We start from the raw sequence: 72,089 nt of genomic DNA on the forward strand, positions 1-72,089 counted from the left end.
GGAAGAAGAAAGAAGCCAGAATAACAAGGTGGGGGAGAAGGGGAGCAAAATATTTACATTTATAGTACTGTGCAGAAGTCTTAGACTCATATTTATAGCTTGGGCACCTAGGGCTTTTGCACAGTACTGTATTTGTCAACGTGAAGCAGAAAGCGAGTTTGTTAATCTGCTGGGATCAAGGGATGATGGGAATGGTGAGGGTGGGTGCTGCAGAAGAGATGAGGGGCAGGTGGCAGAGAAGGAGTGCCAGGGAAGAGGGAACAGGGGATGGGGTGAAGGTGGCAGGGGGTGCAGACACACCCAGCCATGAGACACCAGGCAAGGTCATTTGATTCCAAAACAATTAGTTTATTGATTATTACAGAATGTCTCTCTGGTGCTTTCGGCTCACTCTCCTCTCCCTTTCTCTTTTCCCAACCGTGATTCTTCTCTCCTGCGCCCTTCCCACTCTCAGTCCGCAATAGAGACCCATATGGTAAGACTCTTGGCAGTGTGGAGGATCAGAGGGATCTTGAGGTGTGAGTCCATAGGACACTCAAAGCTAGGTTAATTCTGTGGTTAAGAAAGGATACGGTGCATTGGCCTTCATCAATCGTGGGATTGAGTCTAGGAGCCGAGAGGTAATGTTGCAGCTATATAGGACCCTGGTCAGACCCCATTTGGAATACTGCGCTCAGTTCTGGTTGCCTCACTATAGGAAGGATGTGGAAACCATAGAAAACGTGCAAAAGAGATTTACAAGGATGTTGCCTAGATTGGGGAGCATGCCTTATGAGAATAGGTTGAGTGAACTCGGCCTTTTCTCCTTGGAGCGGCGGAGGATGAGAGGTGACCTGACAGGGATATACAACTTGATGAGAGGCATTGATCGTGTGGGTAGTCAGAGGCCTTTTTCCTAGGGCTGAAATGGCTAGCATGAGAGGGCACAGTTTTATGGTGCTTGGAAGTAGGTACAGAGGAGATGTCAGGGTCAATTTTTTTACGCAGAGAGTGATGACTGCGTGGAATGGGCTGCGAGCGATGGTGGTGGAGGCGGATACGATAGGGCCTTTTAAGAGACTCCTGAATAGATACATGGAGCTCATAAAAATAGAGGGTTGCGGGTAACCCTAGGTAATTTCTCAGGTAAGCACAGGTTCAGCACAGCTTTGTGGGCTGAAGGGCCTGTATTGTGCTGTAGGTTTTCTATGTTTCTATATCAGAATCAGGTTTATCATCACTCACGTATGTCATGATTTTTTTTTGTGGCAGCAGTCAGCACAATACCAAAAATCATTGTACATTATTATACATTTCTTTTTAATAAGATCATTCAGGATTAAAGATTGTTTGATTTAATTTCCAGTACAGAGGTAGGTGTAAAGCAGAATGAAATAATCGTTATTCTGGATATGATGAACATAAGAAAAAGTACACAATAATTACAAAAAGCCACAATAAATATAAATACATTAGATAGTGTGCGTGTGTGTGTATATATATACATAGATTGAGCGTCCATAAGGTGACACTAGGCACAGGAAGGACTGGACATAAGGTGACTGACAGGAACAAACTCATTCATAAGGCCAGTGATGTTGTGGGGATGGAACTGGACTCTGACGGTGGTGTCTGAAAAGAGGATGATGTCCAAGTTGCATGCCATCTTGGACAATGTCTCCCATCCACTACATAATGTACTGGGTGGGCACAGGAGTATATTCAGCCGGAGACTCATTCCACCGAGATGCAACACAGAGCGTCATAGGAAGTCATTCCTGTCTGTGGCCATCAAACTTTACAACTCCTCCCTTGGAGGGTCAGAAAACACTGAGCCGATAGGCTGGTCCTGGACTTATTTCCTGGCGTAATTTACATATTACTATTTAATTATTTATGGTGCAACTGTAACGAAAACCAATTTCCCCTGGGATCAATAAAGTATGAGTATGACTATGATAAAGTAGTGGTGGTTGGGGTATGGAGGGGTGTGTTAGTGGGTGGATGTTTCGATCAGCCTCGCTACTTGGGGAAAGTAACTGCTTTTAAGTCTGGTGGTCCTGGCATGGATGCTACATAGCTCACGACTTTCAATATTCTGAAATCTCTATCCTATTATTAATCTTGACCATGCATCGCCACCTGGCTTCACCTACCAACTTGTCCTCCTTCCCTGCTCTCAATGGTCTGGAACTGGTGAACATCACAGAATCATTTTGTTTTATAATCCTGCTCGAGCTCTTAGGTCTTCTTCTGTCGGTCTCTTAAATTTAAACAATCTCCCTCAAAAGATAACTGACAGATCAGATATTTTGAACTACGCTTCCAAACTGTGGAATTCAATACCTAAAACTATAAGGGATGCAGACTCAGTTGGTACTTTTAAACACCAGTTTAAAACCTATTTATTTAACCGTGCTTTGAACTAACATTGTTTTGTCTTTCATTTTCATGTTTGCACTTTATCCCATTGTAAAGCATTTTGAACTACATCATTTGTATGTAAAGTGCTCTATAAATCAAGTCAATAAGTTTATTGTCATTTAATCATATGCATCTATACTGACAAAGGAGACAATGTTTCTCTAGACCAGGGTGTAAAGCACAGTAATACACATATAACACGCTCTAATTTAGAAAGTAAGAATTATATTTACAAAAGAATTATGCATAAATAATCAAAGTAAAGTGAATAAATTAGATATTGTAGGTACAGAACAAATGAACTGGTGAAATTATTATCATTACATATATTAATTGTGCAGCATTGTTTGGGCGATTGCTTTACAGCACAGTCTGTAAACCATTTGTATGTTCTCTCCAGGTGCCCTGGTTTCCTCCTACTTTCCAGTTAGGGTTAGGGTTAGTACATTGTGGGTACGTTACGTTGGGGCTGGAAACATGGTGACACTTGCAGGCACAAATCCTTGCTGATTTGATTTGACGCAATCGACATATTTCACTATATGTTTTGATATACAAGTGACAAATACGAGGGGTGATTGATCAGTTCATGGCCTAAGGTAGAAGGAGTCAATTTTAGAAAACCTAGCACATTTATTTTTCCTACACTTAGTCCAGCGGTCGTGGAGCATATGGATCCCTTCTTTGTAGAAGTCGACGTCTTGGACCTCCAGAAGGTGGTCCACAGCACAGATGATTGATAAGTTCGTGGCCTAAGGTAGAAGGAGATGAGTTATTAACTTCAAACTTTCCGCATTTTCACTCAAAGAGTTGAGCTGCACGTGCATGTAACAAGAGCTGTATGACTCATCGCCTTCTACCCAAGGCCACAAACTTATCAATCACCCCTGCTGTGGACCACCTGACGGTCCAAGACGCTCTCGTTACATGCACGTGCAGTTCAACTCTTTGAGTGATTATGCAGAAAGTTTGAAGTTAATAACTCATCTCCTTCTACCTTAGGCCACGAACTTATCAATCACCCCTGCTGTGGACCACTTCTACAAAGAAGGGATCCGTATGCTCCACGACCACTGGACTAAGTGTGTACATGTAGGAGGGGACTATGTTGAAAAATAAACATGCTAGGTTTTCTAAAATTGACTTCTTCTACCTTAGGCTACAAACTTATCAATCACCCCCTTGTAAAGTTCATCTTTAATCTTACTCTTTAATCTTTCCTGATGTAAATTCACTGTTGTATGTTACCTTCTCACTCAGTCAAGTCTTGGAAACATTGAGAATTTCAGCCACGTTCAAGTTTATTGTCACTCAACCTTATGCCTGTATACCGCCAAACCGAACAACGTTCCTCCAGATCAAGGTTCACAATACAGTACATATAACTCACACACAACACAAAAAGTAATATTACCATTAGTAACTTAACAAACAATAAGGTGCATATACAACACAGTTAAAAACAGTGCAAACGAATGTCCAATTAATCTGATTCTTTGTAACGTTAGAACATTCAACGTTGTCAAGTTATCCTCAATCCAAAGTTTTACATAATCTGTTTAATCATAATTTTATCGATTTAATCTTTGTGTAACTTTACAAAAGATGACAACACATTTTCTATTGTCCTGCCTATTGACAGGGGTTCTGCCCTCATCAATCCAGACAATTTGCACTGTGCACCATTAGCATTCCGACAACGGCTAATCTTTCAAAACAGGCAGACAAGCACCACCTTGACTTACATTGGCACACTTCGCAAAATGTAATAGGAAGATCCAATTGAGTTATTGTGCAAATAAGTAGGTAGACTCAATTAGCACAATCTCTGAATTGGTTCTTACTATTACATTTATTTAAGGAGACGATTGTATGTACTTATTTTGTATTCCAGAAGTTCTATAATCAGTGGATGGCATAGAATTGAATTTGATTTCTGTTTACTTGCTGTGACTGAAAACTATCACAGCAAATTAATGGTATCAAGTAGTAATTAGTTTGAACATCTCCATCAAATCTGCTTCTGAACTTTCTCTGTTCCAAGACAAACAACCCCGGCTATTTATTCTTTTCACATTACAACATTTATGCATTCCTAAATAATCTCTGCAATTTTTCTAGGGTCTTGACATATTCCTCAGAGTATATTGTCTAAAAATGGCCTCAATACTCTTATGAGGCATGTGAAATTGAAGGCTCAATTTATTGTCACATTTGTGTAAAATCAGATCCTTTGGCCATTACATTTAATATTTAAAATTACTTTCAAAACCTTGGGAAAATTATAATAACCAGCTTTCGCTGCGGATCATGGACTCTTAGGAATAATAGAACTAGAGGTTATAGGTTAAGGGTGAAAGGTGAAATAGTTAAGGGCAACCTGAGGAGGATCTTCTTCACTCAGAAGGTGGTGAGAGTGTGGAATGGACTGTTAGTGGCAATGGTGGATGAGGATGGCAACATTTAAGAGACATTTAGGTGAGTACGTGGATGGGAGGCGTATAAAGGTCTATGGTCCAGGTGTGAGTCGATGGGACAAGGCAGAATAATATTTCAGTAAGGACTAGAAGGGCTGAAGGGCCTACTTCAGTGCTGTAGTACTCTATGACTCTCTGTATAACTGTATCATGACAGTGGTGGGAATCATTACCAACAATGAAGAGTGCGAGGCCCGGTGCCAGGCAACTAACCTCTTCCTCAAGTACATACATACCACGAAATACAACCCTGGGATTCATTTTCTTTCAGGCAATCACAGTAAATACAAAAACACAATAGAACAATGAAAGGCCGTACCCAGCAGAATGGATAAACAGCCAATTTACAAAAAGAAGCAAACCCATACAAAAAGAAAGAGAAGAAATAATAATAATAATAATAATAAATATGTGATGAATATCAAGAACATGAGATGAAGAGTCCTTGAAAATACGTCAATGTCAACAAGACAAAGGAGATGGCTATCTACTACAGGAGAACTCAAACCATTCCCACCCCTCTTTACATCAGCGACACAACAGTTTCAAACTCCTGGGAGTGCACATCTCAAACATCTTCTCACCATCCCAGAACACATCCTACACAATCAAGAAAGTGTATAAAAATGATTAGGGACATTGATCGTGTGGATAGCAAGAGGCTTTTTCCCAGGGCTGAAATGGCCTACACGAGGGGGCATAGTTTTAAGGTGATTGGAAATAGGTACCGAGGGGTTGTCAGGGGTAAGTTTTTCATACAGGGAGTGGTGGGTGCGTGGAGTGCACTGCCGGTGGCAGTAGTGAAAGCAGATAGAATAGGATCTTTTAAGAGCCTCTTAGATAGGTACATGGAGCTTAGAAACACAGAGGGCTATGCAGTAGGGAAATTCTAGGTCGTTTCTAGAGTAGATTACATGGTCAGCACTAAATTGTGGGTTGAAGGGCCTATAATGTGTTGTAAATTCCTACGTTTATGTTCTGACCAATGCCTCTCCTTAATGAGGAGTATAAATAGAGCTGGACTTTGCACATCCATACTTACATCATTCTACAGATGCACAGTAGAGAGCATCTTAACAAGACACATTACCTCATGGCATGGAAACTGTACTGTGGCAGGCAGGAAGGCTCGACAACTGGTAGTCAAAACTGCCCAATGCTTCACTGGCACCAGCCTACCTGCCATCAAGGACATAGATACAGAAAGGTTCTGGAAAAGGGCCAGTAACATCATGAAGGATCCCACCCACCCTGCTCATGGACTGTTTGTCCCACTCCCATCAGGGGAAAGGCTATGTATTAGCCACACCAGGACCGCCAGACTCAAAAACTGTTACTTTCCCAAGCAGTGAGGCTGATCAACACCACCACACCCTCAACCACCACCACTTTATCATTTCCTATAACGACTCGTGTGACTAGCTCACTTTATGGACATACAATCAATCTATGTATATAAGGTGTCTGATTCATTGATATTTGTGGTGTTTGTTATTATTGTGTTCTTTATCTTTTGTATATCTGGAGTAACAATTATTTTGTACTCCTTTACACTGGTGCACAGGAAATTACCTGAAACAATCTTGAATCTTGAATCAAATCTGGTCCACTAATTACTGTTGGGGGTTCAAACCAACTCTAGTTCAGTGGGGCTTTATCAACTTTCCAGAATATTTTGAATTTTACTGTGAAACTCAGTAGAGAGATTCCAAAAAATTTTAGAGAACGCAGTGTGGGAAACGAAACAGCGCGAGTTCCTTTCATGCGATGACCGTTGATACAAATAGCCAGCAGCGTGCTGGAAAGACTATGATATGACCCGTGACCTTTTTACACCATCATAGGGTACAAAATGAAAAAAAAACATTCTCTTCCCATCCAAATGCACTAATGAGAAAAAGATTATTCCCCAATTTTAAGTAATTATTAAAACATTTGATACGATTGCTATGTCCTCGTTTATAGTTCATTAGAAGGGCATAGACTGGAGTTTTTTTTGCATTAATTAAGATTATAATCTTAAGTTATATTTTTCTTCCATGTGTGTTTTATAGAATCTCTGAGGACTGCATGAACATTATTGAGGTGACCGATGTGTTGTAGCCCTACTCAGATATGGATTGCTTGGCAACCATTCAAGAATATCATCCTGTTAGTCAGTTTTTTGCTCAGTATTTTGGCATTCAATCCCCTCTATGTGGTTTCCTAACAGATTGTTTTACGAAAGAGAATCAGCCTGGAGGGAATATTAATTTCCCTTTTCCCACTACAAGACAAATGTGACTTATTAAAATTGTTCATCAGACAATAAAAGTATATATTTTGGAATATTAACCAAATAACAAATTAATTAGTTGGTAAGTGTTGTGCATCCTGTGTCTAGTACACAGATATTTCTTTGCATTAGCCATAAAAGGTCTGAAAATTTGATTTATTTTTTTCCACAATGATGCAGGCAAAAAAACATTTTGAAACACGAGCTGTTCTCATTCAACACATCGCTCCAACTGCCATCCCTGCCAGGAATTACAACAAAATTTCTCCTCTGATGACCATGGGAACTTAAACAGCAACTATAACCCACAGCATGGATTAAAAAAAAAGACAGAAAGAACTCGTATATTAAAAAAAGGTTTCTGCAGTTATTTTGAAGAAAGGCAATTTCAAGCCTCACAGACCTTTTCTGTGTGGGCTTTTCAAATGTGACATGGTTCATATTTCCCTATTTGGTTTGAGAAAAAAAAATACACACCAAATTTGTGAAGGGAACACGGACCTGCACTCAGAGGATTCAAAGATGAATGCGATTTGGAAAGCAAAGTGGCTTTCACAAAAGCATACCAGTCATGAATTGTATCTTTGCCCCCTTAAAAACCATCCACAATATAACAACACTAAGGCTGAAGAGTCAAGTATTGTCATATTCCTAATTCCTGTGGATACATGCCGAAATGCACATTTAAGACCATATGATATGGGAGCAGAATTAGGCCATTTGGCCCATCAAGTCAGTTCCAATGTTCCGTCATGGTTGATTTATGATAACCCTTTCTCGTGAATCTCCTCTGGACCTTCTCCAATGCCAGCCCATCTTTTCTTAGATAAGGAGCCCAAAACTGCTCCTAATTTTCCAAGTGCAGCCTAACCAATGCCTTATACAGCCTCAGCATTACATCCTTGCTGTTGTATTCTAGACCCTCAAAATGAATGCTAACATTGCATTTGCCTTCCTTACCACTGACTCAACCTGCAAGTTAACTTTTACAGAATCCTGCGCGAGAACTCCCAAGTCACATGGCACCTCTTGATTTTTGAATTTTCTCCCCGTATAGAAATGGTACATGCCTTTATTCCTTCTGCCAACGTGCATGGCCATACACTATATTCCATTTGCCAATTCTTTGCCCAGCCTCCTACTTTGTTCAAGTCCTTCTGCAGACACCCTGTTTCAACAACTCTACCTGTCCTTCCAACTATCTTCATATCGTACACAAACTTGGCCTCAAAACTATTAATTCTGTCTTCTGGATCATTGACATTTAAAGTAAAATAAATTGAGACAGACCCCTGTGGAACATCAATCGTCACCAGTATCCAAACAGAAAAGGTTCCCCTTATTTCCACCCTTTTGCCTCCGGCCAGTCAACCAATCTTCTATCGATGCTACTACCTTCCCTATAATATCATGGGCTCTTATCTTGTAAAGCAAACTTATGTGCAGCATCTGTCAAAGGTTTTCTGAAAATCAAAATAAACGACATCCACTGACTTTCCTTCATCTATCCTACCTGTTATTTTCTCAAAGAATTCCAGCAAATCTGTCAAGCCAGATTTCCCCTTTATAAAACAATTCAGACTTTGGTCTATATTATCATGCGCTTCTAAGTACCCTGAAATATCATCCTTAATAATAAACTCCAACACCTTCCCAACCATTGAAGTCAGGCAAACTGGCCTATCATTTCTTTTCTTCTGCCTCCCTCCCTTCTTAAAGAGTGGAGTGACATTTTCAATTCTCCGGACCTCCAGAACAATGCCAGAATCTAATGATTCTTGAAAGCTCATTACTAAATCCTCCCCAATCTCTTCAACCATCTCATTCAGAATCCTATGCTGTAGTCCATCTGGTCCAGGTGACTTATCTACCTTCAGATTTTTCAGCTTCACAAGCACCTTCTCCTTAATAACAGCAATGACACTTACTTCTGGCCCCTGACACTCTGGCATTCTGCCACAGTAAAGACTGACAAAAAAAAACTTATTTATTTTGTCTGCCATTTCTTTGACCTCCATTGCTACCTCTTTAGTATCAATTCCCAGTAGTCCGATCTCCACTCTCATCTCTCTATTACTTTTTACAGTATATCTGAAAGACATTTGGTACCCTCTTATATATTATTGGCTAGCATACCTTCATAGTTAATGTTTTCTCTCTTTATGTTTTTTGTTTAGTTGCCTTCTGTTGGTTTTTTAAAGCTTCCTAATCCTCTAACTTCCCTGTAATATTTATCATATTATATGACCACCCTTTTGCTTTTATTCTGTCTTTGACTTTCCTTGTCAGCCACAGTTGCCTCATGCTTCCTTTAGAATAGTTCTTCATCTTTGGGATATATCTTTCCTGTGCTTTCCAAATTTCCCCCAGAGACACCAGCCTTTGCTGTTCTGTTGTCATCCCTGCTCGTATCCCCTTCCAATCAACCTTGGCCAGCTCCTCTGTCATGCCTCTGCAATTGCTTTTATTCTGCTATAATACTGATAATCAGACTTTAGCTTCTCCTTTTTAAACTGCAGGGTGAATTCAATCATGTGATCATTGTCTCCTAGGGGTTCCTTTACCTTAAGCTCACTAATCAAATATGGGTCATTACACAATACCCAATGCAGAATTACTATTCCCAAAGTGGGCTCAACCTCAAGCTACTCCAAAAAGCCATTTTGTAGGCATTCTACAAATATACTCTCTTGGGATCTGCACCAATCTAATTTTCCCAAGTTACCTGCATTTTGAAATCCCTCATGATTATCTGAGCATTACCCTATACTTTTTGTACAGGTTATGCCTTCCCCAACAGAGTATCCAAAGCAGTATACTTATTTTTGAGGGGAAGGGCCACAGGGGTACTTTGCACTGGCTGCCTATTCCTGACAGTCATGCAGGTATTTACGTCCTGCAACTTAGGGGTGAATACCTCCCTGTAGCTCCTACATATCACCTCCTAATTCTCCTGTAAGAGCCAAAAGTCAGCGAGCTGTAACTCTAGTTATTTAACATGGTCTCTAAGGAGCTGCAGCTTGGTAGACTTCATGCAGATGTAGTTATCAGGGATAACAGAGGTCTCGCAGAGTTCCTACATCTTACAAAAAGTACATACCACTACAACTGGACCCATTCTCAGCACACTAGCTATGTAATAACAGAAAAAAAACTAGAAACTTACTTAGAACCTCTACCCATGTTTGCCCAAAGCCTGCTGAGCCAACGCCTGACCACTCGAACACTGGCCCACCCACACAATGGCTGTTCTGTTACACCTCGCTCCGCTTTATTGGCCTTGCACTGACTGCAGCCTGGCAAAAAGAGCCAAAAGCACCAGAGCTTCTTTTAAGCTTCATCATATAACATAACGGAAGCTCCATTCACATTTTCAGATACCATTTATACAAACTTCAAAGTTCAAAATTAATTTATTTTTGGAGTATATAAAAGTCACCACACACAACCCTGAGATTCAATTTCTTGTGGATATTCACAGTAAATACAAGAAACACAAGAGAATCAATGAAAGGCCACACCTAAGAGACAGACAGACAGACAACTAATGTGCAAAAGTCAAAAAACTGTTCAAATACAAAATGAGAAAATAAAAAATAAATAGATAAATAAATATATAAATTTGTGATAACTATTGAGAACATGAAATGAAGAGTCCTTGAAAGGGAATCCATAGCTTGTGGGAACAGTTCAGTGATGGAAATAACAAAGTTGAGGAAGATATCCCCTTTGATTCGTAGCCTGATGGTTGATGGTTACAAACTGTTCCTGAATCTGGTCGACAGATGCACAGTGGAGAGTATCCAAATTTATTGCAACACAGCATGGTACGCAAACACCAGTACTCAAGATCAGAAAAGTATACAGAAAATGGCGGATATATCCTAGTCCATCAACAACAAAGCCCTTAGACCATAAAACCTTAGGAGCAGAATTAGGCCATTCAGCCCATCAAGTCTACTCCACCATTTCATCAAGGCTCATCCTGGATCCCACTCAACCCCGTACACCTGCTTTCTCCCCATATTCTTTGCTGCCCTGACCGATCAGGAATCTATCAACCTTCACTTTAAATATACCCACAGACTTGGCCTCCACCTCAGTCTGCCGCACAACATTCCACAGATTCGCTACTCTCTGGTTAAAAAAAAATCCTCCTTACCTCTCCTCTAAAAGGTCGCCTCTCAATTTTGAGGCTGTACCCTCTAGTTCTGGGTATCCCCACCACAGGAAACATCCTCTCCACATCCACCCTATATAGTTCTTTGAACATTCAGTAGGTTTCAATGAGATCTCCCCGCAGTCTTCTATGTTAATCATAGTCATAGTCATACTTTATTAATCCCAAGGGAAACTGGCTTTCGTTACAGTTGCACCATAAATAATTAAATAGTAATAAAACCATAAATAATTAAATAATAATATGTAAATTATACCAGGAAATAAATCCAGGACCAGCCTATTGGCTCAGGGTGTCTGACCCTCCAAGGGAGGAGTTGTAAAGTTTGATGGCCACAGGCAGGAATGACTTCCTATGACGCTCTGTGCTGCATCTTGGTGGAATGAGTCTCTGGCTGAATGTACTCCTGTGCCCACCCAGTACATTATGTAGTGGATGGGAGACAATATCCAAGATGGCATGCAACTTGGACAGCATCCTCTTTTCAGACACCACCGTCAGAGAGTCCAGTTCCATCCCCACAACATCACTGGGCTTATGAATGAGTTTGTTGATTCTGTTGGTGTCTGCTACCCTCAGTCTGATTCCCCAGCACACAACAGCAAATATGATTGCACTGGCCACCACGGACTCGTAGAACATTCCCAGCATCCAGTGAGTACAGGTCAAAAACTGCCAAACTCTCCTCATATATTAACACTTTCATTCCTGGAATCATCCTCATGAACCTGCTCTGGAATCTCGCCAATGACAACACATCCTTTCTGAGATATGGGGCCCAAAACTGTCACAATACACCAAGTGCAGCCTGACTTGTGTCTTATAAAGGCTTAACATTATCTCCTTGCTTTTATATTCTATTCCCCTTGAAATAAATGCATTTACCTTCTTTACCACAGACTCAACCTGTAAATTAACCTTCTGGGAGTCTTGCATGAGGACTCCTAAATTCCTTTGCACCTCTGATTTTTGAATTTTCTCTCCATTTAGATAAAAGTTTGCACTATTATTTTTTTTAAAAAGGCATTATCATACATTTCCTAACACTGCATTCCATCTGCCACTTTTTGCCCATTCTTCAAACTCGTCTAAGTCCTGCTGCAATCGCATTGCTTCCTCAGTACTACCACCTATCTTTGTATCATTGTCAGACTTTGCCACAAAGTCATCAAATCCATTCTCTAAATCATTGACGAACAATGTGAAAAGTAGTGGTCCCAATACTGACCCCTGAGGAAAACCACCAGTCACTGGCAGCCAATCAGAAAAGGCCCCCTTTATTCCCAGTCGCTGCCTCCTGCTGGTCAGCCATTCCTCTATCCATGCCAGTATCTTTCATGTAATGACATAGGGTTTTATCTTGTTAAGCAGCCTCATGTGTGGCACCTTATCAAATAGCTTCTGAAAATCCAAGTGACAACCACTGTCTCTCCTTTGTCCACCCTGCTTGTTACTTCCTGGAAGAACTCTAATAGATTTGTCAGGCAAAATTCCCCTTCACAGAAACCACACTGACTATGACTTATTTTATCATTAGTCTTCATGCACCCCGAAACCTCACCCTTAATAATGGACTCCAACACTTTCCTAAACACCGAGGTTACACTATCCGGCCTATAATTTCCTTTATTTTGCCTTCCTCCCTTCTTAAAGAGTGGAGTGACATTTGCAATTTTCGAGTCCTCATGCCAGAATCAAGTGGTTCTTGAAAGATCATGACCAATGCATCTGTTATCCCTTCAGCAACCTCTCTCAGGACTCTGGGATGTAGTCCATCTGGTCCAGGTGATTTATCCATCTTAAGACCTTTCAGTTTGCCTTGCACTTTTTTCTTTGTAATAGCAATGGCACTCACTCCTGCTCCCTGACACTCACAGACTGCTGGCACACTGCTAGCATATTCCACAGTGAAGAATGATGCAAAGTACCCATTAAGTTCCTCTGCCATTTCTTTGTCCCCCATTACTAACTCAGCCATATCATTTTCCAGTGGTCAAATATCAACTCTCACTTCCCCTTTACTCTTTATATAACAGAAACTTTTGGTATCATATTTGCCATCATATTTCATCTTGTCCCTTCTTATAGCTTTTTTAGTTGCATTTTGTTGGATTTTAAAAGCTTACCAATCATCCAACTTCCCACTCACTTTTGCTACCTTATATGCTCTTTCCTTGGTTTTTATGCTATCCTTAACTTCCCTTGTCAACCACGCTTGCCCAACCCTGCCATTTGAGAACAACTTCTTCCGTGGGGCATATCTATCCTGCACCTTGTGAACTATTCCTAAAAACTTCAGTCATCTCTGTTCTGCCGTCATCCCTGTCAGTACCACACTCCAGTCCACCTGGGCAAGCTCCTCTCTCTTTTTCTTTTTAAATCTTTTTATTGAGTAAGTATACAAAAAAGGTAAGCCATATAAACATTAATACAATGTTAAAGTATAATAAAATTCCAAAAGATAACAATACCAAAAAGAAAATACTACAAACAATGTAATTTAAGCATAAGAAAGCAAGATAACATAATAGTATACTAGATTTTATATATATCAATGGAAAAAAAAAGAAAAAAAAACCCCAAAAAAAAAAACCCACCGTGCAACTAACTAAAAGCAAAGCAAAGCAATGGGCTAACTTGAAACCAAACAGAGTTAAACTTAAAATCACGTCCTCAATCCCGACCTCCATTAAAACAGTGAAAAAAAAACAAGAAGGGTAAATATTACATTAAATGAAAATATCGAATAAAAGGTCCCCAAATCTGTTCAAATTTAAATGAAGAATCATAAAGATTACTTCTAATTTTCTCCAGATTCAAACATAAAATCGTCTGAGAAAACCAAAAAAAGGTAGTTGGAGCATTAAGCTCTTTCCAATGTTGTAAAATACATCTTTTCGCCATTAAAGTAAGAAATGCAATCATTCTACGGGCTGAAGGGGAAAGATTACTAGAAATTTTAGGTAGTCCAAAGATAGCAGTAATAGGGTGAGGAGAGATATCTATATTTAATACCTTAGAAATAATATTGAAAATATCTCTCCAAAAAGTTTCCAAAGTAGGGCAAGACCAAAACATATGAGTTAAAGAGGCTATCTGCCCCGAACATCTATCACAGAAAGGATTAATATGCGAGTAAAAACGCGCTAACTTATCTTTGGACATATGTGCTCTATGAACCACTTTAAATTGAATTAGGGAATGTTTAGCACAAATAGAGGAAGTATTAACTAATTGTAAAATCTGCCCCCAATCATCCACAGAAATGGTAAGCCCCAATTCCTGTTCCCAATCTACCCTAATCTTATCAAATGGAGCTTTCCTAAGTTTCATAATAATATTATAAATCATAGCCGATGCACCTTTCTGACATGGATTAAGGTTAATTATCGAATCTAAAATATATATAGGAGGAAGCATTGGAAAGGAAGAAAGTATAGTACTTAGGAAATTTCTAACTTGTAAATATCTAAAAAAATGTATTCTTGATAAGTTATATTTATTAGATAATTGTTCAAAAGACATAAGGGAACCATCTAAAAATAAATCCAAAAACCGTAAAATACCCTTAGTCTTCCAAGTTTGAAAAGCGCGATCCGTAAAAGAGGGAGGAAAAAATATGTTACCTAAAATAGGAATCGCTAACCCGAATTGATTAAGATCAAAAAATTTTCTGAATTGAAACCAAATGCGCAAAGCATATTTAACTATCGGGTTAGAGACCTGCTTAAGGCGTTTCGAATCAAAAGGAAGAGAGGAACCTAAAATAGAACCAAGTGTATAACCCTGAACAGATTGTAATTCCAATGCTACCCATTTAGGAATAGATAGTATGTCCCGGTCAAGTAACCAAAATTTCATATGTCGAATATTAATAGCCCAATAATAAAATCTAAAGTTAGGTAATGCTAAACCTCCATCTCTCTTAGCTTTCTGTAAATGTATTTTACCCAGTCTCGGATTCTTATTCTGCCAAATAAATGAAGAAATTTTAGAGTCAACTTTATCAAAAAAAGATTTAGGAACGAAAATTGGTAATGCCTGAAACACATATAAAAATTTTGGCAAAAAAAACATCTTAACTGCATTAATACGACCAATCAAAGTTAAATATAAGGGAAACCATTTAGATGAAAGTTGAGTAATATGGTCTATTAATGGTAAAAAGTTAGTCTTAAATAAATCTTTATGTTTACAAGTAATTTTAATCCCAAGATATGAAAAGTAATTATTAATCAATTTAAATGGAAATTTATAATATAAGGGAAGATGTTTATTAATCGGAAAAAGTTCACTCTTACTAAGATTTAATTTATAATCTGAGAAAAGACCAAATTGTGCTAATAACTCTAAAACAGCAGGAATGGATCTCTCAGGATTAGAAATATATAAAAGTAAATCATCAGCATAGAGTGATAATTTATGGGACTTTAATCCCCGAGTTATCCCAGTAATATTTGAAGATTCTCGAATAGCAATTGCAAGAGGTTCTAATGCAATATCAAATAATAGGGGACTAAGAGGACAGCCTTGTCGAGTACCACGAAAGAGAGGAAAAAAAGGTGAGTTTAAGGAGTTAGTACGAACCGAGGCTACAGGGGAGTGATATAACAGTTTAATCCAGGATATAAATTTCAAGCTAAAATTAAACATTTCAAGCACCTTAAATAAATAAGGCCATTCTACTCTATCAAAAGCTTTCTCGGCATCTAAAGAAATAACACACTCAGGAACATTTTGTGAGGGAGTATAAACGATATTTAACAATGTACGAATATTATAAAAAGAGTAACGACCTTTAATAAAACCCGTTTGGTCTTCTGAAATAATAGAAGGAAGTACTTTTTCTAGTCTATTTGCTAATAACTTAGAAAAAACTTTAGAATCAACATTTAATAAAGATATTGGTCTATAAGATGCACATTGAGCAGGGTCTTTATCCTTCTTTAGTATTAAAGAAATTGATGCTCTATTAAAAGATTCCGGAAGTTTACCAAGTTTCAAAGAAGCCTCAAAAACCTTATAGAGCCAAGGAATCAATAAAGAAGCAAAACATTTATAAAATTCAACGGTAAACCCATCAGGGCCAGGAGCTTTCCCCAGATTCATAGAAAAAATAACATTCTTAATCTCATCCATTGTAATGGAAGTATCTAATAAAGAAGACATATCCTGTGAAATCTGAGGGAAGTCTAACTTATCTAAAAAATCATTCATATATTTAGAATCTCGAGGAGACTCTGATTGATATAAAGAAGAATAAAAATCACAAAAGGTTTGATTAATCCCCACATGATCCAATATCAATCGATCATTTTGGTTATAAATCTGATTGATTTGAGATTTAACATAATTAGATTTCAATTGATTAGCCAGCAGCTTGCCAATTTTATCACTGTGAACATAAAAATCACTTCTTGTTTTCTTTAATTGGTTTACAATCGAGGACGAGAGTAGTAAACTGTGTTCCATTTGAAGTTCAGTTCTTTGTTTGTATAGCTCCTCAGAAGGAGCCATAACATATTTCTTATCAATTTCTTTAATCTTGTCCACAATTGCCATCTCCTCCTGCTTCTGTTTCTTCCTCAAAGCAACGGAATACGAAATAATCTGACCCCGAATATAGGCTTTAAAAGTGTCCCAAAGAGTGTTAACCGAAATATCTTCTGTATGGTTAATTGTAAAAAAAAGCTCAATCTGTTCATTCATAAAATTAACAAAGTCCGAGTCCTGAAGCAACAGCGAATTAAAACGCCATTGTCTATTGCTTGGTATATTGGCCATAATTTTAATAGAAAGCTTAAGTGGAGCATGATCCGAAATGGTTATAGAATCATAATCACATTTAATCACTGAAGGAATGAGACGAGAATCAATGAAAAAATAATCAATTCTTGAATAGGAATGATGAACATGTGAAAAAAAGGAAAAATCTTTTTCCTGAGGATGCAGAAAACGCCAAATGTCCGTCGACCCAGAATCAGAAAGGAAAAAATTAATCAAATTTGCAGATTTATTAGGTAAAGTCCGTAAAGGAGCCGAACGGTCCAAAGCTGGAGATAAACAGGTATTAAGATCTCCGCCCCAAATCAATGAAAACTCGTTCAAATTCGGAAACTGATCAAACAATGATTTATAAAATTCCGGACAATCCATATTAGGAGCATAAACATTAACCAAAACTACTTTTTTATTAAATAGTAAACCACTAACCAATAAAAATCTACCATTCGGATCAGAGATAATATCCTGTTGTATAAAAGTAACTGAGGAGTCTATAAAAATAGAGACGCCTCGAATCTTAGCATTGGAGTTCGAATGAAATTGTTGTCCCTTCCAGAATTTGAAAAAACGTAGTCTGTCCCCCCTCCGTACATGGGTCTCTTGTAAAAATAAAATTTGTGCTTTAAGTCTCCGGAACACTTTAAAAACTTTTTTTCTTTTAATAGGATGATTAAGACCATTAGTATTCCAGGAGACAAAATTAATAATAGACTCCATAAATCCTAAAGTCAACCCACAATAGGGAGGATTGACAATAGGCGCGACCCACAAACCCGGAGAGGGAACAGAACATACAAAAGATACCGGGGAAAAGGACGCAACCAGTACTTCAATAATGTATATAGCCCAAAGAAAAACAAACTAAAACGTGAAGCCCCTCCCGCCACCCCCCAGCCCAAGACCCCAAGGCAAAATCTAAAGCAGACCCGCCAGAAAGAAGCAAGCGCTAAAACTACCCCCATGACTTCCGGTATACGCTCCCTAAAAAAAAGGTATAAATATGAAAAGGATCAGCTAATTGTAAAACAGTAAAAAAATAAGTAAAAAAAAGTTAGCTCAATTAGAATACACACAGAACAGAACAAAAGCCGGAAAGTATATATTAAAAAAAAACCACAATAAACCTCAAACTCATGAATAGACACAGCAACAAAAAAAATAGGATTATTAACATAAAATGATTATAAAAAGCAAAACAGAATAAAATTTAAAAAAAAACTACAAAATTTAAGGCCGCACAGGAAATACGTAAGATGACAAAAGGGAAGTAACCACCCAGAATCCCCTGGGAAAAGAAAGAAATGACGCAGTTAAAAAGAAAGTTTAGCAGCCATATTAAGAAATCGAAAGTAAACTTTTCTGCCCAAATAGGGCACAGAAAAGTTAAAACCAACCAATTCACAGCCTCCGATCAACGGAGAAAATTAAAAAAAGGCAATTAAGATGTTGAAGATGAAAGTTGATCCAGATAACTCTGGGCATCCGATAGAGAATCAAAAAAACGAAGGGCTCCATCTGACATGCGAATCCTTAGACGTGCAGGGTACAGCAGCGCTGGTCTTAAATCCATCTTATAGAATTCCGACATCACGGATCTGTAACGGACCCGTTGGTCCCAGATTGGTTTACTGAAATCTTCCACGAATCGGAACTTAAGATCCGAAAAATCAATGAAACCTTTAGATCGAGCGAATCGAAACAGTCTCTCCTTGTCTTGAAAGTAATGAAAACGTAAGATAACATGCCTAGGTCTATCTGACCTAGACGAGTATGATGGGATTCTGTGAACACGATCCAGTAGCGGTGGTTGGTCAGGAAATACAGTAGGGAATGCATCTTTTAAAAGTTGGGAGAAATATTTCATAGGGTTATTAGCTTCCACGGCTTCCCTGACGCCAATCATTCGTAAATTCTGCCGTCGCATTCTAGATTCCAAGTCAGAGTTTTTAAAAGTCAAAAAGTCAAGTTTCTTCTTCATTACATTAATTGTTTCTTCGACTTTCCCCATCTTAAGCTCACTTTGTTGCGCGGATTTTTGAAGATCAGATATAGCCGACTGATGTTCCGCAATACATGTTTGCATCTTATCAATTAAATCGGCAATTTTCTGGAACTTAGTTGAGATTTCCGTATGAATCAGGTCTTTAACAAAGCCCATAATTTCTGTACGAATCATCTCCCTAACAGAGGTTGAAATTTCCCTCTGAATTAACTCCGATATCGCTTTCAAAGTCACCGGTGATTCAGTCGGAGGGAGATCCGTAGCTTTCGGTTTAACCGGAGGTTTACCATCCTTGCCGTCTTTCCCGTTCTTAGACATAGCCGATCTCAGTATCATCCAATTGTCAGAGAATTCAGTTTAATTCAAAGTATTGTAAAAATTGATGCCTTAATAGTTAATTAAAGTATAGCTGACCATAGAGAGAAAAAACTCAGAGGTAATGGAGCGAGTCAAGAACGCGACTTCACTCCATGAGCGCTACCGGAAGTCTCCGCAAGCTCCTCTCTCACGCCTCTGTAATTCCCTTTATTCCATGATACATGTGACTTATGCTTCTCCCTCTCAAATTGCAGTACAAATTCAATCATATGATGATCACTGCCTCCTAAAGGTTCCTTTATGTTAAGCTCCCTAATAAGATCTGGGTCATTACACAAAACCCAATCTAAGATAGTCTTTCCCCAAGTAGGGTCAAGCACAAGCTGCTCTAAAAAGCCATCCTGTAGGCACACAACAAATTCCCTCTCTTCCCAACGCTGAGCATACTGTATCTACTGTATAAGGAGCACTGTCACAAGAAAGCAGCATCCATTATCAAAGACACTCATCATCCAGGCCATGCCCCCTTCTTACTGCTGTTACAGGAGCCTCGGCAGCCACAGCACCATGTTCAAGAACAGTTATTACTCCCCAACCATCAGGCTCTTGAACCAACTTGGACACCTTCCCTCACATCAATGTTGAACTGATTCCACAACCTACAAACTCCCTTTCCTGATAATAAACTCACGCTCTCAGCGTTATTTATTGATTGATTTTTTTTGCACAGCTTGTCTTCTTTTACACAGAGGCTGCTGATCCGTCTTGGTGTTTAGTTTTTAGTTGATTTTATCGTATTTCTTTATTTTTCTGTAAATGCCTGCAAGAAAATGAATCTCAGGCTAGAATATTGTGGCATATACGTACCTTGATAATAAACGTACTTCTGATTTTTTGGGCTGGAACGCACCACAATAAAGCACAAACTTTCAGAAGGAGAGAATAAAAGTGTAAAGCTTGCCTCTTTGTAAAGCCGCTTTCCTGCTGATCTAGAGGAATCATATAATGGAAGACCATGAACTCTTAGTGGTGTGCAGTTTGGTATTTGGTCCATAGTCAGGTCCAGTGCCAAAAAGCTTCATCCTAAACAGCTGTATGGGCTCGATCCAACTATAGACACACTGGATTTAATATTAAATCCTGAAGAAAGGTCTCGGCGTGAAATACCAACTTCCTATTTTCATATTTATTTTATTTTATTGAGACACAGTGCTGAATAGGCCCTTCTGGCCCTGTGTACCAAGCATTTTAGCAATCGCCCCCAATTAACCCGAGCCTAATCACCGGACCATTTACAATGGCCAATTAACCTACCAGTGGACCGTGGGAGGAAACTGAAGCACCCGGAGAAAACCCACACGGTCACAGGGAGAACATGCAAGCTCCTTACAGGGAGTAGTGGGAATTGAACACGGCCCTCCTGTACTGTAAAGTTTGTGCTAACCACGATGCTACAATGCCGCCCATTGATGCTGCCTGACTTGATGAGTTCCTCCAGCATTTGTGTTTGTTCCTCTGGATTTGCAGCTTCTGCAGATTCTCGTATGTTTTGAGTTTAATCTTAACTGCAACAACTGAGAAATACAGTGTAGTCCTTCCTACTGCATAGGCCTTTTCCGTTCTCACTGAAGTCTTTATCACTATTAATTGGACGCACTGTGAAAAGTCTTCAATTTCAGCTGAAGAATTTCACCTTCATTCCACATTCACTCCACCATGACAGGCAGAATTCCCATGTCATCTACCCAGAATTCCCTCCACATTATGTTCAGTACGTAACACACAACAAAGCTCGACAGCACCCCACAGGGGTCAAAATATGCATGAATAGACAACATCTGTGGAAAATGTTGCCATAGGCAACATTGAGGCCAAGTCATTGGGCATATTTAAGGCAGAAGTTGATAGATTCTTGATTGGTCAGGGCATGAAGGGATAAAGGGTAAGACAAGAGATTGGGGCTGAGAGGGAAATGGATAGACCATGATGAAATGGTGGATCAGATTCAATGGGACAAATTGTCTACTTCTGCTCCTATATCTTATGGCCTTATCAAATCAAATCAAGCTTTTAATTGGCATTCAAACTATACATAGATACAGCTGAATGAGATAGCATTCCTCTGGGGCCAGGGTGAAAAGCATTCAAAATAGCAAGTAACTTAATTCAAAATAGTGAGCAAAGAAGCACATTCACTCAAAAGAAATGCTCAGCTCGAGTGAAGAAATACCCCCTCAGGCTCTTATTAAATAGTTCACCTTTCACTCTTAACCTATGACCTCTAGTTTGAATCTCAGCTAACCTCAGTGGAAAATGCTTGCAAACATTAACCCTACCTACAGCATAGCCTTCATAATTTTGTACACCTCCATCAAATTTCCCCAGTTTCTCCAAGACTCCAGGGAAAAGCTGAAGGCAGCATGAAGGACAGATCACCTGGATGTCCAGCACTTGATCATTAACCCAGAACCTGTGGATGTTATACGAGACCTTTCACAGTGAACCGTGAGGCACCACTAGTAAAATACCTGAAACACCCTGGTTTCCTTGGCTGCATAAGTGTAGGGAAGACACTTCCATGTCCCGCCAAACTTGTGAGATTGAGAAACTCGTCCCACCCCAAACCCCGGTTTGTGTGGATGCTACCCTGTTACAGCTTAATGGCAAGAAATAACAGACAGCACATTGCATATGATTAAAGGAATTATATTTATGAATCTTAACTTAACTAAAGGGTTAGTAAAGAATAGCAAAAAGAAAAGGGTCTATTCTAATTAAACGTGCACAGGTTGGAGCTGATCTTGAACTTCTCTGTCACTCACGCGCTGGGTCCTCGGTCAACGTGAAGGCACACACCACCTTCCAAACGTCACTCGCAATCCATCTCGAACAAACGGGTCTCCCACTGGATCGTACGCTACGACCAGTTCTCCCCAACGTCTTCTCTCTTCATCTCCCGCTGAACAAAAGCCCAAAACCAACTTTATTGTCCCTCATCAAGAAAACCTCCTGCTAATTGGATGGCACACATTCCACATCATCCCGTATCTTCAACAATAACCCAGACAGGCTGAAAGCAGAACAGACTGCTCAATCAATGAAATATCTACGGCATAACAGTAACGATGTGAACCAGGGCATTACATACCATTGCTATCGGTTCTTATATGAATGAATCATTAGGTTCACGCGTGAATGGATCCACAACTTGGCATGTAAAAACACATTCACTGAGAAAATAAAAGATGCAAGAACATTTTATTTTTGTATTTACATTTATCTTTGTCACTGGCTGTGAAAATCCACATTGGTTTTACTGGGAATCGTCAAACAAAATCACCAATAACACTCAATCTCAAATTCAAGTTCCGATTTAGTGTCATTTAACCCTGCATTGGGGTTAGGTTAAGGTTAGGGTTACCCTAAGCTGAATGCTTATATACTGCCAAATGAGACAATGTTCCTCCAGATCAAGGTGCATAACACAATACACAACACATAAAGTAATATTACCTCAAATAAGTTAACAAATAATAAGGTGCATTTATGACACAAGTTTAAAAAGTAAACAGTATTGTGCTACTGATGCTTCAAGCTTGATGAGACCTGGGTGGTGGCAAGAAGTTCAATAGAATAATGGCCTGAGGTAAGAAGCTGTCTCCCAGCCTAACAGTCCTTGTCCTTTTACTATGGTACCTTCTGCCTGAGGGGGATCAAGGAGATTGTTGGACTGACGGAAGGGATCATTGACAATGCTAAGGACCCTGCGTACACAGTGCTCCTGATAATTATCTCGATTGGGTGGGAGCGAATAAAATGCCTAATTTATGTCTGTTCATTACACACACAGTAAGTAATCTGCTTAATTTACCAAATAACCATCTTGTGTTCCTACGACATGCACAATAAAGCAGAGATTGAGCAGGAAGTTAATCTGGAAGATCAGATATGGGAACATGTAGTGGGCATTACGGATCATTAGCAAGCAACTTCTATGACACACAAACTTCCTCACCAACTTCCTGTTTGTCCAACAGTCGGAAATAAAACATCCTAAAGGGTAGTTGGGCAGCGTGAGATTTGCTAGCCTGGGAACCACTCTTCTGAATCTGGTTGTGTTCACATCTCATGTAAATGTTTTAAACAGATGATAAAACACAGCTTTTCTCTAAATCCCACAGGCTGTCGCTGAATACATTTGGAATTCAGATTATTCACTTTGACCCAGCTTACTTCTATACACATAAAATATATACACTGGAAATCATACATGCTAACATCTTACAAAGAATTTCAGCACCTGGGTGTAATCAATAACAAAACAAACTTTCTATAACACACACACAAAATGCCGAAGGAACTCAGCAGACCAGGCAGCATCTATGGGAAAAATTACAGTCGATGTTACGGGCTGAGACCCCTCGGCAGAACTCAGTTCTTCCAGCATTTTGTGTGTGTTGTTTGGACTTCCAGCAACTGCAGAATCTCTTGTGTTTTTGAACATGCTTTCTCTTGTTTGGGGATATGAATTGACAATAAACTGGACTGGTCAAAGAACACTGAGGCTATCTACAAGAAGGGTCAGAGCCGTCTCTATTTCCTGAGGAGACTGAGGTCCTTTAACATCTGCCGGATGATGCTGAGGATGTTCTACGAGTCTGTGGTGGCCAGTGCGATCATGTTTGCTGTTGTGTGCTGGGGCAGCAGGCTGAGGGTAGCAGACACCAACAGAATCAACAAACTCATTCGTAAGGCCAGTGATGTTGTGGGAATGGAACTGGACTCTCTCACGGTGGTGTCTGAAAAGAGGATGCTGTCTAAGTTGCATGCCATCTTGGACAATGTCTCCCAACCACTACATAATGTACTGGGTGGGCACAGGAGTACATTCAGCCAGAGACTCATTCCTCCGAGATGCAACACAGAACGTCATAGGAAGTCATTCCTGCCTGTGGCCATCAAACTTTACAGCTCCTCCCTTGGAAGGTCAGACACCCTGAGCCAATAGGCTGGTCCTGGACTTATTTCATAATTTACTGGCATAATTTACATATTACTATTTAATTATTTATGGTGCAACTGTAACGGAAACCAATTTCCCCCGGGATCAATAAAGTATGACTATGACTATGACTTGTTTGTGGCACTTTCTATATCTGCAGGGAAGTTGATATACTTCACCATTATTAATCTGTGGATGGATATGGAGACAAAGATGAGGAAGGTGACAACGTGAGAAAATGGGAGGCAGGATGCTGTTGTGTCCCATTAGCAGGTTGTGCTGACAATGGGGAGGTTTATAACATGAAGAAGGTCACTAGATATTTGTATAATGTGGGGAAGGTAACCGGGTATTTCGATAACATGGGGATGGTAAAATAGAGGGTTCCTGGGAATGTTTAGAATGTGGGGAGGGTCACCGGGTATTTTTATCACATGGGGAGGACCAGTGGGTATCTTTATAACGTGAAGAGGGTTCCTGGGAATGTTTATAATGTGGGTCGGTAACCAGGTAATTTTATAACATGGGGAGGGTCACTGGGTATTTTTATCACATGGGGAGAGTTATCGGGAATTTTTATAACATGGAGATTGTTTCCAGGTATTTATAATCAAGAAGGGAGGGTTACTGGATATTTTTATACACTGGGGACAGTAGCACAGCAGTGTTACCGGATAGTTTTATAATATGGGGAGGGTTACTGAGAATTTTTATAACATGGGGACTGTTTCCAGGTACTTATAATCAAGTGGGGAGGGTTACTGGATATTTTTATACACTGGGGAGAGTAACACAGTGGTGTTACCGGGTAGTTTTATAATATGGGGAGGGTTACCAGGTATTTTTATAACACGAGGAGGGTTACCAGGTACTTTTATAACGTGGTGGGGGTGGTGTTACTGGTTAAACAGAGCAGCCTTACGACTCAGCTTTGGACAGGTTAGCATGTTAGTGAGCCACCAGCTTCTGACACACCTGTTTCACGACAGCCAGAAGGAGCTCCGAAACAGATTTTAAGGATTCTATCTCTTGCCAAAGGAGAGAGAAAAAAGAATGTTACACCACATATCAACATTAGAAGATACACTAAAATTACTCTTGGATTAAATTAATCTTGGATTGGAGTAACCCTGAATTACTCTGAACTATTCCCATAACGTATGGACACACTTTCAAGGACTCTTAATCTCATGTCTTCAATACTTATTGCTTATTTATTTATTATTATTGCTTTCTCTCTCTTTTTGTATTTGTACAGTTTATTGTCTTTTGCACATTGTTTGTTTGTTTGTCCTGTTGTGCTGGTATTTTATTAATTCTATTGTGTTTCTTGTATTTACTGTGAATGCCCACAATAAAATGAAGCTCGGGGTTGATATGGTGACATATATGTACTTTGAACTTTGAACATGGACTGTGTACGTCTTAGAGGTCGAGAGGGGGCACCATTGCATAAGCCTATTCTACTTCAGTTGACCCCTTGGATCAAAGGTGAGTTTATTCCACAAAATGCTGGAGGAACTCAGCAGGTCAGGCACAATCCATGGAGAGGAATAAACAGTCGACATCTTGGGCAGAAGCTCTTCATTCGGACTAATGAAAGGTCTCAGCCTTAAACAACAACTGTTTATTCCCCTCCATAGACGCTGCTTTACTCTTGAGTTCCTCCAGCACTTCATTTGTATGCGTTGTTTTGGATTTCCAGTATCCAGAGAGTCTCTTTTGTTTAGGAGTTACTTTCTCTCTGGATTGTAGCTTCTGGGGATGCTGTTGAGACCATTGTAGGAAACCACAGACTGTCTCACTGGTGAGTGTGAAAATGGATGATGGAGAGGCAGATGATGATGGTCTTCCTATTTCTATGTACTCCAGAGACATAGCGTTGAAGTTACCTCATTCATTCATTCTGGATCGTGTCCTATGATGTGGGGGATGATGGTCTTTCCATGACCATGATTGTTCTTGGCAATTTTTTCAACAGAAGTGGTTTGTCATAGTCTTCTTCTGGGCGGTGTCTTTACAAGATAGATGACCCCAGCCATTATCAGTACCCTTCAGAGATTGTCTACCTGGTGTCAGTGGTCGCATAACCAGGACTTGTGATATGCACTGCCTGCTCATACGACCGTCAATCACCTGTTCCCATAGCTTCACATGACCCTGATCAGTGCGGAGGGGGGGCAAAGCAGGTGCTTCACATATTGCCCTAGAGTGACTTGCAGGCTGGCAGAGGGAAGGAGTGCATTAGACCTCGTTTGGTCGAGACGTATCTCCACTCTGCCACCGTTTGAAGTTGCTACTATGCAAAACTCCCCGACCTGACATTAAGCAGCTAAGGAACAATGGCTTCCAAGTGTCAATGGGCATATGTCGCTTCAACATGAAGGATTTGGTCAGAACTATAAATCTTAATGTGGGAGAGTCTAGGATCCGAGAGTACAGCCTCAGAAAAATAGGACTCAACAGAAATGCGGAGGAATTTCTATAGCCAGAGGGTGGCGAGTCTGTGGAATTCATTGCCATACAGGTTTGTGGAGGTCAAGTCATTGGTGATATTTAAATCAAATTGAAATGAGCGCCAATTTTGAAAATTGTAAGACCTTACATCAGGAAGACAGAGGACCTATGTAAACAGCAGGAGGAGTACACTAAAACCTTCCTGCCCCATCCCTGTCAAGCTCATCTCTAGAGTGATTTCAGAGCCATTAGAACTAGGGTGGAAACAATTCAAGATTCAAGACCTTCAAGAAAGAAAATTGTTTCATGTCATTTGCTGTACATCTTAACATAGGAGAGTGAAATAATTGTTACTCTGGATGCAATACAGCACAAAAAACCATAGAGAACATAATTAGTAACAAAAACAACAATAAGAAAATAATAAAAACACATTAAATATAAATACATAAGGTAGTCTAAACATATAGATTGATTGTGTGTCCCTAAAGTGATGCTAGGCTGTTCATAAGCTGACTGATGGGAAATAATAAAGTCATGGTGGAGTTAGTGGGTGGAGGTGTTGATCAGCCTTACTGCTTGGGGAAAGTAACTGTTTTTGAGTCTGGTGGTCCTGGTGTGGATGCTACGTAGCCTCCTCCCTGACAGCCGTGGGACAAGCAGTCCATGAGTAGGGTGGGTGAGATCCTTCATGATTTAATGGCCCTGAGGAATTGTTGATTGGTCTTCTGAATGTGATGGATAGAATAAGTCAGACAGAGACACAGCTAAAACAATAAGGCGTCTAATATTTATACATTGGATTGTCCCCAGCACTCTACTGATACAGACAATGATTTTATAAAGGTTTAAAATTCCCAATTCCAGTTTCCAAAATAAACACTATCCCAAGCTCTGCATAAGAGGGAATTACCAGATAAGAGAAATTAAATGATGAGACATAGGAGCAGAATTTGGCTACTTGGTTCATCGAATCTGCTTTGCTATTCCATCATGGCAGAATCATTTTCCTTCTCACCCCCATTCTCCTGCTTTTTTCCCTGTAACCACTGATAGACTGACTAATCAAGAAATGAACAACCTTTGCTTTAAATCAAAATTCAAAGCAAAATTATTATTGGAGTACTGTATATACAGTGCTTTTAAAAAGCATTCATCCCCCTTGGAAGTTTTTATGTTTTATTGTTTCACGTCATTAAATAACAGTAGATTTAATTTGGCTTTTTTTTTGACACTGATCAACAGAAAAAGTTTGCAGTGCCAAAGTGAAAACAGATCTCTACAACAAAGTGATCTAAATTAATTTTGAAAATAAACCACAAAATAATTGATGGCATAAGTATTCCCCTGCCCCTTTAATATGACACACCAAGTCATCTCCAGCGCAGCCAACTGTTTTCAGGGTCACATAACTAGTTAAGTGAAGATCACCTGTGTGCAGTCAAGCTGTTTCAATTGTTTGTAATAAAAATACACTTCTATCTAGAAGGTCCGACTACTGGTGAGTCAATACCCTGGCAAAAACTACATCAGGAAAACAATAGAACACTCCAAGCAACTTCGCAAAAAGGTTATTGAAAAGTTAAAGTCAGGAGATGGATGCAGGAATATTTCCAAGTCACTGAATATCTCTTAGAGTACAGTCAATTTAATCATCAAGAAATGGAAAGAATATAGCACAGTTGTAAATCTGCCTAAAGCAGGCCATCCACAAAAGCTGAGCGACCGTGCAAGAAGGGGACTAGTGAGGGAGACCAACAAGACCCCTATGACAGCTCTGGAGGAGTAACAAGCTTCAGTGGCTGAGATGGGAGAGACTGTGCATACAACAACTGTTGCCCAGGTGCTTCGCCAGTCACAGCTTTATGGAAGAGTGGCAAAGAGAAAGACACTGTTGAAAAGCACTCCCATTAAATCTTGGCTAGAGTTTGCTAGAAGGCATGCGAGAGACTAGGAGGTCAGCTGGAAGAACGTTGTATAGTCTGATGAAGCCAAAATTGAGCTTTTAGGCTATCAGACTAAACGCTATGTTTGGCATAACCGAACACTGTGCTTCGTCAAAAACACACCATCTCTGCTGTGAAGCATGGTGGTGGCTGCATCATGCTGTGGGGATGCTTCACTGCAGCAGGATCTGGAAGGCTTGTGAAGGTAGAGGGTAAAATGAATGCAGCAAAATACAGGGAATTCCTGGAGGAAAACCTGATGCAGTCTGCAAGAGAACTGTGACTTGGGAGAAGATCACATATACTACCCCGAGATTCATTTTCTTTCAGGTATTTACAGTAGAAAAGAGAAATAGAATTGAATCACTGAAAGACTACACACAAAGACTGACAAACAACCAATGTGCAAATGAAGACAAACTTTACAGATGCAAAAAGCAATTAATAATGAATGTATAAATAAATAAATACTGAGAACATGACTTGTAAAGCCCTTGGTCATCTGCTGCTCCTGTAGCCCATCCACCTCACGGTTTAATGTGCCGTGCATTCAGAGATGCTCTTCTGCATACCACTGTTGTAACGTGTGGTTACTCGAGTTACCATCACCTTCCTGTCACCGTGAACAAGTCTGGCTATTCTGCTGTGACCTCTCTCATTATCAAGACATTGTCACCCACAGAAAAGCCGCTTGCTGGATGCTTCGTTTTCTTGCACCATTCTCTGCAAACTCCAGACAATGTTGTGTGTGAAAACCCATAAAATCAGCAGTTTCTGAGATACTCAAGCTACCCTGTCCAGCACCAACAATCTTTCCATGGTCAAAACTCAGTTCGATCACATACCTTTATGTTTTGTCTGAACAACAGCTGAACCTCCAGACCATGTCTACATGCTCTTTGCACTGAGTTGCTGCCACATGATTGGCTGATTAGATATTTGCAGTAATGACAGGGTGTAGGGGTATAGCTAATAAAGTGACTATTGGGCATATATATCTGCTGTCAAATAGGGAACAAGTGAAAGAAACAAGTTAGGTATGATTGAAATGAAAATCAAATTTAATAATACATCTTTGTGAATGTATAATAAGTTTTTTTTTGCTTTAGCTTACATTACCTATCGAACATTCTGCTTTAAAGATCACATTAAATATTGAAACACCAGTGAGGCAGACCAAGCTAAATTTTCACCTTTGTACTTCAGAAACTAATTATATAAACCGTGTTACTTGATTGCAAATACAGTGATAAGACACATCTGCTGAGTTACGAGGGCAGGTTTACCATTAATACCTGCAGTGTTAAACGGTAGTTCACACTCGAGGAACAGCCCGAGGATTGGCTTTCCTGGCTATGAATATAACAACAGTGCAGAGACCATTGCAGCATAGTACAGGCCCTTCAACTCACAATTTAAACTACTGTAAGATCAATCTTAACCCTTTCCTCCCATGTAGCCTTCCATTTTTCTATCATTTATAGAGTCCCTAATGCAACTCCCATGTGGGATGGCACGGTAGTGTAGTGGTTAGCACAATGCTTTATAGTACAGGCAACCCGGGATCAATTCTCGCCGCTGCCTGTAAGAGTTTGCACCTTCTCCCCGTGACCATGAGTGTTTCTTCCGGCTGCTCCGGTTTCCTCCCGCGATGCACAGGTGAACCAGTTGGTAGGTTAATTGGTCATTGTAAATTGTCCTGTGATTAGGCCAGGGTTAAACTGGGCGATTGCAGGGCGGTGCATATTGAAGGGCCAATTCTGCGCTGTATTGCAAAAAATAAATAAAAATGAAGTCTCTCCATCACCACCCCTGGTATGAAGGGCTGGAAGACCTCATTCCCTGCTGTATCAAAAAAAATAAGTAAATATAGAAACATAGAAAACCTACAGCATAATACAGGCCCTTCAGCCCCCAGATTTGTGCCGAATATGTCCCTACCATAAACTCTCCCCAGTAGCCTTAGCAAACCTCCCCGCCAGGATATTGGTACCCCTGGGATTCAAGTGCAACCCATCCTTTTTATACAGGTCACACCTGCCCCAAAAAAGGTCCTAATGATCCAGAAATCTGTATCCCTGCCCCCTGCTCCAATCACTCAGCCACGCATTTATCCTCCACCTCATTCTATTCTGAGACTCACTGTCACGTGGCACAGACAGCAATCCTGAGATGACTACCTTTACGGTGCTGCTTCTCAAGTTCCTTCCTAACTCCCTGTAGTATGTTTTCAGGACCTCTATGTTGCTTCTTAGACTGATCTTGAATTTCCAGTTGCCTGTCACTTTAATTAATCATCGTAAAACTTCAATGAATTAGCCGATTTTGGTTCTTGTCTTTTTATACTGTTCCATGATGTACACTTGTGGAACTTCAGCAAAACAAACAAAGACAGCAAAGTTCAAAAAATCCAATGTCAAAGAACATTTAGTACGTATACCATATACAACCCTGAGATTCATCTTCTTGCAGGCAGCCACTAAAAAAAGAAACACAATAGAATTTGTGAAAAATCCCCACTCAACAAAGGCTGTCAAACCTTTAATGTATGGAAAAGAAAGAACAAATTGTGCAAACAATAAAAGGAAACAAACAAACGATCCACAGAAGCAGAACCACTGAGTTTCTGGAAGTGAGTTTATAGCCATAGTGCTGGTTCAGTGCTGCAGCCAGTCCAGGAGCCCGGCTAACATTTCCAAAGAAAATGCTTTCGCCTTTTGAGTACTGAGTGGTTTCGGAAATACTTTGACACTTATATAACAGTGTTTTTGTCCTTATTTAAGGTATTTTACACCTCCAATTTCTTCAAATTATCAGCAATCTCCAGCCTGTCAGTCATTTGAGCAATCATGGATTTTACAGGGACCACCAGGCAGCTTATTGACAAAGCAATCCTGAATGATGTAGCGTTTGCAGGAAAATGGGAAACACTTCCAACCTTCACTGCTAAGCTTGCAGTAGATTAATCCTTCTGAGAGAAAATAAACTTTGCAGTGATAATCATTGAGTATTTGTTGTTAAGCGTGTTAATGCCTATCTGCTCTTCTCGACAGGTGGATTGGCAAAGAGCTTGTGAGGTGACTGTCTTCATTTCGAACTGTAAAGAACCTAATATCCTTGTGAGAAGAAGAAGTGGCTTAGCATTTTCTTTACACAAATGAATTGGACAGATTATCTTTTTGCAATGAATTTAATTATTTAGCAACATATTCAGTAACCCGAATCGTCACCAACATGAAAGAAGCAAATAAAGAAAATATTTGCATTTATATAGAACCTTTCACAATTTCAAATTTGATTCCTGATGAAGGGTGTCAGCCAGAAAGGTTGACTGTTTATTCCCTTCCATAGATGCTGCCTGACCTGCTGAGTTCCTCCAGCATTTTGTGTGTATTACAAATTCATTTTTATTTTATTTTAGAGATGCAGCGTAGCATGTTAACGGGCCCTTCCAGTCCAACGAGCTGAGCTGCCCAATTTCACCCCTTTAACTACTAACTGATACATTCTTGGAATGTGAGGGGAAACCCCATGTAGTTACGAGGAGAAATCGCAGACTTCTACAGATAGCGGCGGAATTGTACCGTGTTGCTGGCACTACAATAGCGTTACGCGAATCACTATGCTGCCCTGCCACCTCTGATAACCTCATCATCATTATCAGTATGTGCTCTGTCATATGACATAGGCTCCATGACCATTTTCTACAGAAGAGGTTTGCTTTTGCCTTCTTCTGGGCAGGGTCTTTACAAGACTGGTGACCCCAGCCATTATCAATACCCTTCAGAGATTGTCTGCCTGGCGTCAGCGGTCGCATAACCAGGACTAGTGGTATGCACCAGCTACTCATACGACCATCCACCTCCTGCTTCCGTGGTTTCACGTGACCCTGATTGTGCGACGGGAAGCCGGGGGGGCTGGGGATGATAAGCAGGTGTTACACCTTGCTCAAGGGTGACTTCCAGGCTAGCAGAGGGAAAAAGTGCCTCACACCTCCTTTGGTACAGATGTATCTCCACCCTACCACCCAAGGGAAGGTTACCTCATTAAATATATTGTGGTATTCCAAAGGCATCGTTCACAGCTTGCCCCAGCATTCCAAGTGGCCAGTACTATTTATTGTTCTTGTTTTAAAATATGTTTGTGGGATTATGATGGGATGTTCCAGCTCATTATTGTTACACTTTAGCTCAGGTTACATGGTTATTCGCTTGTGAGTTTGTGGGTCACCCTGACTGTAACCGGGGTGTGTAATAATCACCTCCCCTGTCTGTATGTGACTGAGTGGGCTCTCTCCCCTGTCTGTATGTGACTGAGTGGGCTCTCTCCCCGGGACACAGTGCCTGGTCTGTTTTTGTGCTTGTCGCATTAAAGCGTCAGCTGAGCTAAAGAAACTTCTCTCGTCTGTCATCATAGATCGAATGCTCCCCACATTGGTGTCAGGAGCGGGATCATAAACTGACGTTGAAATAGAAGAGCTACAGCATCGGATGGAATGCCTTAAAATCTAGGGAATAAGTCGAGGGACCAAGCAGTATGCCTCCCCTGCACCCCTGGGCTGGGCTCCCGAAGATAGGATGCTGGACCGGAGGGAGAATCTGGAAACTGAGCATTGTGCATCCTAGGGAACCCTGATGGGGGTGAGCGTACACAAGCTCCTTAACCCGGGGTACACAGCGAAGCATACCACCCACCTCTCTTGCAGCCCATGCCGGGGAGCCCAAGGTGCCCCAGACATGGGAATTTGGGGAACGCGGCGGGCACCACTGACATCACCAGAGAAAGAGCAGCACCAAAGAGGCCCAGGAATTCACACCACTGGGTCGATTTAATTCAACTCAAGTTGAATGATACATGAACACTCATGAATACAGCTAAACGAAACAGTGTAACTCTGGGGTCAAGGTGCAAAGACGTTGAGGCCCAGTCCTTGCCCCGAAGCCCGACTCCCTCAAGGTGAACCTATAGCTTTGAGGCGTAGTCCTTCCATATACAAACACAGAGAGATTAATAGTAAAAACACAATCAGATAAATATATAGGTACATAGTCCTGACCCCTCAGTCTACAATTGTGCTATGCCATCCCCAACAGAGCGTGATAGTTTGGAACCTCTCCTCCAGCAGCTGAAAAGCAAACGACCCTGCAGCCTGAGGCCTGGGTTCATTGAGTGCTGCTAAAATAATCTGCAGTTGGCCACAGTAGAGCTCGTCTGCTGCCGAGCGAAACTCTGGGAGGGCAGCACTGGCTCCGTTCTGGACACTGAGCCACGCTGCCCCGGTGAAGTGCAACAGCTTGGTATCCTCACTCTGGACGACTGCAAACAGGCGACACCGTGGCTTCAGGCCTAGTCCTATGACCAAGGACTATGCCCCCTCCGTCTGTCCCTGCTTGTATCCAATAAGTCAGTGAGTGAAACTTACGGAGTACCAGATGAGTTAATGTCCAAAGGGGTCTTGCAATCACAAGAAAAGCGACTATGACGGCCACTCGCTGTTTGACTGTGAACCTCCATCGACTCAGGCAGCAGCACCTTGGACAGCTCCTTCGTTATCTCCGCAACTTGCTGACGGTGTAGACCTGCAGTCCTTTCAGTTCTTAATGCACAGTAGGATCTTGCAATCATTAGACATATGTTTAAGTGGAGGAGTATGCCCATCCTGAAGCTCCCCGATACAATGGTACCAGCCGCCTGGAGCCTTGAGCAAGTCAAATTTGGTGTTCATGAGTCAACCATCACCATCATCCATATAGATTTCCATCCCAGCTTGGTGTAGCCATCCCTGCCTAGGTTGACAATGATGGCAGTCCAGCTGGCTATGGTCACCAGCGACCATGAGAGGCAAGAGGTGGCTGCGCATCGCAGCGGGGAGAAACAAAGCGGAGCATGAGGTGTGGCAGGCCGACATCCGGGACTCCTGCATGATTGGCCTGGACTTAATGTCCCACTGGGGGCCCATGTGGATGTGTAGGGGCAAAACTCTACCTCGGCTCTGAAGCCATTCGGCCCTTTGAGCCAGCACCACCATTCACTGTGATCATGGCTGATCATCCACAATCAGTACCCTTTTCCTGCCTTCTCCCCATATCCCTTCACTTCACTATCTTTAAGAGCTCTATCTAACTATTTCTTGAAAGAATCCAGAGAATTGGCCTCCACTGCCTTGTGAGGCAGAGCATTCCACAGATCCACAACTCTGTGTGAAAAAGTTTTTCCTCAACTCCGTTCTAAATTGTCTACCCCTTATTCTTAAACTGTGGCCTTTGGTTCTGGACTCCCCCAACATCAGGAACATGTTTCCTGCCTGTAGCGTGTCCAATCTCTTAATAATCTTATATGTTTCAATCGGATCCCTTCTCATCCTTCTAAATTCCAGTGTATACAAGCCCAGTCGCTCCAATCTTTCAACATATGACAGTCCCGCCATCCCGGGAATTAACCTCGTGAACCTATGCTGCACTCCCTTAATAGCAAGAATGTCGTTCCTCAAATTTGGAGACCAAACCTGTACACAATACTCCAGGAGTGGTCTCACCAGGGCCCTGTACAACTGCAGAAGGACCTCTTTGCTCCTATACTCCCCTCCCCTTGTTATGAAGGCCAACATGCCATTAGCTTTTTTCACTGCCTGCTGTACCTGCATGCTTACTTTCAGTGACTGATGAACAAGGACACCTAAATCTTGTTGTACTTCCCCTTTTCCTAACTTGACACCATTCAGATAGTAATCTGCCTTCCTGTTCTTGCTACCAAAGTGGATAACCTCACATTTATCCACATTAAACTGCATCTGCCATGCATCTGCCCACTCACCCAACCTGTCCAAGTTACCCTGCATTCTCATAAAATCCTCCTCACATTTCACACTACCACCCAGCTTTGTGTCATCTGCAAATTTGTTAACGTTACTTTTAATCCCTTCATCCAAATCATTAATGTACACTGAAAATAGCCGCGGTCCCAGCACCGAGCCTTGCAGTACCCCACTAGTCACTGGCTGCCATTCTGAAAAGGACCCACTAACCCCACTCCCTGTTTCCTGTCTGCCAACCAATCCTCTATCCATGTCAGTACCCTACCCCCAATACCAATTGCTCTAATTTTGCACACTAACCTCCTATGTGGGACCCTATTAAAGGTTCTTTGAAAGTCCAGGTACACTACATCCACTGGCTTTCCCATGTTCACCCTCATAGTTACATTCTCAAAAAAACTCCAGAAGATTAGTCAAGCATGATTTCCCCTCCATAAGTCATTGCTGACTCGCACCTATCCTGCCACTGCTATCCAAATATGCTGCTGTTTCATCCTTCACAATTGATTCCAGCATCCTCCCCACCACTGATGTCAGACTAACTGGTCTGCAATTGCCTGTTTTCTCTCTTCCTCCTTTCTTAAAAAGTGGGACAACATTAGCTACCCTCCAATCCGTAGTGCCAGTGTTCACTGTGAAAGGCAATAACAGTATGCAGCAAATTCAAGAGTGTCAGGGAGCAGTAGTGAACATTGTTGCTATCGACTTGGAGAAGGTGCTAGGGGGCGCTGAAAGGGGCGGAGATAACTAAGTCATTACCATGAAAGTTACTGGCATGATTAGATAACTGGCTGACTGGCAGGAGACAAAGCGCTGGAACAAGGGAGGCCTTTTCTGGTTGGCTGCTAGCGTCTGGTGTTGTTTCACAGGGGCTGGTTTTGGAACAACTTCTTTTCAGATTATATGTGAATGATTTGGATGAAGAAATTGATGGTTTTAGGGCCAAATTTGTGGATGATACTAAGATAGGTGGAAAGGCAGGTAGTGTTGAGGAAGCAGGGAGTCTGCAGAAGGACTTAGACCACCAACTGGGGGAATGAGCAAAGAAGTGGCAGACGGAATATAATGTGCATGGTCATAGATGGAATAAATGTGTTTTCTAAAAGAGGAGAAATTTCAGAAATCAGTGGTGCAGCGGAACTTGGGTGTCTTTGTGCAGGATTAAATAAAGATTAACTTGCAGGTTGAGTCAGTGGTAAGGAAGGCAAATGCAATGTTAACCTTCAAGGACTGGAATACAACTAAGGATGTAATGCTAAGGCTGTATAAGGCATTGATCAGACCACACAGCTGAAATACTGGAGGAACTCAGCAGGTCAGGCAGGATCTATGGAAAGGAGTAAATAGTCAATGGTTCAGGCCAAGACCCTTCTTCAGAACCCAAGAGAAGAGAGCCTAGCCTGGATGGTGGGGGTCCTCAATGATGGAGCCTGGTTTCCGGTGACAGTGTTCCATGTATACGTGCTCACTAATGGGGAGGTCCTTGCTAATGATGGACTGGACCGTATCCACTACTATTTGTAGGATTTTACAAGGGTATTGGTGTTTCCATACCAGGCTGTTAAAAATAACATATTATTTTTGGCCAGAGTTCCAGTACTGATCTCTGTGGCATTTGTTAACTGATTGCCCTTGGAGATGTCCTATTTAATGCAACTCCCTGACAATTAGCCATCCCACTACCCATTTTAGTGCAAAAACTTCGTGCTCTTATCCTATGCAGTAAAATTATGTGACATCTTATCGATTACTTTCTGGAAATCCAAATATACTACACCTTCTTCAACCCTGTAACATCCTGTGAGAACCCCAGGAAATTCATGAAACATTCATTTCCATTTCATAAAACCACATTGTTTCTGCTTGATTGTCTTTTGATTTTCTTAATGACCTGCTATTGACCTCGTTAATAACGGATTTCTACGCTCTGTGCGGCCCCAAGCCACTGGAAGCTGAGCAACAAAAAAAATTATCACTGCAGGCAGGTCACAATTAAATGTTCTACAATAAAGGCTACGATCAGTGAGAGGAGCTCAGGGGAATTATGAAACTTTATAGTGGCCAATGACAATTCAGCCTGGGAGATAGTGTTTGCAGGACACACAAATGGCAGCAATACAATCATTTAACCATTTTTTCCAGACTTTACACGAGATTTTTAGTGATAACTGATTTTCTTTTCCCTGTGAGATATAAAGATTAGCTTTTCTTCATTGCAGGAAAGCAGCATCCATCATCAAGGAACACTACCATCCAAGTCACGCTCTCTTCTCGCGGCTGCCATCTGGAAGGAGGTACAGGAACCTCAGGACTCACACCAGCAGGTTCAGGAAGAGTCATTACCCCTCAGACATCAGGCTCTTCACTCGCTGAACTGTTTCCACAAATTATGGGCTCTCCTTCAAAGTCTCATGCTTTCAAAATTTACTGCTTATATATTTATTATTGTTTTTATTTCTTTTTGTATTTGTACAATTTACTATTGTTTCCACATTAGCTGATTGTCCATCCTGTTGGGTGTGGTTTTTTGTTGATTCCATTCTGTTTTCTGTATTTACAGTGATTGCCCGCAAGAAAATGAATCTCAGGGCTGTCTGTATATGGTGACATATATGCACTTTGATAATAAATTTACTTTGAACTTGTCATCAAAGCATACAGTGAAATGCATGGTTTGCATCAATAACTGACACAGACCTAGGATGTGCTGGGAGCAGCCCGCAAGAGTCATTACACATTCCACTGCTAATGTAGCATGGTCACACTTTAGTAACCCTAACCTGTACATCCTGGGAATATGAAAGGAAACCAGAGCATGCAGAAAAAACCCATGCAGTCATGGAGAGAATGTACAAACTCTTTACAGACAGCAGCAGAAATTGAGCCCTGATCGCTGGAATTATAAAGCATTATGCTAACTGCTACAATATCATAATATTTCCTCCAGTACAAATGCTCCAGTTTTCACCAGCTAAACATTCCAAACACACACAATGTATAGAGGTCAATCAGTGGAAAAACACCAGAAATATGCAGAGTTAAAAGAAGAAATTGATGGACTATGGAACATGAACAGGATATAATCACGTACAAGAAAAGTTTCCCAACACCTTCTTACTCTGACCTCTCATCTTTTTCCTCTAGTACCGATCAAGGGTCTCGGCCCAAAATATCCACCATTTACTCTTTTTTATGGATGCCGCCTGGCCTGCTAAGCTCCTCCAACATTTTGTGTGTGTTGTCTGATGAACAGGGTATACATTGCCCCAGTAGAAATATCTACAACTGGTATGATCCCAAAGTCACCTCATGGCATTAAACAATTAGACCTACACAGCAATATTTATGTAAATCTCCAGAAAGCCACAAAACTAAATACCACTAGAATAGTCAAAAAATTCCTAGGAATTGAGAAATGAGTGAGATTGGCTATGTCAGTACCTTGGATGTTACCAACTGGAGCTAAGAAAAAATAAAAATACAACAGTAAAAATAGAGAACATGAGAAGAAGAGTCCTTGAAATGGAGTCCATAAGTTGCGGGAACAGTTCAGTGATGGAGTAAGTGAAGCTGGGTGAAGTTATCCCCACTGTTTCAAGAGCCTGATGGTTGAGAGGTAATAATTGTTCCTGAACTTGGTGATGTGGGTCCAAGACTCCTGTACCTTCTCCCTAACGGCAACGAGAAGACAGCATGGCCTGGATGGTAGGAAGTCCTGATGATGGATACTGCTTTCCTTTGACAACGCTCCATATAGATGTGCTCAGTGGTGGGGAGAGTTTCACCCGTGAGGGACTGAGCCGTATCCACTACCTGTATGGGTAATAGCTAAATTATTAAGGAATGTTTATATTTACAGATTTTCCTGATAGTTAACTGATGGCCTTATGATTTCCAATTTTAAAGAAGGATGAAGGTTCATTTTATTTGTCAAATCTGCATTGAAAAATAATGAAATACATAATTTGCCCCAAGTCAAATCAGCGAGGATGGTGCTGCACAGCTGGTAAGTGTTGCCATGCTTCCAGCACCAACATAGCATGCCAACGAATTTCTAACCCTAAACTATACATCTTTGAAATGTGGGAGGAAACCAGGACACCAGGAAGGAAACCCACTCAGTCACAGAGATTACATACAAACTCCTTACAGATGGAGGTAGGAACTGAAATCTGATCAGTGATCATTGACACTGTAAAACAATTCAGAATTTGGGATGATTACTAAATTTTGATTGGAGCACTGCATAGATGCAACAGAAGCGTTCCTGCTCAGGTCCGGTGAAGAGCTTTAAAAACCCAGTCTCTATAAAAGAGGGTAGCAGAGCCTAGCAGAGCAGGCATCATTGGAGTGGTCATCCTCAGAGTAGTCTGAGTCATAGCAGTTACGCTTTGGCTCAACAAGACTTTGGTGTGAACAGGCAGAGACAAGGCAAGTAGGCAAGTTTGTTCCTTATTTCTTATTTCCTGAATTAATAAAGGGAGGTAAGAATTGATATTGGACGACTGGAAAATGATGCTGGTGAGATAGTAATTGGGACAAAGAAATGGCAAATGAACTTAATAAGTACTTTGCTTTAGTCTTTACTGTAGAATACACCAGCTGTATGTCCATGAGTGTCAGGGAGCAGGAGTGAGTGCCATTGCTATCACAGAGGAAAAAGTACGAGGCAAACTCAAAGATCTTAAGGTGGAGAAGTCACCTGGACCAGATGGAACATATCCCAGAGTCCTGATAGAGGTTGCTCAATAGATAATGGATGCATTGGTCATGATCTTTCAAAAATCATTTGATTCTGGCATGGTCCCAGAGTACTGGAAGATTGCAAATGTCAGTCCACTCTTTAAGAAGGGAGGAAGACAAAAGAGAGGAAATTATAGGCCAGTTAGCCTAACCTTAGTGGCTGGCAAAGTGTTGGAGTTCTATTATTAGGGATGAGGATTTGGGGTACATGGAGACTAATGATAAAATAAGTCAAAGTCAGCATAGTTTCTGTAAAGGGAAATCTTGCCTGACAAATCTGTTAGGGTTCTTTAAGGAAGTAAAAAGCAGGGTGGACAAAGGAGAGGCAGTGGATGACATTAACTTGGATTTCCAGAAAGAATTTGATAAGGTGCCACACATGAGGCTGCTTAATGAGATAAAGTCCTACAGCATTACATGAAAGATACTGGCATGGATAGAGGAATGGCTGACAGGCAGGAGGCAGTGAATGGGAATAAAAGGGGCCTATTCTGGTTGGCTGCCAGTGACTAGTGGTGTTCCTCAAGGGTCAGTATTGGGACCACTACTTTCCTCATTGTTTGTCAAAGATTTAGATAATGGAATTGATGGTTTAGTGGCAAAGTTTGCAGAAGATTCAAGATAGGTGGAGCAGTAGTTACTGCTGAGGAAGCAATGAGATTACAGCAGGACTTAACAAATTGGAAGAATGGGCAAAGTGGCAGATGGAATACAGAGTTGGGAAATGTATAATAATGTATTTTGGTAAAAGGAACAATAGTGCAGAGTATTATCTAAATGGGGAGAAAATTAAAATATCAAAAGTACAGAAGGACTTAGGTGTCCTTGTGCAAGACTCCCATAAGGGTGACTCTGGTAAAGAAGGCAAATGCAATATTCGCATTTATTTCAAGGAGAATAGAATATAAAAGCAAGGAGATAACGCTGAGCCTTTATGAGACACTAGTCAGGCCACACTTGGAGTATTGACAACAGTTTTGGGCCCCATATCTCAGAAAGGATGCGTTGTCACTGGAGTGAGACCAGAGGAGGTTCACTAGAATGATTCCAGGAATGAAGGGGTTAACATGAGGAGCATTTGGCAGTTTTGGGCTATCCCTCAAGGTCGAGGATGATGGTCTTCATTCCATTGATCTATTTATGGGCTCTCAAGTGGCTTATGAGTCCAATCTTGGCTTTGAACGTTCTTCCACATTCAGGACAAGTAGTTCCAGATGGCAGATCAGTCTTTGGTTGTTGCTGCCTCTCTTTCCATTTTGTTCTCTTTTCTTCTAATTCTGCACATCTGTTGGCCTCGAAAGTTGCTGTTCCTTCTCGGATGATGGCTTGCCAGAGTTTCCTGTCCTTGTCATTGGTTTCCCAATTGTTGATGTCGATGTTACATTTCTTCATGTTGGCTTTTAAGATGTCTTGAATCTCTTCTGTTGTCCGCCTCTTTTACGTTTGTCTTCTTTAAGCTGGGAATAGAAGATTTGTTTTGGCAGACATTCATCTTTCATCCGAACAACATGACCGCTCCATCTTAGTTGGTTCTTGATGACGTAGGTTTCAATGCTTGTTGTTTTTGCTTCATTTAGCACACTGACGTTGGTTCTTCCATCTTCCCAGCTGACATTTAAGATGTTTTGAGGACAGCGCTGATGGAATTTTTCAAGTGCCTTCAGATGCCATTGGTATGTTGTCTAGGTTTCTGATGCAAACAGGAGCACTGGGATCACCACTGCTTTGTACACTAACATTTTGGTGTCTGTTCCGATGTCACAGTCATGAAAGACTCTTGTTCGGAGATATCCAAAAGCTGTTCCAGCGCATTTAAGATGATGTTGGATCTCGTCATTAAGGCCGACATTGGAGGAGAGGTGATTTCCAAGATACGGAAAGTGGTCCACGTTGTCCAGGGTTGTTTCACCAAGTTGAATTGATGGTTCTATCCGATTTGTCTCAGTTGGTGACGGTTGGTAGATGATCTGAGTCTTCTTGGAATTGATGGTAAGTACAAGTTTCGTGTATGCACGGTTGAAGGCAGTCAGAATCTGTTGTAGGTGGTTTTCTGAGAGAGTTGCAACATTGTTGTCATCTGCGTATTGGAACTCGATGAGGGAACTCGTGGACGTCTTGTTTTTGGACTTGAGACAGGCAAAATTGAAAAGTCTGCCATCTGTTCTGTAGATAATTTTGATTCCTGGGAGTAGGTTGTCCTTGATAATGTGGATGATCGTCGCAATGAAGATAGTGAACAACGTTGGGGCAATCACTCATCCCTGTTTTACTCCTGATCTAACTTGAAAAGGCTTACAGTTACTGTTGCTGACCATGACTGTGGCAAGCATGCCATCGTGGAGGAATCTCAGGATTCAAATGTACTTTTCAGGGCATCCATAGGTGGATAGGACATCCCATAGGAGTTCCCTTGATACCAAGTCAAAGGCTTTGGTGAGGTCGATGAATGCCATATACAAAGATTGAAGTTGTTCATGACATTTTTCTTGTAGTTATCACATTGTGAAGATCATGTCCATTGCTCCACGTGATGGTCTAAACCCGGCTTGTGTCTCCGGAAGGATCTTCTCAGCTAAAGGCCTGAGCCAGTTGTTCATGATGTGGGTGAGGATCTTTCCTGCTGTTGCTAACAGGGAAATTCTACGATAGTTTCTGCATTCTGATCCATTGCCTTTCTTTTTGTAGATGGTAACGATTGCTGAGCCTCTAAATTCTGCTGGTACATCTTCATTTATCCAGATCTTGATGAGAAGTTGATGCAGTTGGTAATGAAGCGGGTTACCTCCAATTTTGTAGACCTCTGCTAGTATTCCATTGAGTCCAGTGGCCTTGTTGTTTTTCAAGGTTTTGATGGCTTCCTTGACTTCTTCAAGTGTTGGTATTTTGCTTAGGGAGTTGTCAACAGGCTATCTTGGAATGTGTGTTAATCACATTCCTGTCAAATGAAACAGTTTGATTTAGAGGACGTTCAAAGTTCTCCCTCCATCTAGAATTGATGTCAGCATTGCTCTTTGGGATGGTTTAACAATCTTTGCTTTTGAGAGGGGCTTGACCGTGAATGAATGGGCCAAAAATAGCTTTAGTTGTGTTGAAAAAGCCTTGAGTGTCATTTGCTTCTGCTAATCGTTGGATTTCCTGAGCTTTCTTCCTCCACCATTGGTTTTTCAGGTTTCAGGTGCTCTTCTGGACTGCAGCCTTGCATTCCTGATAGTGTTTCCTCTTGGTAGCTGATTGTTGGACAATTTCGTAAGGTGATGAAAGCTTTTCTTTTTTCGTCGATGAGTTGTTGGAGTAGTTTGTCATTATCATCGAACCAATCCTGATGTTTTTTCGTCCTGAACCCAACTGTTTCTTTGCAGGAGGTGATGGTAGCGTTCTTCAATTGATTCCAGTGTTCTTCTACAGACGGTGGGATTTGTTGAGGCAGTTGTTCTTGAAGATTTTGTTGGAACTTCTGTACATGGTTGATGTCTTGAAGGATGTCAACATTGAATTTCGTAATAGTGTTCTGATTTTGGTGATTCTCTTTGGGCTGAATCTTCATTCTCATGGTGGACGAGATGAGTCGATGGTCTGTCCAGCACTCGTCGACACCAGTAACAGCTCTTATTATCAATACGCCTTGTTGGTCCCGAAATCATATGATGATGTAGTCAATGAGGTGCCAGTGTTTCGAGTGTGGATGCTGCCAGGAGACTTTGTGCCTGTTTTTCTGGTGAAATAGGGTGTTTGTAATCACCAGGTTGTGTTCAGCACATTTGGTGAGGAGGAATGTTCCATTGGTGTTGACCTCGCCAACTCCTTCCTTGCTTATTATTCCAGTCCAGAGCCTATGATCTTTCCCGACTCTGGCATTGAAGTCTCCCAAGAGAATGATCTTGTCATTGTTGGGAACAGAGGAAAGGACGTGGTCTAGTTGAGTGTAGAAGTTCATCTTTACTTCATCTTCAGCATAGGCACTGATGATGGTGGCATGTTGGTTCTTGACAAGTTGAATTCGTTGATTCCCAGTGGTTGCTCTGTCAGCTTCTGAAGTAGGCTGTTTCGGATGGCAAAACCTACTCCATGGATCCTCGGTTGTTCAGGATCAAGTCCTTTCCAGAAAAAGGTGTATTGACCTTGTTCTTCCTTTAGTTGCCCTTCTCCAGCTCTGTGGGTCTCACTCAGAGCAACAATGTCAAAGTTGAATTTTTGGCAAAGGCAGTTCTCCTCTCTGGTCGGTCTGAGTTTGGGTTATCCATCAGAGTTTGTGTATTCCAGGTTCCAAATTTCATAGTTTCACTTCTCGATATTTTTCGACCACATGATGGTGATCCCTCTGGATGCGGTTTTCCAGACAGGATGGGGTGAAGCAGACTATTTTTAGGGCACCTTTTCTAGCCCCTTCCCAGTTCAAGGTGAGCAGAATGGATCCTAAATAGGGCTGCTCAGATGTGAATACTGCTGCCGAACAACTTTCCTGCTTCTGTCCGAAAGCTGAGCGACTGAATCAAGTATTCACCGCTTTCGTGCCAGTTCTTGACTAGGAGCTTCCAGCCATCACATTGCCTGCTCCCGTCGCCCTCCCACGATTGCCAAAAGACTTGAAGAAGTGGCCCACAGAGCGAAGATGCCTGTGTGTGTATTTGTTTAATGTGTACTTGATGTTGCACTCCAAGCAGCACACAATACTTCGCAAATCAACCAACTGATTCCAAAGTCATGGAAACCACTACGATTGGAGCTGATGGATTTGTTGCAGCCTTCATCCGCCTTCACAGCCGTTGAGTTCGAAGTAACTTCATCCGCCTGTTCCACCGTTGAGGTCTTGGTTGGATTGTTCTTTGTCAGGGACCTTACCCTCGACCTTACCACCATGGGTGACACTACCAGGAGCATAGCTCCAGACGGCATTGCTCTTGGGATCACAGGACGACACAAGCTTCTCCATCACGACAAGGTGACAATCCGTGGAGAAGGGCAAGGGTAAAAGGACACTATTAGCATATTGTATACAATCCTCCAAACTGCAGCCAGGATATGGATTACAAATTACAGCAGGAGATAGAAAAGGTGTGTCAGAAAGACAATGTCATGATAATCGTTGGGGATGTTAACATGAAAGTGGATTGGGAAAACCAGGCCAGTACTGACCTCAAGAGAGACAATTTGTAGAACGTCTAAGGGATGGCTTTTTTGAACAGCTTGTTGTTGAGCCCACTAGGGGATCAGCTGTGCTGGATTGGGTGTTGTGCAATGATCCGGTGATAAGAGAGTTTAAGGTTAAGGAACCCTTAGAGAGCAGTGATCACAATATGATCAAGTTCACTTTGAAACTTGAGAAGGAGAAACTAAATTCCAATGTGTCAGTACCTCAGTTGGATAAAGGAAATTACAATGCATGAGAGGGGAACTGGCCAAGGTTGACTGGAAAGGGACGCTAGCAGGAAGGACAGCAGAACAGAAATGGCTGAAGTTCTGTGAAAGTGAGAGAAGTGCAAGACAGATATATTCCAAATAAGAAATTTTCGAATGGAAGAAGGACATTACCGTAGAGGACAAGTGAAATCTGGGCCAAAGTAAAGCAAAACAGAGGGCATACAAGGAAGCCAGAGCTAGTGGGAAGATAGAGGATTGGGAAGCTTTTAAAAACTTGCAGAAGGGAACTAAGAAAGTCATTTGGAAGGAAAGGATGAATTATGAGAGGAAGCTGGTGACTAATATCAAAGAAGATACTAAAAGTTTTTTAAAGTATATAAAGGGTAAAAGAGAGTCGAAGGTAGATATAGGACCAATACAAAATAATGCTGCAGATATTGTAATAAGAGATGCAGAAATAGCAGAGGAACTGCTATTTGCCCATCCTCTGGGCTTTCCCCCCCTCCCCCTTTTCCTTCTCCCTAGGCCTCCTGTCCCATGATCCTCTCATACCCCTTTTGCCAATCAACTGTCCAGCTCTTGGCTCCATCCCTCCCCCTCCTGTCTTCTCCTATCATTTTGGATCTCCCCCTCCCCCTCTCAAATCTCTTACTAGCTCTTTCTTCAGTTAGTCCTGACGAAGGATCCAGACCTGAAATGTCGAGTGTACCTCTTCCTAGAGATGCTGCCTGGCCTGCTGTGTTCACCAGCAACTTTGATGTGTGTTGCTTGAATTTCCAGCATCTGCAGAATTCCTCGTGTTTGCAAGAGGAACTGAATGCATATTTTGCATCAGCCTTCACAGTGGAAGACGTCTGCAGTATACTGGAAATTCAAGAGTGTCAGGGAAGTGAAGTTTGTGCAGTGAAAATTACAACTGAGAACATGTTCAGGAAGATTAATGGTCTGAGGGTGGATAAGTCTCCTAGATCTGATAGAATGCACCATTAGGTTCTGAAGGAAGTAGCTGGAGAGATTGCAGAGGCAGTGACGATGATCTTTCAAGAATCGATAGATTCTGACATTGTACTGGACGACGGGAAAATTGCAAATTTTACTCCGGAATTTGTTGGAATTGATTGTTAGGGATGAGATTACAGTGAACCTGGAGGCACAGGACAAGATAGGCCAAAGCCAGCATGGTTTCCTCAAAGGAAAATCCTACCTGACAAACCTACTGCAATTCTTTGAGGAAATTACAAGCAGGGTAGACAAAGGAGATGCAGTAGACATGGTGTACCTGGATTTTCAGAAGGCCTTTGACAAGGTGCTGCACATGAGGCTGCTTAGCAAGATAAGAGCTCATGGAATTACAGGGAAGTTACTAGCATGGGTGGGGCATTGACTGGTCAGCAAAAAACAGAGAGTGGGAATAAAAGGATCCTATTTTGGCTGGCTGCCAGTTACCAATGGAGTTCCACAGGGTCGCTGCTTTTTACGATGTCTGTCAATGATTTGGACTATGGTATTAATGGATTTGTGGCTAAGTTTGCCAATGATACAAGACATGTGGAGGAGTGGGTAGTGTTGAGGACAGAGAGCCTGCAGAGAGACTTAGATAGTTTAGGGGAATGGGCAAAGAAGTAGCGAATGAAATACAATGTTGGAAAGTGTATGGTCATGCACTTTGGTGGAAGAAATAAATGGACAGACTATTATTTAGATGGGGAGAGAATTCAAAATGCAGAGATGCAAAGGGACTTGGGAGTCCTTGTACAAGATATCCTAAAGGTTAACCTCCAGGTTGAGTCGGTTGTGAAGAAGGTGAATACAATGTTGGCATTCTTTTCTGGAGGTATAGAATGTGAGAGCAGGGATGTGACGTTGAGGCTCTGTAAGGCACTTGTGAGACCACACTTGGAGCATTGTGTGCAGTTTTGGGCTCCTTATTTTAGAAAGGATATACTGACATTGGAGAGGAGATGGCCGCATGCCGCACTGCGCGCGCCCACTTCAGTGGTGATGTCTGTAATTTGTCAAGTAGGGGACCGTGCACAATTCTGATTTGATGGAGATAGACGTGAGAGTACGGAGGAACATCTGGAGAAACTTCTGAAATGCCTGCTTTGCTGCGCTGTTACTGTGTGGTCTGGATTCTCCGGAGGAGAAGGCCCCGAAGCCTCGGCTTTGCTTGTTTCGGAGGCCGGGACGAGGTCAAAGGCGCTTGGCAGAGGATGGCGCTCGGGAGGCTGTATCGGAGGGGCTGGTCGGAGGCTTAAAGTTTTCAGATGGACGGACTCAGTGTCGGCTGTGGTCGGCTGCTTCCAATGCATCGGCAGTTGTCAGTGCCTGGAGGTTTATGGCAGGGAGTTTCTCCCTTTGCCACCTGCTATCGGGGACTCGGGAGTCGATCGACTCGGGACTTTGAGACTTTTTTTTACCATGCCCATGTTCTGTTCTTTATCAAATTATGGTATTGCTTTACACTGCTGTAACTATATGTTATAATTATGTGGTTCTGTCGGTGTTAGTCTTTGGCTTGTCCTGTTTTTCTGTGATATCACTCTGGAGGAACATTGTATCGTTTCTTAATGCATGTATGCATTTCTAAATGACAATAAACAAGGACCGAGTGCTCTCATAATCTAATTCAGAGAAGGTTCACGAGAATGATTCCAGGAATGAAAGGGTTACTTTATGAGGAACGTCTGGCAGCTCTTGGGCTGTATTCCCTGGAGTTCAGGAGAATGAGGGGGGACCTCATAAAGACGTCTGAATGTTAAAAGGCCTAAACAGATTAGATATGGCAAATATTTTCCACGGTAAGGAATTCTAGGACAAGAGGACATGACTTCAGGATTAAAGGACGTCCTTTTAGAACTGAGATGCAGAAAAATTACTTTAGTCAGAGGGTGGTAAATCTGTGGAATTTGTTGCCACGAGTGGCTGTGGAGGCCAGTCATTGGGTGTATTTAAGGCATAGATACGTTCTTGATTCGCCAGGGCATCAAAGGGTATGAGGTGAAAGCAGGGGAGTGGGGATGACTGGAAGAATTGAATCAGCCTGATTGAAAGGTAGAGCAGACTCGATGGGCCGAATGACCTACTTCTGCTCCTATATCTTATAGTCTTATAATATCCAAATTAGGCCTCACCAACATCTTATACAACTTCAACATAACATCAACTCCTGTATTCAATACATTGATTTATGAAGGTCAATGTGCCAAAAGCTTTCTTTATGACGTATCTACCTGTGTCGCCACTTCCAAGGAATTATGGATCAATCTGTCCATCTCCCTTTGTTCCACTGTATTCCCTAGTGCCCTATCATTCACTCTATAGGATCCATCCTGGTTGATCCTACCAAAGTGCAACACCTCGCAATTGTCTGCATTAATTTCCATCTGCCAGTTTTAGAGACAGAGAGAAATACAGTACAGAAACAGGCCCATCTAGTCCATGCCAAACCCATTTAAACAGCCTGCTCCCATCAACCTGCACAGGGTCCATAGCTCTCCATATCCCTGCTATCCATGTACCTATCCAAACTTCTCTTAAATGTTGACATTGAGCTCGCATGCACCACTTGCACTGGCAACTCACTCTGCACTCTCACAAACCTCTGAGGGAAGAAGTTTCCCTCATGTTCCCCTTAACTTTCTCACCTTTCACCCTTAAACCATGACGTCTGGTTTATATCCTACGCAACCTCAGCGGAAAAAGCCTGCTTGAATTTACCCTGTCTATACCCCTCATAATTTTGCATACATCTATCAAATCTCCTCTCAATATTCTATGTTCTAAAGAATACAGTCCAAACCTATTCAATCTTTCCTTATAACTCAGGTTGTCCAGACCTGGCAACATCCTTGTAAAATTTCCCTGTACTCTTTCAACCTTGTTTACATCTTTACTGTAGAGAGGTGACCAAAACTGGACACAATACTCCAAATTAGGCCTCACCAATGTCTGATACAACTTCAACATAACATCCCTTCTCCTGTACTCAAATACATTGATTATGAAGGCCAATTTGCCAAAAGCTTTCTTTACAACCCTATCTACCTATGACACCACTTTCAATGAATTATGGACCTATATTCCCAGATCCCTTTGTTCTACAGCACTACGCAGTGCCCTTCCGTTCATTGTGTAAGGCCTACCCTGGTTGGTCCTACTGAAGTGCCACACCTCACAATTGTCTGCATTAAATTCCATCTGCCATTTTTCAGCCCATTTTTCTAGCTGATACGGATCCCTCTGATGGCATTTTTCACTGTCCACCACACCGCCAATCTTGGTGTCATCTGCAAATTTGCTGATCCAGTAAATCATGTTATCATCTAGATCATTGATATAGATGACCAACAGCAATAGACCCAGCATCAATTCCTGCAACACACGGTTGGTCACAGGCCTCTAGTCAGAGAAGCAACCAGCTACTACCACTCTCTGGCTTTTCTCACAAAGCCAATGTCTAATCCAATTTACTACCTCATCCTGAATGGCGAGCAACTGAACCTTCTTGATCGGCCTTCCATGTGGGACCTTGTTATAGGCTTTTTAAAGTCCATAGAGATTACATCCACTGCCTTGCCTTCATCAACTTTAGAAACAGGTTTATTATCACCGGCATGAGTCATGAGATTTGCCAATTTAGCAGCAGCAATATAATGCAATATATGAAAATATAGAAAGAAAAAAATTGATTAAAATGTGCAGAACAGGAACAATATATGAAGAAGAAGTGAGGTTGTGTTTATGGATTCAATGTTTATTTAGGAATCGTATGGCAGATGAGAAGAAGCTGTTCTTGAATCACTGAATGTGTGCCTTCAGGTTTCTGTACCTCCTTCCTGGCAGTAACAATGAGAAGAGGGCACATCCTCTTCTCCTAGTTTTCTCAAAAAAAATCTCCATAAGGTTGGTCAGACATGACATACCACACACAAAGACATGTTCACAATGCCTAATCAATCCCTGTCTATCCAAATACGTATATATCCAGTCCTTCAGAATACCTTCCAATAGCTTTCCCACCACTGATCTCAGGCTCGCCAGCCTATAATTTCCTGGTTTATTCTTAAGAGCCTTTCTTAAACAACAGAACAACATTAGCTATCCTACAATCCTCCAGCACCTCACTTATGGCAAAGGCCCCTGCAATTTCTGCACCAGCCTCTCACATGGTCCAAGGGAACATTTTGTCAGAGTGGAGACTGGGAAGAGCTTGCATGTACAGGCCTAACAATAAATCTCAACATAAACCGTTGGACAATTAACAGCATTACAAGTCTGATGCATTTGTTAAGTCAAAATGCTATTCAGCTTTTTATCAGATTCATTTAATGTTGTTGACTAATTGGTTGGATGTCAAAATCTGGTATTAACTATGTACAATTGATTTTGCTTGATTGGGGCAGCCTCTAACTTGGAACAATTCTTAAAGAACAAAAACTAATTAAGAAAATAGCCTGGATTATCTTCATTTATTTGGGACACTATGCCACTTAATTGGACTAGAGACTGTTGCCAGACAGTTTCTAACTAGCGCCAGTCGTGCGCACTTGCATAGCCATTAGACACAACACTGGGCTTAAAGTTTTTAAAATAGTGTCATGAGCGCGTGCTTGTGTATATAAAGCAGTGATTTTTGTCACTGATAGTTGGTGAGAAATAAGCAGTAAGTCAATTCAGAATTATTTGCACACCGTGGTTTCAAGCATTCAGGCTTGGAGATAAAAGAAGCAGCTCAAAGTCATTTTGCTACTTCAACAAGTTAGAAACTATGAAGAATTTGAAGGCATCAACAATAATCTTAAATGTTATAATGATAATGAGGGTTTACAGGATGCAATCACTAACAGCATTGTATGAGTAGTCAGCACACAATGTGACACAAATGAATTCCTCCATCAATAAGTATTAAGACCTTATGCACAGTTTTACAGTACTGTAGTAGTATCGGTAGTGTTCTAATATATGTTGTACTTTATTTAAATTCATAACTTGTTACTCAGTTAAATGGTAGTTTTTCTTTTTTATACTTTTAAAACTTTGCATGAAACTGGAGCCATTGGAGCAGCAGATTAAATGTGCCCCATGTGTCCCAATTAACTGGAATCCACTTAACTTGAGGATCTCTGTATTACCTTTCCCTCACAAATCATACTTCAGTAAACCAGGGTCTGGAAGCCTCGGTCTGGCAAAAGTACTGTCATTACGATGTTGGATAACAGAATGGTGGTGAGGGCAGAAGGAAGGCATTGATGGAGGGATAGAAGAGAAACAACAGGGAAATTTAAGGATTGTTGAAGAAATTTGGAGAGGAGCTGACCCCAGACAAATGGATTCAAGACAGGAATTTCAGATTACTGTGATGATAAATTTGCTCCGGGTAGAAGGGTAGCAAATAAAAGGTTCCCATTAAGCTGGAAAATCTTTTCCAATAAAGTAGATTTTTTTATTCATAATGTCCATAAGAGCAGAATTAGGCCATTCAGCCCATTGAGTCTGCTCCGCCATTCAATCACGGCATTTTTAAGACAACACACACAAAATGCTGGAGAAACTCAGTAGGTCAGGCACATCTATTGAACTAAATTAACTGCCGACTTTTCGGACTAACTGTCTTCTTCAGGACTGGAGCGGAGGGGAAGTTGCCAGAGTAAAACGGGGGGCGGATGGGAAGGAGGATGAGTTAGAAGTTGATGGGAGGGTAGGAAAAGTAAAGGGCTGGAGACGCAAGAATCTTATAGGAGAGGACAGTGGACAATAAGAGACAGGGAAGGAGGATGGGACCTAGGTGAAAGTGATAGGTAGGTGAGAAGTAGTAAGAGGCCAGAGGGGGAATAGAAGAGGAAGAGTGAGGGAAACACTTTTAACCATATGTTGGAGAAAAAAAATCGGCGGGAGGAGAAGATGGCAGCGTGCCGCACATACGCAGCTCTCCGGTGAAAAATGATGTTGTATCTGTTAAATAGGGGCCATGGACAATTCTGATTTGATGAAGAATGGACGTGAAAGCACAGAGGAACATCTGGAGAAATTTCTGAAACACCTGTCCGCTGCTGTTTTTACTGTGTGGTCGGGAATCTTTCGGAGGCTAGGCCTCAAAATCCCCAGCCTTGCCTGCTTTTGGCGACCGAGAAGGAGTTCTAATCGTTCGGCAGAGATGCCGCTCAGTACTTGGTGTCGGAGAGCTGATCAGAGCTCGAAGTTTTCAGATGACTCAGAGTCAGATTGTGGTCGGCATGGCAGGGAGAGTTTTTCTTCCTTCTCCCATCTGTGTGAGATGTGGGACATTTGAGAAACTTTGAACTTTACTGTGCTCACGGACTTTCTTCATCAAGTTATGGTATTGTTACACTGTTTGTAACTATATGTATAATTATGTGGTTTTGTCAGTTTCTTTCACTCTTGGTTTGTCCTGTGTTTTGTGATATCACACTGGAGGAAATAATGTATCATTTTTTAATGCATGCATTACTAAATGACAATAAAAGGGGACTACGTGTCTTCATAATCTGATCTAAAATCGATATTCATTCTTCAGGTTGGAGGCTACCCAGATGGAATATATGGTGTTGCTCCTCTACCCTAATAGTGGCCTCATCATGGCAAAAGAGGAGGGCACATAGGCTGACACACCAGTACAGGAATGGGAATGCGAATTTGGCCACTGAGATGTTCTGCTTTTGGCTGATGGAGCAGAGGTGGTTGACATAGTGGTCCCCCAATTTACAATGGGTTTCCTCGACCGCATCCTCTTGCTTTCTCCCCAGAACCTTAACCGCCTTTATAGTTAAAAACCTATCAAACTCTGCCTTAAATACACCCAGCAACTTGGCCTCCACAACCCTGTGGCAACAAATTCCACAGATTCACCACCCACGGGCTGAGGAAATTCCTCATCTCAGCTTTAAATGAACATCTTTTTATCTGAAACAGTACCCTTGGATCCTAGACTCCCACACAAATGGAAACATCCTCTTTGTGTCCACAGGCTTTTCAGCAGTTTCATTTCCCCTTCCTTTTTCTCTTGTTGTGGAAATCTTGTTGTGGAATCACCAAGCCTGAACAGCCTCAGTTTGGCTGAGACTAAACCCATTGAACCTTTCCCTCTATACGCGGGTCCTCAATTCCTGGGAACGTCATTCTAGCTAATCCTTTAACCAGAAGCTTTAAATGGGATTTCCAGTCAGCTTTCTGAACTCCACCAAGTATAGGCCCAGAGACATCAAATGTCCTCATATATTAAGCCTTTCATTCTTGGGGTTAATTGTTTTGAATTTTCTCTGGACTTTCTCCAGGGCCAACACATCTTTCCTGAGATGTTAGGCCCAAAATGGCTCACAATATTCTAAATATAGTCTAACCAAGGCCTTATAAAGCCTCAGAAGTACTTCACAAACAAAAAAAAAATCTGCAGATGCTGGAAATCCAAACAACACACAAAAAATGCTAGAGGAATTCAGCAGGCCAGGCAGCATCCCTGGAAAAGAGTGAACAGTTGATGTTTTGGGCCATGACCCATTTTGTTCGTGATGCACAGCAGTAGTACATCATTGCTTTTATATTCTAGTCCTTTCAAAAGGAATGCTGATTTAGCAGTTGCTTCTGGATTATATATATGCCAGCAGCATCGAGAAGTAAGAGTGAAAGAAATCAAACTACTGGAGGAAATCGGCAGGTCAGGCAGCAACCATAGAGGAAAATCAACAGACAACATTTCGGAAGCTCACATCAGAAGAAAGGGAATAAATTTTCCATAACCCCCTTGTGCCCAGTACGCCAGTCAATACAGTATGAATCAGTATCAAGTTCTAGATAAGCAAGCCAGGGAAGTACAATATGGAGAGCAAGCTGTTGCCCATGTAGCAAGATCCCCATCTCTAAGCAGCTGATGAATCCAAAGGAACAGGTGAGACCGATACAATTTGGTACCAGTGGTGTCACAGGAGTTGCTAGTCAGCATTGAACTCAGTGGAAGACTGCCTTAGGGACTGCGACTCCTAATTTTCCCTCAGGATTTACTCCCAAAATCTTCCCTGTGAGTGGGTATAGCCACAAGGCAGCAGAGGTTTGAGATCAGAGTTTTCCTTCTCTTAGATAGGCTGCCAACCACAGCCAAAGAGGACCATGGGCCCAAGCATATACATAGTCCATTCAGGAATTTGCTGGTGGAGGGGAAGAAGTTGTTCCTGAAGCTGATCCTTTGCCTCAAGCCTGTTTTCCTGCTCTGTCACCAGAGGGCTGCACATCGTTGAAGATAATTCCTCCTTATATTGGTACTAAATAGCTAACCCCTCAACCAGAGTTCCCAGACAGGGGAAAAACTTCTTGATACTTATCTATAAAGATCCCACTCAGAAGCCTAGGCCGTAAGACGAAAAGATGGGAGCAGAATTAGGTCATTCAACCTACTGTTGAAGTCTGCTCCAACAATAAACCTTTCATTCTCAGAATCATTCTCATGAACCTCCTCTAGGCACTCTTTTGTATGTCACAATGCGCTCAGCTCTATCTTCCCAATTCCAATGAGTTGAGACCAATTTTTGTCCATCTCTCTGCAGAGAAGAGCCCTCTGTTCAAAGAAAACTAACATACAAATCCTTACTGCACTGATTCAAAGTCAGATATATCCAATGTCAGACCTGCACATGCAGTCTGTTCCCAGTCTCCATTCAGCTAATAGGAATCATCTGTCATTCATTTCTAACTCATCACCTGCAGCCTATTTAAACCCAACTTTCAGCCACAGCCCTTGTTCACTCATCGAACCAGCCAGCCTCAACCAGTTGATCCTAGACTTCAGTTACCTTGTTGCCTTTACCATCTGTTTTCTCTTTTTTTGTGATCCTTATACCACTGCCCCCCACTCTGTATCCCGCTGCCTTGTTATTTGCAGTTTATCATTGAAGTTATCGCTCATTGCTAAATCATATGCTTTCTTGTTATTTCCTGGTATTTTATTTTTACACACTACATGCTATTTCATCACCCTGTTATGTTCAGGGCTGACAACCGACTGAACCAACACTATCAATGAAATCATTCTAGAAACACAAGGAACCCTGTGATAAAGGCTAATCAGAAATCCACTTTAAAAAAATCAGTGTGTGGAAAACCCGTGCCAAAAACCCGTGCCAGTTAAAATAAACTTGACAAGATTAAACAGGAAGCCCAAAGCTTAACAAGTCTAGATAAGACAACAGTTAACAAACACAGGTGTACAGGCACTCAGGGGCCATGACATTACAGTTTCAGCAAGACTAGGTTCCATTTCTATTCCAATCACTCTGCAGTAAAGGGCAGCATTCCAAATAGTTCTGTCTTTGTTCACTGTGACTCTTTGCCTATTTCCTGTGTCTTTTGAACCAAATACCAAAGTCACTCAAATTCCATGAGTTTGTTTGTTAAAGATTCAGGATCAGATTTATTAGTTACATATACACTGAAACACATTGTGAAATGTGTTGTTTTAGTTAACAAGCAACACTGCCTGAGGATTGTGCTGGGGCAGGCTGCAAGTGTTGCCGTGCTTCAAGTGCCAACAAAGCATGTGCATAGTGTTCAGCAGATCAGCACCATGCCAACATACAAGACAAACACAACAATTTCAAAACAAACTCCTTTGTACAAACCCCAACCTCCATCAGGTCAGGAATCCCCAACCTCTAGACCCATTGACCTCGGCACTCCAATGCCATGACAGGCCACCTTCAAGCCTCTGATTGCCTGGACTCACTAACCCTCTGACCTCTAACCTCTAACATCTGGTCCTGCCTACTGACTTCCACCCTTAGGACCTGGTGACCAACCTTTGTCCCAGGATGCCACTTTATATTCCACCTCTGCATCTTTGCTTCTTCTTGTTGAACTGATCTTATGAACTGAATTTATGGACTTATTCTCTTCACTCTCACTTTCTACTGAGTGATTCAGAAAGGGGAATTTGAGGGAACACACACCAGTCCTCAAAGAATCTGAAGTGGATGGGGGAAGTAATATGCACGTGAGAGGAAGTGAATGTTCAGGGTGACGGAATATAAGGTGTTGCTTCTCCACCCTGAGGATCCATCTTGTGCCAAATGAGGCCTCACATAGAGTGGACAAACTTCTGAGGGTAAGGTACTTTTTCTCACCTGCCTATCACTTCCTCTGGGTCTCCCGTCACATGATGATGATTCAATATTGATCAGTGGTGAGCGTCTGATAATTTTCACATCAACACTTTCAGATCAGCTACCTGCTTTTCCAATTGAGCTGTTCACTTCCAGTCTCCAGATTCAGATTTATTTATCATGTGTACATGGAAACATACAGTGAAATGCGTCATTTGCATCAACAACCAACACAACGCGAGGATGTGCTGGGGGCAGCCTGCATGTGCCACTGCACATTCTGGCACTAACACTGCATGCCCACAATGCTCGGTGGAACAACACGGAACACAGCAAGCAGCAAAACAACAACAGTGAACCCCACTCATTGTGCAACAAATCCAGTGGTAATCATGATACAAGCTAGAGCTTTGTTTCAAGAAGAACACCTGGAGCACAGAAAGAGGCCCTTCAGCCCATCTAGTCCATGTAGAACCATTTAAACTGCCTAGTCCCATTGACCTGCACCTGGACCATAGCGCCCCCCCCCCCCCCCACATACCCTCCCATCCATCTACCTGTATAAACTTCTCTTAAATGTTGAAATTGAAATCACGTCCAACACTGGAGCTGGCAGCTTCTTCCACGCTATCACTACCCTCCAAGTGAAGAAGTTTTCTCTCATGTTCCCCTTAAAAACATTTCTTCCAAATGATGGAAGAAATACTTGATTGTTGCATCAAGATAAATCTTGAAGTTCAGATTCCTTAAAACTTTACATTCATCCACATGGTCCCTCTCTCACTGGTCCCATTGTCTTGGCTCCTTACAAATAGCAGTGTTATTAGAATAAGCAACACTCATTCCTAACTCCGACATGGACGGTCCAAAGCCTGGCCGTGAAAGGAGGAGGGTTGGGCATGGGGTTAGCAACCCCATCCTGTAAAACCCCACAGCTGGAGAAACGTCAACGGAAGCTCCAATGACCTCATCCTTGAGAGAGGAAGGATCATCAAAGATGGGCTACATCCAAGGATGACTTGAAGAACTGGCCCAGGAAAGAGAACTCTGGCGAGCTGCAGTCAGCAGCCTATAGCCCAGTCGGGGTGCTGGGCTTGAGAAGAAGAACTTTCCTTTCTGAACTGTATCGGACCAATTGTGAGAATGTGCAGAGTGTGCATGTGGCCAACGGATAGTGCAGTGAACTGATTGAGCCTCTGATGCACAGAAGGCCCCTCACTTTTTGCTCAGACTTTAGAGTGCAAATGTTTTTTTGTCTTGGTGGGCCCGGTTCATTGCTTCCACACCGTAAATTGCTCAGTGTATCATATCTAAAATGATTCAAAGAAATGTTTCATCCTACTGCTCCATTGCTGTTCTTGCTCGATGCAAACATACTGTCAGTGTTCAAAAGCTCTCCCTCATTCTGCCATCCCACACCCTAACTGAGGAAACTGCATCAATTTCCTTCTCAGCATCACTCTTTGCTGCTTTCTCAGTTAGTACATCAGAGATTCACAGCCCTCAGCAGAAAGTATGATAAAGTGTGTAGGACAAAGAGCCAGTGGGTTTTCTTTCAGCCACTTGAGATGGAGATGGTTAGAAGGTTATACTCTATGACTCCATGGACTAGCTGGACAATTTCTGTGCTGTCCCTTTGATTCCTTGACTCTATATCAGGAGTTCCCTACCTTCTTGATGCCATAGACCAATACCATTAACCAAGAGGTCTGTGGACCCCGGGTTGGGAACCCCATTCTACATCAATATGGATTAGAGAAAGGAAGTATGAAGGAATCCTGGACAACAATACATCCTCAGCTTTCCTACTTCATCACATCATGCAAAACCTATCCAATCACACTATTCCTTGACTCTCATGAAACCAAGCTCCTTCTGACTTCTTCCCCCTTCTTTTACATTCTTGATGAAGGGTTCTGGCCAAAATGTCTGCTCTTTATTGCTTTCCATAGCTGCTGCCTGACCTGCTGAGTTCCTCCAGTGTTTTGTGTGTGTTGCTCTGGATTTTCTGCATCTGCAGAATCTCTTATGTTCTCATGTGACCTTAGACCATCATTTACTTGTAATTAGAATTCACAGTCTTAAGAACAAACCACTTTAGGATAACTAATGCTTAGCTCTTCGGTTTAGAAACATAGAAACCCTACAGCACAATGCAGACCTTCAGCCCGCAATGCAGTGCCAAACATATACTTACTTTAGAACTTACCTAGGGATACCCATAGCCCTCTATTTTCTAAGCTCCAGGTACCTATCCAAGAGTCCCTTAAAAGTCCCTTCTTTTTACATTGTACATCAACGATTTGGATTATGGAATAGGTGGCTTTGTGGCTAAGTTTGCTGATTATAAAAAAGATAGGTGGAGGGGCCAGTAGTGCTGAGGAAATGGAGAGTCTGCGCAGAGACTTGGATAGATTGGAAGAATGGGCAGAGAAGTGGCAAATGAAGTACAATGTTGGAAAGTGTATGGTTATGCACTTTGGTCGAAAAAATAAACGGGCAGACTATTATTTAAATGGGGAAAGAATTCAAAGTTCGGAGATGCAACGGGACTTGGGAGTCCTCGTACAGGATACCCTTAAGGTTAACCTCCAGGTTGAGTCAGTAGTGAAGAAGGCAAATGCAATGTTGGCATTCATTTCTAGAGGAATAGAGTATAGGAGCAGGAATGTGATGTTGAGGCTCTATAAGGCGCTGGTGAGACCTCACTTGGAGTACTGTGGGCAGTTTTGGTCTCCTTATTTAAGAAAGGATGTGCTGACGTTGGAGAGGGTACAGAGAAGATTCACTAGAATGATTCCGGGAATGAGAGGGTTAACATATGAGGAATGTTTGTCCACTCTTGGACTGTATTCCTTGGAGTTTAGAAGAATGAGGGGAAATCTCATAGAAACATTTCGAATGTTGAAAGGCATGGAAAGAGTGGGTGTGGCAAAGTTGTTTTCCATGGTGGGGGAGTCTAGTACGAGAGGGCATGATTTAAGGATTGAAAGGCACCCATTCAGAACAGAAATGCAAAGAAATTTTTTTAGTCAGAGGGTGGTGAATCTATGGAATTTGTTGCCACGGGCAGCAGTAGAGGCCAAGTCATTGGGTGTATTTAAGGCAGAGATTAATAGGTATCTGAGTAGCCAGGGCATCAAAGGTTATGGTGCAAAGCCGGGCGAGTGGGACTAAATGGGAGAATTGATCAGCTCATGATAAAATGGCGGAGCAGACTCGATGGGCCGAATGGCCGATTTCTGCTCATTTGTCTTATGGTATCCATCTCCACCACTGTTGTCAGCAGCTCATTCCATGCATTCACCACTCTCTGCGTAAAAAAAAACTTACTCCTGACATCTGCTCTGTACCTACTTCCAAGCACCTGTGCCCTCTCGTGATAGCCATTTCAGCCCTGGAGAAAAGCCTCTGACTATCCACACGATCAGTGCCTCTCATCATCTTATACACCTAAATCCTTCCTAGAGGTTTACTGTCCTAAAACCTTCACTATCGGTATCAGACTTCTTTGAGCGTGCAATAAAATTTCATAAATCCTTATCTACGCAGCAACACGAGGATATGCAGCTAAAATTATTTCATCTGTCATTTTTATAATGGAATTTGAGGATCTCTGGTATTCCCCATTCTTCGTCTGAATGTCCTGACTAACTGCAACAAATAGCTGACAGCCGTTCGGCTGAAACGAATTTAAAAATGATTCTTAGGTCAAACTGCCACAGAAGTACAAAGCCTATTGGCACTGTTGAAAGTTCACAGTAAATTTAACATTGAAATACATGTATGTCACCATATACAACCCTTAGATTCATGTTCTTACAGACATTAAGAGTAATTACAAAGAAACACAACGGAATCAATGAAAGATCGCACTGAAAAGGACAGACAACCAATGTGCAAAAGACAATGAACTGTGCAAATTCAAAAAAGTAAAATAAATAATTATAGTAATAGTAAAAAATGCAATAAATATCAAGATCAAGAGATGAATAACCCTTGAAACTGAGTCCATAGTCTGTGAAACAGTTCAATGTTGGTACAAGTGAAGTTATCTTCTCTGCTTCATGAGCTAGATGGTTGGGGGGTAATAACTGTGTCTGAACATGGTGGTGTGGGTTCTGAGGCTCCTGTACCTTCTTCCTGAAGGCAGCAGTGAGAAGAGAACATGGACTGGATGGAGGGGCGTCCTTGATGATTGATGCTGCTTTCCGGCAACAGTGCTTCATGCAGATGTGCTCAATGGTGGGGAGGGCTTTGTCCTGTAACGACTGAATCTGAGTTTGTTGGGAGTTTAAAGTGAACCAGCACCGGCATTACCTTTAGCTTCAAAGTCATTTCTGAATCAGGATCCAGAGTGACTCATTTCTTCTGAGTAATCTGACCCAAGACTCTTCATCTCATGTTCTCAATATTTATTGTTTATTTCTTTATTATTATTTCTTTCATAGTCATACTTTATTGATCCTGGGGGAAATTGGTTTTCGTTACAGTTGCACCATAAATAATAAATAGTAATAGAACCATAAATAGTTAAATAGTAATATGTAAATTATGCCAGTAAATTATGAAATAAGTCCAGGACCAGCCTATTGGCTCAGGGTGTCTGACTCTCCAAGGGAGGAGTTGTAAAGTTTGATGGCCACAGGCAGGAATGACTTCCTATGACGCTCTGTGTTGCATCTCGGTGGAATGAGTCTGCGGCTGAATGTACTCCTGTGCCCACCCAGTACATTATGCAGTGGATGGGAGACATTGTCCAAGATGGCATGCTTGGTTGTCCAACTTGGACAGCATCCTCTTTTCAGACACCACCGTCAGAGAGTCCAGTTCCATCCCCACAACATCACTGGCCTTACGAATGAGTTTGTTGATTCTGTTGGTGTCTGCTACCCTCAGCCTGCTGCCCCAGCACACAATAGCAAACATGATCGCACTGGCCACCACAGACTTGTAGAACATCCTCAGCATTGTCCGGCAGATGTAAAAGGACCTCAGTCTCCTCAGGAAATAGAGACTGCTCGGTCCCTTCTTGTAGACAGCCTCAGTTTTCTTTGACCAGTCCAGTTTATTGTCAATTCGTATCCCCAGGTATTTGTAATCCTCCACCATGTCCACACTGACCCCCTGGATGGAAACAGGGGTCACCAGTACCTTAGCTCTCCTCAGGTCTACCACCAGCTTCTTATTGTATTTACACAGTTTGTTGAATTTTGCACATTATTTGAATGCCCATGTTGGTGCAGTCTTTTAATGATTCTGTTATGGTCAAAGTCAAAATGCATTTATTACCAAAATATATATGCAGTATACAACTCTGAGATTCATCTTCCCACAGACAGCCCCGAGAAAAAGAAAATCATGGAACCCATTCAAAGAAGATCATCAAACACCCATTGAACAAAAACAAAACAAATCACACCACCGGGCAAAATAAAAAACAAGCGAAAAACATAGAACATAAAGCACAAATCCACCAAGTTAATGAAATAGTCCAGGAATATTCAGTTTCAGCTCAGCTCAGTTCAGTTCAATTGAACACTGTGCCATTTGTTATCTGCAGGCCGCAGAACCAGCGCTCACCGATCAAAATCTCACAAAATAACAACAAAAAAGGAGCAGCCAGAAACCAGAAACACATCGTATCATCAACTACAGAGTGCAATCCACAAACCACATCAATTAAACCTTATGTAAGACCAAAGACCTTATGCACCATCCTCCAGCAGGAAAAAGCAAGAGAGAGAGAGAAACTGATCAAATACAGGCACCTTCCTCTGGGAGCAGCAAGTGAGGATGAGAGAGAGACCGGTCATTCGCAAGCAGACGGCACTGAACACCTGCTTGCCTTCTGCTCTCATCCTCACCGATTTCAATCTTCCTCGATGCCTTAATCGGCGAGTCTGGCGAGAATCAAGTCAATCATGGGCCCGCACCCTGTCTCCAGGGTTCTTGTCCTACAGGCCTCACACTTAGCTCAAAACCACACCAGACACCCTCAGAGACAGCAAAGTACCAGCTCACTCAATCAACCTGAAAACATGCCATTAAGCTGTCGGTCACAGGCTCCAATAGTAGCTGAATCATATTTGAAAGAAAAAGAAGACATAAAAGATGTAATTTCATGAGCTGTCTGAAGGACGTTGCCTTTGATCGCATTGTTTGCTGGTGCTATCTTCTTCTATTATGGAATTATTGAGTATGCCCACAAGAAAATGAATCTCAGAGTTGTGTATGGTGACATATGAACTTTGGTAATAAATTTATTTGAACTTTGATCTTTGGATTTCCATTTCAGGTCTGTTACACTTCAGATGCTGGCTGTGCCTGCTCTCGATAAATTCAACAATTAAAAACAAACGGACAAGGAACAATTTACAACATCAGAAGGTCAAATAGATGCTGAAAATTCTAACAAAAACAGTTTTGTAGATCCAAATCTAATCCAGTTTCAATGTTCCAAGAGACATAACAAGAAGATTTACTTTGCTAATGGAACCTTTAAGCGAGAGGAGACTCAATTACTCTTACCTCATCTACGCATCGCAAAGCACAATAGTGACTAGCATTTAATGGTTAATAAGCGCAGCAGTTCTGCAAGGTTAGAAGGATAATGCTGGAGGGATGTGACAGTTGCTTGGTGAAATTTTTAAAACTGGCAGTAGGTCACCTCTCCCTTGCCTTTGAGTAACCATGCATTGCTGAAACTTATTCCCTCTCAGCCCTCAGACGCTGGGATAAATGCATTGCACTTCTTCGGTGTTTAAGTATTATATTCGCCAATGAATTATAACTGAATGTTTCAAAAAAAAAGTCATCATCATCATCGGATCAACTTGCTTCGCTGTGTCAGTCTAAGAAGGATTATACTGCAGTCACATTTTGTCACATGTTCAGAGAAATTAGTTTCTACATTGGAAATAGTCTGCATTAAAAATTCTGCACACGTTCTGTACCAGTTGACCCTGAAAATCTCTCCTCCCACTTGTCTATTTTATCTTTCTGTAAAGCAGTAGTTGAACATTAATCAATTTCATATGGAACCGTAAGATAATGTTAAAAGTAGCAAATTAGTAATTGCTCTTGGTAATGAAGATTAAAATGAATGAACTATAATTGTCTTTACTTTTAAAGAAATGTGAAAGTTCAATATTTAAATTTATGGGCTGATTGTCATAAATTTATTATGTAAGATATACATGTGTGGTTCAGTAACCATGACCATCTTGAACTTGTCATTAGAGCTAAGGAGTCTCCCCCTAAGCATAACAATTTTTAGTGAGGGAGTACTTAGCAGACACCATCCCCAGCTTTTTTTTTAAAAAAACAGTACTGATAAATACAACAGTATTGATACATTTACCAAAGAGTAATTTTCTATTCAGCTTGTTTTTAGAACACAATTCCACAACAAATTAAAATAGCTGTAAATAACAAGAATTCAATCATTAGCTGCTTGGACACTGAAGCAGGGCACCAGACTGAATTTAAATCTTCAAGAATATTTTAACAATAGGTCCATTGGTCCTTATAATATAGAGAAAACCCGTTTTCCTTAACCCTTTGATAGCATTGTCATTTGATAAATATTAGCATTTAATTTTCTATCACTGCTTTCAGTTAATTACCAAGTTTTGTTATGCTGCAATCTCATATATTTCACAAGGTTAAGAAAAAGGATTGTTTAAGTCTGCTTATCCTCCAGAACTGAGGATAGTCATATAACAGAGTGGAGATGATTCACCAGATATGCCGTTTGTAAGTCTTGCAGATTTCTCCCGGGCATGTAATCATTATAGCAAGACATATGAAATTGGAGTAGAATTCGGCCATTCAGCCCGTTGAGTCTGCTCCATCATTCAATCATGGCTGATTTATTGTCCCTCTGAACCCCATTCTCCTGCCTTTGCCCCATAACCTTTAACTTCCTGACTAATCAAGAACCTATCAATCTCTGCTTTAAATATACCCAATGAATTGGCCTCCACAGCCATCTGTAGCAATTCATTCCACAGATTCACCACCTTCTGACTCAAGAAATTTCTCCTCATCACTGTTTTAAATGGATGTCTCTCTATTCTGAGGCTGTGCTCCCAGGCCTAGACTCCCCCACTATAGGAAATATCCCCTCTACATCCACTCTATCTAGACCTTTCAATATTCGATAGGTTTCAATGAGAATCCAGCCCTTCCCCATTTTCCCAGGATCATTCTCGTGAATCTCATCTTGATCCTCTCCAAGGCAGGCTCATCACTTTCTTAGATAAGGGGCCCAAATCTCCTCACAATACTCCAAGTGCAGTCTGACCAATGGCTTATAAAACCTCATTATTACATCTTTTTTTAGATTCTAGTCCTCTTGGAATGCATTCTAACGTCCAATTGGTGTTGTTCCCTGCACACATGCTGAGCTCGTTAATTTCAGAAAATTTGCCTCCAGCTTCTGCCCTGCCCTTGTATTTGTCTTCATTACTACTGACTGACTCACCCTGCAAGTTGAGCTTGAGGGATGAGAAAGTGGATAGCCCAAAAAATAGAGTAAGTTTATTAGTTTTCCGTACATCTAGATCAAGATTTAAAACATGTTATGAATTTCCTCTAGAGAGCCAATAAATTAGATGTAAAGACTTCTTAAGCACAAAACTTAAACAAAGAACATTACAGCACAGTACAGGCCCTTCGGCCCAAGGTGTTGTGCCGACTTTTTAATCTACTCTTAGACTAATCTAACCTTTCCCCCTACACAGCCTTTCTAAGAGTGTCTGAAATATTCCTAGTGTATCTGCCTCGACCAACACCAGTGGCAGCACATTCCACACGCTCAGCATCCTGTGTAAAAAAACCTACCTCTAACATTCCCCCTATACTTTCCTCCATTAACCTTAAAATTATGCCCCTCGTATTATCCATTTCCACCCTGGGAAATGTCTCTGGCTGCTTCTTATCATCTTTTACATCCCTATCAAGTCACCTTTCATCCTCTTTCACTCCAGATCTAAAACTCACTTAATATGTTTAGTAAACACTTGAAAATGGAAAATATACCATTTAACCAAGGAAAATTGTAATTGATGAGAAGGGAAAGCAAGCCATATGATGATGCTCATAGGATTGTGGAGAAAAAAGTATTTTGGTAATTGAAAACAATTTAAGTTTAATAATGTTAAAAAGTTAAACTTACTTGGCCAAATGTCAGTACCATTCTACAAAACAAATGAACGGGAACAGAAGAAAAGCACATCACAAAACAGATCACGTCTACATTGAGCTGCGGCAATAAGATTAACTGATTAGATATCTGTATTAATGAGCAGATGTACAGGTGTACCTAATAAATTGGCCTGTGTATACTGTAAAATCCTATCATGAAGAGTGCCATATCGATCATTATTGATGTTTTTGCTCAAATGGCCTTTCTTCAGTATGATCAGACTGTTAACCTTGTTAAATGCTTCACATTACCGTTCTGAATTCACCTATATTTGTCACAACGTTTGAAATTCTCTGCCAATATTGCTTTAATGATACATTGCAGTGATAACCTTACCCCATAGAACAAAAGAGATCCCTTTATTGGGAGAGGAAAAGCTAATTGATTATAGATAAAGGTGCTTTGGAGTGATAATTAATCAATTTGTTCCCATTATTGTTCTGTGACAACTGGCATAGCCCAGGCTTCCCTCTGAAGTTTAGTTATTACATGAAAAGAGTTGGTTGTGCAAAGAATGAAGATCAGAACTTCAAAGGTTATTCTTCTGATGAGTGGAAAACAAAACCTGAAAGTAAAATAGAATTGTTCTCTTCAATCTTAAACATGCTTGGCATATAATATCCAAGATGGTGCATCTGTACAAAACTTCTTCAGTTGACATCGTGCAAGTAGATCATGAAACCATGTATTTCACTTCTTTTATGCCTTTTACATTTGTTTTTCTTTTGTCTTGGATGTGATTCTGGAATTGTTGGAGCCTGTGATTTGTAGTTTGGAGATAATTTGGGTGTTTTAGTGTTCTGTGGTCTCGAAGGACTCTAGGAGGCAGGGGCAGCATGCACAAGCCTCATAGCAGGAGGGCTGCGGGATGGGGTGTGAGCTGATGTTCGACCCCATTTTGCCAATTAAAGTTTCCATTGTTCACCAGTTAAAGCAATGAGGAAGATTGAAATGTTAAGACAATTGCAGAAGGGGAGCACAGCTGCCTGCCTTTTTATTGCTGAGATATCACTCCACTGCCAGAGAGGGGAGACTGCCTTTTGATCACCGGTGAGTCCACTTTGCTGCTGGAGATGGGATTCTGCCTCTTGATCGCTGGGGGATCACTCTGTTACAGCAAAGGGAAGGCAGCCTTTTGGCCGCTGGTGACATCGCTCTACTGCTGGAGAGGAAAAAGTCTGCACTGTGCTTGGAGAATGTTACCCAGGTCGTCTGCATTTCGGATATGGTTGTAGGTTATAGTTTTTTTAAATTCTGTGTTTTACACCAAATCCTTTTTTGTGTGCGGGGGAGGGGGATTTGGGGGTCGATGTGTCTGTTCCATTTTTGTTTGTTTTTTTGTGTGGTGAGGAGGGGAGATGATCATTCTACCTTTCATTTCTTTCTTGGTTTCATGGCTATCTGGAGAAGAAGAATTTCAGAGTTGTATACCTTGATAATAAATGAACCTTTGAATCATTGACCTTTTACATATATACAGAACTGTGACACTATAAGATACAGGAACAGAATTATGCGATTTGGCCCATCAAGTCTGCTCTGCCATTTCATCATGGCTGATCCAATTTTCCTTTCAACTCCAGTCTCATGCCTTCTCCCTGTATCCCTTCATGCCCTAACCAATCAATAAACTATCAACCTCTGCCTTAAATATACAAAAAGACTTGCCTTCCACAGCTACCTGTGGCAAAGAATTCCAATAATTCATCACTGTCTGGCTAAAGAAATTCCTCCTAATCTCCGTTTTAAATCTGAAACTGTGTCCTCCGGTCTTAGACTTTCCCACCAAGGAAATGTCCTCTCCACATCTACTCAATCAAGGCCTTTCACCATTCAACAGGTTTCAATAAAGTCATCGCCTCATTCTTCTAAATTCTAGTGAATATAGATCGAGAGCCATCAAACGCTCTTCATATGAAAAGCCATTCAATCCCGGAATCATTTTCTTGAACCACCTTTGAACACTCTCCAGTTTCAGCGCATCATTTTCAAGATATGGTGCCCAAATCTACTCAGAATACTCCGAGATGCCTCATCAGTGTTTTATAAAGTCTCAACATTGCATCCTTGCTTTTATATTCTAGTCCTCTTGAAATGAATGCTAACATTGCATTTGCTTTCCACACCATAGACTGAACCTACAAATTAACCTTTAGGAAATCCTGCACAAGGACTCCCAAGTCCCTTTACATCTTGTTTTTTTTGTACTTCCTCTCCATTCAGAAAATAGTTAACTCTTTCATTTCTTCTAAGTGCGTGCCTATGCACTCCCCTGCACTGTATTCCATCTGCCATTCCTTTGCCCATATTCCTGATCTGCCTAAGTTCTTCTAGCCTCTCTACTTCCTCAAAACTATCTGCCCACCATCTATCTTCATATTGTCAGCAAACCTTGCAACAAAGCTATCAGTTCTATCATCCAAATTATTGACATAAAACATAAAAGGAATCAGTCACAACACAGACTCCTGTGGAACATCACTAATCACTGACAGCCAGTCAGAAAAGGCTCGCTTTATTCACATTCTGTGCCTCCTGCCAATCAGCCACTGCCTTATCCACGCTAGAATCATTCCTGTAATACCTTGGGCTCGTAGCTTATTAAGCTGCCTCATGTTTCGCCTTCTGAAAATCCAAGTACACAACATCAGCTGATTCTCCTTTGTCTATCCTGCTAGTTATATCTTCAAAGAATTGCAACAGATTTGTCAGGCAAATTTCCCATGAGGAAACCATGCTGAGTATGCCGTATTTTATCATATGCTTCCAAGTACCCTGAGACCTCATCCTTAATAATTGAGTCCAACATCTTCCCATGGAGCTTAGAAAAATAAAGGGCTATGGGTAACCCTAGGTAGTTCTAAAGTAAGGACATGTTCGGCACAGCATTGTGGGTCGAAGGGCCTGTATTGTGCTGTAGCTTTTCTATGTTTTTAACTACTGAGGTCAGATTGACTGGCCCTCAGTTTCCTTTCTTCTGCCTCTCTCCCTTTTTGAAGAGTGGAGTGACATTTGCAATTTTCCAGTCTTCCAGAACCATTCCAGAATCTAGATATTCTTGAAAGATCATTATTAATGTCTCCATGATCTCTTCAACCACCTTTTTCAGAACTCTGGGATGTATACCAACTGATTCATGTGGCTTATCTACCTTCAAAGCATTCAGCCTCTCAAGATCCTTCTCTCTAGTTAAGGGAACTTCACACTCTTCATGACCCCTGACACCTGGAACTTCCACCATATTGCCAGTGTCTTCCACAGTGAAGAATGATGCAAAATACTTATTCAGTTCATTTGCTATTTCACTGTCCTCCATTACAGCCTCTCCAGCATCATTTTACAGTGGTCTGATATCCATTCTTGCCTCTCTTTTACACTTTACATAACTGAAGAAACTTTTGGTGTCCTCTTTAATATTATTGGCTAGCTTCCTTTTGTACTCCATCTTTATGACTTTTTTAATTCCCTTCCATTGGTTTTCAAAAGCTTCCCAATCCTCTAATTTCCCACTAATTTTTGTTATTATATCTCTTCTCTTTGCCTTTTTTGTTTGCTTTGACTTCTCTTGTTAACCATGGTTGTGTCATCTTTTCTTTAGAATACTTTTTCCTCTTTGGGAGTTATATGTCCTTCTGAATTGCTTCCAGAAATTCCAACCATTGCTGCTCTGCCGTCATCCCTGCCAGTGTTCTTTTCCAATCAATTCTGGCCAGTTCCTCTCTCATGCCTCTGTAATTCCCTTTACTCCACTGTAATACTGATACATTTGACTTTAGCTTCTCTTTCTCAAATTTCAGGATGAATTTGTCATATTATGATCACTTTCTCCAAGGTTTCTTTTACCTTAAGCTCTCCAATTAATTCTGCTTAATTGCACAACACCCAATCCTGAATAGCTGATACTCTAGTGGGCTCAAGTACAAGTTGCTCTAAAAAGCCATCTTGTAGGTACTCCAGAAATTCTCTCTCCTGGAATCCAGCACCAACCTGATTATCCCAATCTACCTCCAAATTGAAATCTTCCATGATTATTGTAACATTGCCCTTTTGGCATGCATTTTCTATCTCCTGTTGTAATTTTAGGCCACATTCTTACTACTGTTTGGGGGTCTGTATAGAACTCCAATCAGAGCATTTTTACCCTTGCAATTCTTTAGCTCTACCACAATGATTCAACATCTTGCAACCCTATGTCACGTCTTTCTAAAGGTTCGATTTCATTTTTTCCCAACAGAGCAACACCGCCCCACTGCCTTCCTGCCTGTCCTTTCAATACAATATGTATCCTTGGACATTGAGCTCCCAACTATAATCTTTCTGCCGTGATTCAGTGATGCCTACATCATCATACCTGCCAATGTGCAACTGTGCTGCAAGTTCATCTACCTTATTCCATGTACTGCATGCATTCAAATTTAACTCCTCCAGTCCTGCATTCACCCTTTTCAATTTTGTTCGCCTTTTACATTGCTGCTCCTCCTATTCGCGGCAAAGTATCTCCTCACTACACATTGCCTCTGTGTGTAAACTAGCTATCTTATCTTTAGCACTATTATCTGTCTTTCCTACGATACTTCTTGCATAGAAATTATCATTGAACCAATCCAATGTAATGAATACCAATGATGTAAAAATACTTGTTAATGAATGCCCCAATTCAATATGTTTTTTCTTATGATGTACAATACTGTGCAAGAGCCTTGGGCACATATATATAGCAAATATATACAGAACTGTGTTTGACTATGTGGAGTGGAGAGTGAGTTTGTAAATCTGGCAGAAGCAAAGGACGTTGGGAATGGTGAGGGTACAGCATCACAGGAGGGGTGTGGGATAGGTGGCAGAGAAGGGTTTCCAGGGGCAAGGGGTAGGGGTGGTGCGGGTGCAGGCACACCCAGCCCTGAGACACCAGGCAAGGTGATTTAGTTCCAAACAATCGGTTTCTTGATCATTACAGAACGTCTCTCTGATACTTCCTGCTCCCTCCCCTCTCACTTCCCCTTTTCCCAACCATGATTCCCCTCTCCCTGCCCCCTTCCCACTCTCAGTCCACAATGGAGACCCATATCAGAATCAGGTTTATCATCACTCACATACGCGTCATGAAATTTGTTTCTGTTTTCGGCAGCAATACAGTGCAATACATAGGACTACGGCAATTTTGTGCAAAGGTGTCGGGCACCCTTGCTATATATATATGCTGAAGACCTTTGCACGGTACTGCACATACCACAACATGCCTCATTTGTACTGTACAAAGCATAATGCATACTTGATAGAGTTGTGGTTAGTGCAATGCCACTGTCTGTAAGGAGTTTGTACGTTCGCTCTGTGACCACAAGAGTTTCTTTCCAGTTCTTCAGTTTCTTCCCACAATCCAAAGAGGTATGAGATAATAGGTTAATTGGTCACATGGGTGTAACCCAGCAGCAAGGCCTTGTTGGGCTGGAAGAGCCTGCTACCATGTTGTATCTCTAAATAATAATTTAAAATAATATATGAATGCATGAATGTATTAAAATAGGAGGCTGAGGATTGATTTTGCCAACTCATGAAGGGCACAGGTAAAGTGGATGATCACCATGTATTCCCCAGGGTAGGAGAGCCTATAACTGGAGGGTGGAGGTTCAAGGTGAGAAGGGAATGATTTAAAAGGGCCCTGAAGGATAAGTTTTTTCCCCCACACAGTGAGTGTGGTGAGGATGTGGAGCAGGGTACCTGAGAAAGTGGCAGAGGCAGGTACAATGACAGAAAGATGAGCTTTTTTTTTTGTCACATCAAAGCAGGCAGCGAAATGCGTTGTTCACATCAACATTCAACACAGTCTGAAGACTGCATGCTGGTGTTGCCATGTACCTGGTGGCAACAGAGCATGCCCACAATTTACTCATCCTGAGCTGTACAGCTCTGGAATGTACGAGGAAAGTAGAGCAGTCAGGGGAAATCCACTCTGTCATGGAGGAACATACAAACTCCTTTCTGACAGAGGTGGGAACTGAACCCTGATCTGT

This window comes from Mobula hypostoma, chromosome 16 (assembly GCF_963921235.1).
Source record: "Mobula hypostoma chromosome 16, sMobHyp1.1, whole genome shotgun sequence".
NCBI classification, from domain to species: Eukaryota; Metazoa; Chordata; class Chondrichthyes; order Myliobatiformes; family Myliobatidae; genus Mobula; species Mobula hypostoma.